The sequence below is a fragment of the Lolium perenne genome, chromosome 1 (genome assembly GCF_019359855.2).
Source record: "Lolium perenne isolate Kyuss_39 chromosome 1, Kyuss_2.0, whole genome shotgun sequence".
NCBI classification, from domain to species: Eukaryota; Viridiplantae; Streptophyta; class Magnoliopsida; order Poales; family Poaceae; genus Lolium; species Lolium perenne.
Genome location: NC_067244.2, coordinates 4,354,931 through 4,427,019, shown reverse-complemented (window position 1 = coordinate 4,427,019; position 72,089 = coordinate 4,354,931). Strand labels below are relative to the sequence as shown.

At 45.9% G+C, this 72,089-nt stretch overlaps 2 protein-coding genes and 1 pseudogene across 2 annotated transcripts; all 3 read left to right on the top strand.

Annotated features, from left to right (window-relative positions):
- Positions 1-28,985: 28,985 nt before the first annotated feature.
- LOC127341504 (V-type proton ATPase 16 kDa proteolipid subunit) lies at positions 28,986-31,302 on the top strand. Its single transcript, XM_051367376.2, has 3 exons — positions 28,986-29,142; positions 29,219-29,504; positions 30,878-31,302. Exons 1-3 carry the CDS (start codon positions 29,064-29,066, stop codon positions 31,008-31,010), a joined length of 498 nt encoding a protein of 165 aa, XP_051223336.1. The 5' UTR covers positions 28,986-29,063; the 3' UTR covers positions 31,011-31,302.
- Positions 31,303-32,562: 1,260 nt separating this feature from the next.
- Positions 32,563-35,760, top strand: LOC127341500 (zinc finger transcription factor YY1). The gene is made up of 6 exons (XM_051367362.2): positions 32,563-32,738; positions 32,810-32,868; positions 33,075-33,289; positions 33,660-33,749; positions 34,065-34,205; positions 34,975-35,760. Exons 1-6 carry the CDS (start codon positions 32,608-32,610, stop codon positions 35,509-35,511), a joined length of 1,173 nt encoding a protein of 390 aa, XP_051223322.1. The 5' UTR covers positions 32,563-32,607; the 3' UTR covers positions 35,512-35,760.
- Positions 35,761-37,970: 2,210 nt separating this feature from the next.
- LOC139835810 (uncharacterized) lies at positions 37,971-39,736 on the top strand (annotated as a pseudogene).
- The last annotated feature ends 32,353 nt before the right edge of the window (positions 39,737-72,089 follow it).

Sequence of the window (72,089 nt, the reverse complement as noted above, 5' to 3'; positions counted from 1 at the left end):
TTATGCTGAGGCAACTTGGTTAGGTTCCACCAAGTTAGAGCATCCCCACTCGTCCCCACGAACAGGCCCCCGGCGTGCCTTTTTTCATCCGGACGGCGAAAAATGGCCCAACCGCGCCCCCGGTTCCTCGTTTTTCGCCGGATTTGGGCTTTATCCATCCGGCGAGCCCACGCCAACCCCGGCCTACCGGGGAGCGCTCGGGGACTCCGGACGAAGCGAAAGCGCGCGAAACGCCGAGATATTTCTCCCGCGCTTTTCGCTTCGTCTTCGCCGCAGAGGTGGACCCGACCGGTCAGCGACACGCGCATCGTCTTCCGCGCGCATCGTCTTCCGCGCGCACTAAAGGCTGCCACCGGTCAGCTCGCCGCGGACGCGTCGCATTCCACGCGGCATTTAATCGCCGGCACCAGCCGCGCCTATATACGCCGCTCCACTCGCCGCGACGCGTACCCCCGCTCCACTCTCCCGATCCAATCCATGGCGTTCTACGACGACGACGCCGCAGCCAACAACGGCTTCCCCCGCCGGTCGCTCCACCAGTGGGAGGGGCACCTCCTCCACCAGGCGGGGTACCCATGCCCGCCGGACACGAGGCCTCCCGGTGACAAGGTATTAACTTGTCAATGCCTACGAATAGTAGATTAGGGTTTTGTGTAAAGTAGAGGGCAAGTAGATCTCGAAGGTTATCAGCCGAATAATACTCGACGGAATAAAACTAGGGTTTGCTCAACAATGATTCGATGATCTTTCTCGCCCCTCGACTCCCCCTTATATATGAGGCGGAGCCGAGGGATTCGTATTGTACAAGTTACAGAGTCCGGGGAGGTTTCTAACTCGTCCCGCAAGATTACATACAACACTTCTTATTACAACTCTAGCTTTCCTTAACAACATCTTTGGGCTTTCGAGTCTTCTTATTCTTCGGTTATTGGGCCTTCAATAAACCCCGGGTACTATCTTTGGCAGGCCCATTGGGGATGCCTATGTCAGTAGCCCCCGAGATTTTGCTTGAATCGTAGAGTCAGGGAAAATCTCCCCTGTTTATTTTTACTCGACAACTTTAACTTGTCCATATTTCTTCACATGAATTTCTATATTGTACAGGGATAACGGTAGTTGGGGCTAGTTCATCTGACGGATCAGGTACTAGTTAACTGCTCTAGTGGCAATCCGCAAAAACCTACTTCAAGATCACGTCCCTGGACATGATCTCGGTGATACTGGTGTAAACTTCGACAGGTGCCGCTTAAGGTCTTACCATTCTGTCGAGTCCCAGTCATTTTTATCGAGTCCACAGCGCGTCCGCTGGGATATTTCTTCACATCTGTTGATGTGGAAAAAAGTAGCAGAGCGCAGTCTTCGGCGATGCCACGCCGCACAGAACGGATCTGGGGTCTTACCTTCGCAATGTTTTGCGGCATTCAGAATTTAGTCGCAACTTTTGGCGTTCTGAGAATATATTGTCGAGTGCTTATTCGGCTGTTGGAATGGCACATTTTATCGAGTCAATTTCTGACTTATATTGTTCTCCCGATGGGAGGATATGTAGAGTTATCTTTATAACTCGAAATATGCTCCTTCTTTCTTCTTTTTCCATCTTTCTTTCTCTTTTTCCTTCTTGATAATTTTCATCGGGCACGCGAACAGCGTTCCCGATGGGAGTAGCCCCCAAGGCTACAGCCAAGGACTTGTGCTTGGTTGTAGGCTCAACATTCTAGTGCACCTTGTCGCTATTTTGTCACTCTTCCAATATTCTCTTCTTTTTATTTCTCGGGTGCACGAACAGCGCTCCCGATGGGAGTAGCCCCCGAGGCTATGAACAAAAGCTTGCGTTTGATCATAGGCTCCCGCAATTTCTATATTGTCATACTCAATATTTATTTTTTCGAAGTAGCCCCCGAGCATTTGGGCAAAAACTTGTATTTGATCAAAAGCCCCCGAAGTATTCAATAACTTCTCCTGTCATCAATCCTCTTTTATTTTTCTTGTCGAATTTTCCATCTTTGTCAAAGTTATTTTATCGCTGTTAACAGTCGTATTTTTTCCTGCCTTGTGGGTCCACTGTTTCCACCACGTTGACACGTCGTGCGAGTGGGGGACACACGTCCTCCGCTTTTCCTGGCACACGTACTGTACCGCCTGTTCCATTCCATCCCAGTAAAAATACTTTTTTACCCTTCTCGTACAGAATCTTTCTTTCACCACACGATTTCTTCATCCAACGGTGCGCCGCTTCGCCGAATTCCTATATAAACCTTTCTTCAACCTCTGTTAGCACCTTCGTTTGCGCCGCACCTCTACTCCCCTTTGCAAAAACTTCCCTTTGCGCCCAATTTTCTCTAAGCTTCACCTACGCACGACCTCAACTCTTCTGGTGCGGTTGATGCCACCACGCGGCCGCCTCATTCGCCACAGTACTCCAGAATCCAAGATGGCTGCTGAAGGCGTTGAATGGGAAAGATCGAAGATTTCCAATCAGGACGTCAACATGCTGAAGAGGCTAGGCCTAATGAAGAAAGAAGGCGCCATCCGCTTTCCCAGCGAAGAAAGCTACCCAAACCCTCCAATGGAGTACCCGGTTAGTTTCGTTGATCACCTCATCCGCGGCCTTTCTGCCCCCATTCACGATTTCCTCCGCGGCCTTCTTTTTGTTTACGGGATTCAGCTGCACCAGCTGACCCCCAATTCCATCCTCCATGTCGCCATTTTCATCACTCTTTGCGAGTGCTTCCTCGGAGTCCCTCCTAACTGGGCTCTGTGGAAGCGCATTTTCTGCCTCCGCCGCAATGGCTCCCACAACGCCACTTACAACATAGGCGGCGTTGTTATCTGTGTCCGTACTGACGTTGATTATTTCGACGTCAAATTCCCCGACTCTGTCCAAGGATGGCGCAAAAAGTGGCTCTACATACACGAAGAAAGTGCCAACTCTGTTGAGCACAACATAGTCCCTTTTAACGGAAGTGCTAAAATTCTGCGTCGCCGTTCTTGGGATGCTGAAGCTTCCGAAGAAGAGAAAACGGCGACAGAAGCCCTTATGTCCCGTATCCATCATCTTCAAAATACTCGAGGCAGGGAGCTGTCTGGTGTCCAAATCACCGCCTACTTCCTTAGGATTAGGGTGCAGCCTCTTCAAGCTCGCAAAAATCCCCTTTGGACGTATGCTGGTGCAAATGACGCCAATAGACTCTCCAAGGATCTTTCTGTGAAGGACTTGGAGAAGCTTATTCGAAGAATTTCCTCGCTCAGCAAGAAGGACCCTATTCCTTCCACTTGTCGCGTGGAACTATATAGTGCCGCCAATCCTCTCCCTCAGGTATTCCTGCTTTTTCCTGCTTGGTTTTTTCGACTTGTCTAATTTTACTGATATCTCTACAACCATTATCGCTATTTTCCTGCAGAACCACCCCACTTTGGCTTCTCTTCCTCCTCTTCCCGAGGATGGAGAGGTCGAAGAACAAACTGTTGTCGCTGACATAGGCATCCCCAATGGGCCTGCCAAAGATAGTACCCGGGGTTTACTGAAGGCCCAATACCCGAAGAATAAGAAGACTCGGAAGCCCAAAGATGTTGTTAAGGAAAGCTAGAGTTGTAATAAGAAGTGTTGTATGTAATCTTGCGGGACGAGTTAGAAACCTCCCCGGACTCTGTAACTTGTACAATACGAATCCCTCGGCTCCGCCTCATATATAAGGGGGAGTCGAGGGGCGAGAAAGATCATCGAATCATTGTTGAGCAATCCCTAGTTTTATTCCGTCGAGCACTATTCGGCTGATAACCTTCGAGATCTACTTGCCCTCTACTTTACACGAAACCCTAGTCTACTATTCGTAGGCATTGACAAGTTAATACCTTGTCAATTGGCGCCGACCGTGGGGACTAGAGGCGACAAGGAGCTGATCTCGATGTTACGTTCAGAATCGTCGACTTCATCGGCAGCAAGCAACATCTTGGATAGAGGTAAACAGATCGAAACTAGTCTCGTTGATTTTGTGCCTCACCCGCCCTCCCGTTTGGATGCATATACATATCCGGAGGAGCCCATGGAGATGACGTTCGGGAGATTCCACTTTCGCGTCGGGAAGGAAGGAAGTTATCGTCTCGAAGTTCCGACCTTCCCGAGGTTTCCTGTGGAGCATACTGAATCCTCAAGCTCGGCATCATCGATCGAGTCAGGCGATGAAGAAACCTCTTCGCCATGCTTCGTCAGCACCAAGGCAAGCGAAAAACTCGCCAAGATCTTCAACGACATGTCTTTCGAGTCGTCTGCGGACTCCTATATAAGCAGCGACTCTGAAAGCATCGACAGCTTCAACTTCATCGACAAATCTGTCACTATCGGAAAGGTCTTCACCAATCTCTATGATGGTGTCACCGAATCCAGCAAGGCGCAGAATTTAAATTATCATCAAATCTACGCCATCGGAGAAGCAAGTCGCGATCATGAGGAAACGTCGGAGGCTTTCGACGATTTGGGCAATCCATACGTTGATCCCTCTGACTTAAGGCGAGGATTGGGCAGCAAATACATTGGGCCCACACCACGTGTGAGAGTTCAGTTGCCACAAGCAGCATGGGATAGAGCCGCAAGAGCTATGGATGGCTCAGAACCTATGACGACAACCGCCACGGGTGAAGAATTACAGGCATACCAATATAGACTCGCTCGAGCTGGAAGGGAATTGGAAAAACAGACAGCTGATTTAAACAGAAGAAAGGAGGCAGCCTCCGCGTCAAGCAGGCGAAGGGCAGACCTCAGTCGACACTCAGGAACTTCGGGAGATAGCCACAGAGAAGCTCGGAACAGAGCAAGGTCAAGGTTGCAAAACATACCTGAAGCAGAAAGAGAGAACCTAGTCCAAAACCTCGACATGTCATTTATGTCGATAGACACAAGAGGAAACATTATTCCCAAAACACCGGAAGCTGGATACATGGCGACACAAGCTTACATCCTCGCATCCAGGCCACCCCCTGGAGATCCAAGGGAAGCACTGTACAACATGGCCATGGCAGGAGTTGGAGCCATGGGAACAGCGTTTGCATCAACGCCTCCCGAAGGATCAGCAAGGCAAAATAGTCCACGACATGCGGTTGCAGCAGCAGCTCCCGAGAGAACAGGCGACGCAAGAGACGCAGAAACCCAGGCAAGGGTAGACAGGGCACGACAACAAAGAAGGGAACATCGACACTCTCCAGACCTAGCTGAGGAGGATATGTGCGGATTACCATGCTTTACTAGAAGGGTCCGAAAAACTCGGGTACCATCAGGGTTTAAGCTACCCGACAATTTCAAAAAATTCGACGGATTGCAGGATCCCGAGGATTGGCTGGTAGATTACCTCGAGACAGTAAAACTAATTGGTGGTACAAGGGCGACGGCAATGCAGAGCATTCAGGTGCACTTGAGTGGAGCCGCAAGATCGTGGATAAAGAAGCTTCCAGTAGGTTCCATCGATAACTGGACTGATTTCGAAGATATATTCATCAAGAATTTTCGGTCCACTTGCAAAAAGCCAGCGACACTCGAGGAGTTGAGGTCATGCCGACAGAAACACGATGAATCAATGAGGAAGTATATCCAAAGATGGAATATTATCAAAAACTCGGCAGAAAACATATCTGACGAGAGAGCCATAGACGCGTTCGTCGCAGGAGTCCGGCGAGGAGATTTCGTGGAAGATCTGGGAAGAACCAACCCGAAAATAGTATCAGCGCTGATGGAGATAGCAAACAAGTGGGCAGATGGCGAAGACGCTGTGCACAATAAGCGACACAGGTCACCAGAGGAGGACCGCAGCCGAAACTATCAGGGCAGGCGACGATTCTCTCGATTCTCGAGTTATGATCCACCTGGTCAAATTTCGGCTGGGTTTCGATCAGGTGCTGGCAACAGAGACAATTACCAACGAAGTAGTGAGCAGCGAAGTGACAACAGAGATGATACACGAAATAACAAACCGAACAATGGACCTAGGAGGCCCTTTGTGACCCCTGAGGATATGATGAACGGTCCATGCCAAATGCACTTCTTCGTCGACAACAATGGAGTAAGGCAGTCAGGACATCTACAGAAGGACTGTCGAAATTTTCAAGCAATGGTGAGGGTTGCCGCGCATGCCCACGCTCAGGCGGCAAGTCGAAACCCCCAAGGACCTAGGAGTGAGGTCCACCTACCACCCCCTCCCGCAATTACGGAAGAAAATCGGCACCAGCTCAGAATCGCGGCAGCACCAGCACCACCACCATATGTTGATCCCAACTCACATGGAGCGGTCTCGATGATCCAGAAAGGAAGACCATCCAATAGAGCTCAGAAGGTAATCTCGCGACAGGTGTTCATGGCAGAGAAGATGCCTCCACCAACAGTCGAGTATCTCAACTGGTCGGGACAGGACATCGGCTTCACAATTGCGGATCACCCGCAGCAAGTTCCTCGACCAGGGCAGTCAGCACTTATTCTGCCTGCAGTAATTGCAGGATTCGACGTGTCTCGAGTCTTCATCGACGGAGGAAGCAGTTTAAACCTTATGTATGCAGATACACTAAGGAAGATGAACATATCCTTGGCAAATCTCAAACCAACGGATACACGTTTTCACGGCATCACACCAGACAAGCCAAGTTACCCATTGGGGAAGATCAATCTCGACGTTCAGTTTGGCACCCGAGAAAATTACAGGATCGAGAGGCTGGAGTTCGAAGTCGTGGATTTCCCATCACAGTACCATGCTCTGTTGGGACGCCCAGCATACGCTAGGTTCATGGCAGTACCACATTACACATACCTATTGTGGAGGATGCCTGGGCCAAAGGGGCCAATCACGATTAAAGGAAGTTTTTCGCTTGCCGATAAATGTGATAAGGATTTTCATCGACTTTCAGAAACCTTCGGTATGCAGGCAGAATATATGGAGTCAAAGCTCACGACAGACTACGACGTACTACCAGATGTGGGGAGGCATAGCAAGGAGTCAACCTTCAACACAACAAAGGATTCCAAGGAAGTACAGATCCACCCGACAGACCCAAAGAAAACGACGTCCATCGCGAATAACATGGACCTCGCATAGGAAAGCGCGCTCGTCGAGTTCCTCCGTGAGCACTGGAAAATCTTCGCATGGTGTCCAGCTGACATGCCAGGAGTACCCAGAGAACTTGCCGAGCACCACCTACACTTGGATCCAATCGCGAAACCAATTAAACAACCTTTGCGGCGTTTTTCGGAACCAAACCGCAAGGCTATGCTGTCGGAAATTAACAGACTCAGAGAAGCAGGTTTCATCAAAGAAATACATACAGAGGCCACATGGGTAGCTAACCCAGTGTTGGTGCCGAAGAGAAACACGAAGGTCCTTCGCATGTGCGTCGACTTCACGTGTCTTAATAAACACTGTCCAAAGGATCACTTTCCCCTCCCAAGAATCGATCAAATCATCGATTCCACGGCAGGATGTGAACGTCTTTCCTTCCTGGATGCTTATTCTGGTTATAACCAGATCAGATTGAAAGAAGATGATGAGGTGAAAACAGCGTTCATCACCCCCTACGGCGTGTTCTGCTATCGAACAATGCCCTTCGGGTTGAAAAACGCGGGAGCAACGTATCAGAGGATGATGCAGATGTGCCTAGCAGAGCAGATAGGGAAAAATGTACAAGTGTACATCGACGATGTCGTCATAACATCCAAAAAAGGCGACACCTTAATTGAGGACCTAAAGGAAACTTTTGACAACCTTGACAAGTTCTGCCTTAAGCTGAACCCAACGAAGTGCTCTTTCGGCGTTCCTGCAGGGGAACTTCTCGGGTTCCTAGTATCAGCAAGAGGGATTGAAGCAAACCCCGAGAAAATACAGGCCATCGTAACAATGAGGAAGCCAACAAAGTTGAAAGAAGTACAGCAGCTAACCGGGCGAGTCGCAGCTTTAAGCAGATTCGTCGCTAGGTTGGGAGAAAAGACGCTACCATTTTACGCCTTGATCAAACAGGGAGATAAGTTCCAATGGAACGATGAAGCAGACAGAGCTTTTGAGGACCTCAAGCGCAAAATCTCGACACCACCAATCTTGGTGGCGCCAAAAGAGAAGGAGCCTCTGTTGCTATATATCGCGGCCACACCTCAGGTGGTGAGCACGGTACTTGTCGTTGAAAGGGAGGAAGAAGGAAAACTCCATGGAGTGCAGAGGCCAGTATACTTCGTCAGCGAAGTCTTATCGCCTTCAAAACAAAGGTACCCTCAGTACCAAAAGCTAGCATATGGAGTGTTCACAACAGCACGAAAATTGCGCCACTACTTTTCGGCACACCCGATCGTAGTAGTCAATGAAGCTCCCTTGTCAAATATACTAAACAATCCAGAAGCTACGGGTCGTGTCTCCCTTTGGGGAATAGAACTTTCCCCTCGGGACATCACGTATGAAAAAAGAAAAGCAATCAAGTCGTAGATTTTGCCAGACTTCATCGCAGAATGGATGGAGCTACAAAACACAGGACCACCAGATTTGTCGAGAACGTGGACCATGAACTTCGATGGATCCAAGAGATTAGAAGGAGCGGGCGCAGGGGTGATATTAATATCACCAGAAGGCGACAAGTTGAAATACGTTCTGAGAATGACGTTCCCAAACGCGTCTAACAATGAGGCAGAATATGAAGCCCTCATACATGGGATGAAGATGGCGAAAGCTTGCGGCGCTACTCGACTAAAAATCTTTGGCGACTCACAGTTGATGGCTCAGCAAGTCATGAACCAATGTGACGCAGTCAATGATAGTATGATCGCATACAAGGAAGTCTACAACGAGCTCGAGAAGCTGTTCGATGGATGCGAAGTAAATCATATCAGCAGATTGAGCAATGACGAAGCCGACGTTCTCGCAAACATCGGGTCGCAATGCCTTGCACTGCCGCCAGGCGTATTTTGGGAAGAAATAGCAGAGAGATCTACAAAGTCGACAAAGCCAAAAAAGAAGGAGAAAAAACCCTCGGGGGCTACCAAGGAGGAACGAGAGGAGGAAGAAGAAAATCAGGACCTGGTCATGATGATACAGATACCATGGATGCAGACGTACATCTCATACATCTTAAAGAAGGAAATGCCCGACGATCCAGTTGAAGCAAGGCGAGTTATTAGACGATCAAAGGCTTTCACTGTGGTCAAGGGGGAGCTATACAAACGAAGTATTTCGGGAGTACTACAGAGGTGCGTCACACCCGAGGAAGGAAGGATGATCCTGAAGGACGTACACGAAGGAATCTGCGGTCACCACGCGAGTAGCCGAGCTATCGCTGCCAAAGTCTTTCGAGCGGGATTTTACTGGTTGACAGCAATAGAGGACGCAAAGGAAATAGTACGAACCTGTGACGCGTGCCAGAGGTTTGCCGCAAAACCTCACTCCCCAGCAGTAGAACTGATGCCAATACCTTTGTCTTGGCCTTTTGCTCAATGGGGCCTCGATATGGTAGGCAAGCTACACAAGTCTTGGCCAGGCGGGAAGGAGTATATGTTGGTAGCTGTCGACAAATTTACAAAGTGGATAGAAGCGAAGCCCATAAATTCACCAGATGGGGCATCCGCAGTCAAATTCGTGAAAAGTCTCGTCTTCAGGTTTGGAGTACCTCACAGCATCGTCACGGATAACGGCAGTAACTTCACATCCAATGAGTTCAAGGAGTATTGCGAAGAAGTGGGGATCAAGCTAAACTTCGCGTCAGTTGCACACCCGCAAACCAACGGTCAAGTCGAGAAAGCCAACGGAATAATTTGCAACGGCATCAAAAAACGTCTACTAGGGCCGCTGGAGAAAGCTCGATATACCTGGCCAGAGGAGCTGCCCAGTGTATTATGGAGCATACGAACAACACCAAACACAGCGACACAAGAAACTCCGTTCTTTCTAGTTCATGGAGCAGAAGCAGTTTTACCAATTAAGGTAGAGCACGATTCTCCACGAGTCGTAGAATATGATGAAGAGGTATCAAGAAAAGCGTTAGAAGATGACGGTGATGCACTCGACGAGGCTAGAGATGAAGTCCTCTCTCGAGTAACTAAGTATCAGCAGGACCTGAAGAATTATCATAGTCGATGTTTACGGCCAAGATCCTTTCAGGTGGGAGATCTAGTCCTTCGACTAACACAGAAAAGCCATGAAAAGCTCGAGTCACCATGGCTTGGGCCTTACATCGTCACAGAAGTAATCGGAGGAGGAGCATACAGGATAAAGGACAAGAAGACAGGGGTGGAGGAGCCAAATCCCTGGAACGTGGCGCAACTCAGGCGGTTCTACGCCTAGAGTCGAAATATCGTCCTTGTAAAAACTTCAACGTACTGAAATGCCCGCGAGCTTACAGACGCACTCTTTTCCTTTTTCGGGGCACCGAGCGGGGCCTGGAAAGGTTTTTAATGAGGCGGGCTCGCGGTGCTGCAATATAGTAAAGATAGTGACAATATAGTTCTTTTTCATCGACACGCTCAAAAGGCTCAGGCCCGACGATTCTCAATATAGTTCTTCGAAATAAAGATAGTCTCGCCTTGGTATGAAATACCTCGCGAGTCAATAAAAATACAAAATAGTACTCGACAAGAAAACTCGGGGGCTGATACTCGCCAAAATTACATATTGAATAAATGCCTTGGTTCAAAACCTCGCAATACGCTTCTTCGACAGGCTCGGGGGCTTATGCCTCGGACTTACGAAGTATATTAACAATATTTTCGCCTTGGTATAGAATACCTCGCGAAATAATAGTTTATCCGATATACAAAACAGAAAGTGATCACAATATACAAGAAAGTTCTGGTAAAAAACAAAGGAAAAATTAATGATGGCCCAGTATGTTGTCTATGGTCATCCGGTTTACAGGACGAGTACTATGTTCAGCATAACTGCCCTTAACGAAGAATTCGGAGTCCATCCGAAGAAGCTCGTCCATCATATCTTCGGCAACGGGAGTCACATGATCATCAATTTTACCGACATCCCGTGTTTTCTTCGCCATCTTGGCCAAACACTTGGAAACAATTTGGCTCAGGTCAAATTTGGGGTGGCAGATCTTGATCATCATCATAGCAAATCTAGCACCAGCAGAAAGCTGCGCCCGAACAAATCCATGTATTTTAGGAGCATCTCGAAATTTCTCCATCAAACCAAGAAGTGTATCAGGCGCTTTGTTGCGAGGAAACATTGTCTTGTAAACAAGAGACAAGGTCTTAGTGCAGAAGTCTAAGAAATCGCGAATCTGAGAGGCGCGGTCTTGAAACCTGACAATTTGTCGAGTCCGTTCTGGGGTAGCCCAGAACAGAGAACCGTGGTCAAGGGAAAGGTTAACAAGGAGGTTCGTCCTAGTATTTACCCTTTCTTCTTCAGCAGCAGAGTCAAGAAAGGAACCTATCAAGAAACAGTGCACGAGCTTTAAAGAAAGGAAAAACGGCGAAAGGACAGAAGGCGTCGTGAACGTCTAAAGAGTTGCGGCAAACATACCCGACATATCTGCGCTAGCCTCATTCATCAACTCCAGCATAAGATTTTCTCGAGCGGTCGCTTTTTCAACTTCAGCAAGGGCGGTCTCCTTAGCATCCAAGGCTTCTTGAGCTTGTTGAAGTGCAATCTTCTCGGCTTCTAATGCTTTGCGAGACTGTTCCATCATTCCAAGTGTTTGTCTCTTCGCATACTGAAGTTGTTGCCGAAGCTCATCCAACTCTTGCGACAAAGACTCTTCAACAGATTCAATATTAGTAGGATTTTTTCTCGAGCAAGAAGGAGAAGGCAAAACATCGGGAGGAGCAGAAGACGGGGTATAGTTATCAAATATCAACTGAAATTAAAAGAAGGCGAGATCAATCATCAAGTAAGATAGAAGTTCATTGATCTTTCGGAGTAATTACAAAACAGTACAGAGCTAGTGGGATAAGTGTCGCCAATAACTACTATGGCGACACCATCAAAAAGAAGAAAGAAAAATAAAAAAAAAGAAGAAGAGGGAAGGAAAGAAAAGCGTCTACTTGACCTCCGGCTTAGATGAGCTTGGAGCAGGAGTAGGTTTGAAGCCAAGAAAAGCAAGGATTTTCTTTGAGTTAGGCTTTGCAGCTTTGATCAAAGAAACCCATGTTTTGGTCTCCATCTTCGGTACATCTCCAACCTTAGCCCAGTCGACGTTTTGCTGGCTGCTAGCAACCAAAGCAATAGTACCTTCGACGCCAACCTTCAACCCTTCTTGGCGAAGATTGTGCCCAAGATCCTCTGCAGCATTGAAACACTTGGCCAGCTCGCCGAATGTCTTCGGCTCTTCTTTCTTCGGGAAGAAAAACGGAAATAGCTTCGCCAGTGCTGAGTCAGCTTCTTCCATGCCTTGGCGTGCTTCATCTCCATGAATCTCGAGAAGAGAGAGCGTATCAAGAAGAGCGTCGCCTTCGGGATTTTCAAGATCATAAGGTTGGCGCGTCTTCCCTAAAGGCGACAAGTATAGGTGGTAAAAAAAAAAGAGAAAACACGGCAACAATCAGTTAAAGAAAGGTCGAGATACTTACTGACGAAACGGTGGCACTGCGACGATAAGCGGGTAATAATTTCATTCTCGCGCGCAGTTTGCTGAGTGATATGGTCACTCAGAGAAGTTTCCGCGTCGTGAAGCCTCTTTCGAAGTTCTTCGACAACAGCGGCGCTGGACTCAGCTTTCTTGCGAGCTTTTTCGCTCTGATCCAACTTAAGAGCAAGAGCATCGGCACGTTTGTTGGCTTCTTCAAGACGAGCTGAAAGATAATCAATACAAAAAAAAATTTGTCGCGTTAGTAGAGATAGCACAGAAGCTGTACTCAAGAAAAAAAAAGGAGGAACATCATAGTACCTTTCAGCGAGTCCGAAAGATCACGATACCCGACGAATTGGGTACCAAGCCGAAAGAACTCTTTCATTAAAGGCTAAGGAGAAAACCAGACGAAAGGGAAATCAGACAGAAGGAAACAAAAAGGGGGATGAAAGATACAAGTCAAAATATAGATGCAAAGAAGAACAGGGAAGAGACTTACGTCATTTAATGAAGAAGTCGTGAAACCACCTTCCAGTTGGGTGGGTTCTTCGACTGGTTCAACCCTTGCTCTTTTTGGTGAATGAGCTCGGGGGCTTGCAGCTGGAGTGGTAAGCTCGACACCCCTTTGGGGTGTCGAAGTTTCATCTCCATCTGGTTGCGCTTCTGAAACAACCAAAGTGCGAGACGTGCTCGTTCGAGCAGTCACATCAATGGCGGGATCATCCCCTTCTTCATCACTGCAACAAGCAAGTTATAGCATAAAAAGACAGTATAAGTAAAAATCTCGAAAGTAAATTGAGAAGAGAAACTCACGAGCTGACAAGAGCAGCGTCATAAGGATTTAAAGTTAACCCCCCTTCAGCAGGGGCAACTTCTTCGGCAGCCTTGGAGGTACCAGTATCGACAGCTTCAGACCTTTTCCTTTTGTTCCCTGGGGAAACAGCAAGAGGAAGGGATTGGGTCGATTCGCTGGCATCCGACTCGACTTCTTTTTCAGAGGAAGCCGCAGATTTGTGAGAACCCGCAACTTCGCTCTCAGGGAGAGAAGAACCCTGGTTGTCTTCAGCGACAACAGTTTGTTCTTCGACCTCTCCATCCTCGGGAAGAGGAGGAAGAGAAGCCAAAGTGGGATGGTTCTGCAGGAGAATAGCGATAACGGTTGCAGAGGTATCAGTAAAATTAGACAAGTCAAAAAAAAGCAGGAAAAAGCAGGAATACCTGAGGGAGAGGATTGGCGGCACTATATGGTTCCACGCGGCAAGAGGAAGGAATAGGGTCCTTCTTGCTGAGCGGGGAAATTCTTCGAATAAGCTTCTCCAAATCTTTCACAGAAAGATCCTTGGAGAGTCTATTGGCGTCATTTGCACCAGCATACGTCCAAAGGGGATTTTTGCGAGCTTGAAGAGGTTGCACCCTAATCCTAAGGAAGTAGGCGGTGATTTGGACACCAGAAAGCTCCCTGCCTCGAGTATTTTGAAGATGATGGATACGGGACATAAGGGCTTCTGTCGCCGTTTTCTCTTCTTCGGAAGCTTCAGCATCCCAGGAACGGCGGCGCAGAATTTTAGCACTTCCGTTAAAAGGGACTATGTTGTGCTCAACAGAGTTGGCACTTTCTTCGTGTATATAGAGCCACCTTTTGCGCCATCCTTGGACAGAGTCGGGGAATTTGACGTCGAAATAATCAACGTCAGTACGAACACAGATAACAACGCCGCCTATGTTGTAAGCGGCGTTGTGGGAGCCATTGCGGTGGAGGCAGAAAATGCGCTTCCACAGAGCCCAGTTAGGAGGGACCCCGAGGAAGCACTCGCAAAGAGTGATGAAAATGGCGACATGGAGGATGGAATTAGGGGTCAGCTGATGCAGCTGAATCCCGTAAACAAAAAGAAGACCGCGGAGGAAATCGTGAATGGGGGCAGAAAGGCCGCGGATGAGGTGATCAACGAAACTAACCCGGTACTCCATTGGAGGGTTTGGGTAGCTCTCTTCGCTGGGAAAGCGGATGGCGCCTTCTTTCTTCATTAGGCCCAGCCTCTTCAGCATGTTGACGTCCTGATTGGAGATCTTCGATCTTTCCCACTCAACGCCTTCAGCAGCCATCTTGGATTCTGGAGTATTGTGGCGAGTGAGGCGGCCGCGTGGTGGCATCAACAGCACTAGAAGAGTTGCGGTCGTGCGTAGGTGAAGCTCAGAATTGGGCGCAAAGGGAAGTTTTTGCAAAGGGGAGTAGAGTTTCGGCGCAAACGAAGGTGCTAGCAGAGGTTGAAGAAAGGTTTATATAGGAATTTGGCGAAGCAGTGCACCGTTGGATGAAGAAATCGTGTGGTGAAAGAAAGATTCTGTACGAGAAGGGTAAAAAAGTATTTTCACTGGGATGGAACGGAACAGGCGTTACAGTACGTGCGCCAGGAAAAGCGGAGGACGTGTGTCCCCCACTTGCACGACGTGTCAACGTGGTAGAGGTGTTGGACCCACAAGGCAGGCAAAATTGCGATTATTAAACAGCAGTGATATAACTTCGTTCAAGGGAGAAGATTTCGACAAGCAAAGTAAGAGAAGATTCGCGACATGAGAAGTTGTTGGATACTTCGGGAGCCTTTGATCAAATACAAGTTTTTGCCCAAATGCTCGGGGGCTACTTCGAAAAAATAAAAATTGAGTATGACAATATAGAAATTGCGGGAGCCTATGATCAAACGCAAGCTTTTGTTCATAGCCTCGGGGGCTACTCCCATCGGGAGCGCTGTTCGCGCACCCGAGAAATAAAAAGAAGAGAATATTGAAAAGGTAACAAAATAGCGGCAAGGTGCACTAGAATGTTGAGCCTACAACCAAGCACAAGTCCTTGGCTGTAGCCTCGGGGGCTACTCCCATCGGGAACGCTGTTCGCGTGCCCGATAAAAGTTATCAAGAAGGGAAAAGAAAAAGAAAGAAAGAAAAAGAAGAAAGAAGGAGCATATTTCGAGTTATAAAGATAACTCTACATATCCTCCCATCGGGAGAGCAATATAAGTCAGAAATTGACTCGATAAAATGTGCTATTCCAACAACCGAATAAGCACTCGACAATATATTCTCAGAACGCCAAAAGTTGCGACTAAATTCTGAATGCCGCAAAATATTGCGAAGGTAAGACCCCAGATCCGTTCTGTGCGGCGTGGCATCGCCGAAGACTGCGCTCTGCTACTTTTTTCCACATCAACAGATGTGAAGAAATATCCCGGCGGACGCGCTGTGGACTCGATAAAAATGACTGGGACTCGACAGAATGGTAAGACCTTAAGCGGCACCTGTCGAAGTTTACACCAGTATCACCGAGATCATGTCCAGGGACGTGATCTTGAAGTAGGTTTTTGCGGATTGCCACTAGAGCAGTTAACTAGTACCTGATCCGTCAGATGAACTAGCCCCAACTACCGTTATCCCTGTACAATATAGAAATTCATATGAAGAAACATGGACAAATTAAAGTTGTCGAGTAAAAATAAACAGGGGAGATTTTCCCTGACTCTACGATTCAAGCAAAATCTCGGGGGCTACTGACATAGGCATCCCCAATGGGCCTGCCAAAGATAGTACCCGGGGTTTACTGAAGGCCCAATACCCGAAGAATAAGAAGACTCGGAAGCCCAAAGATGTTGTTAAGGAAAGCTAGAGTTGTAATAAGAAGTGTTGTATGTAATCTTGCGGGACGAGTTAGAAACCTCCCCGGACTCTGTAACTTGTACAATACGAATCCCTCGGCTCCGCCACATATATAAAGGGGAGTCGAGGGGCGAGAAAGATCATCGAATCATTGTTGAGCAAACCCTAGTTTTATTCCGTCGAGCACTATTCGGCTGATAATCTTCGAGATCTACTTGCCCTCTACTTTACACGAAACCCTAGTCTACTATTCGTAGGCATTGACAAGTTAATACCTTGTCAGTCGCTGAAGACAACCAGGGTTCTTCTCTCCCTGAGAGTAAAGCTGCGGGTTCTCACAAATCTGTGGCTTCCTCTGAAAAAGAAGTCGAGTCTGATGCCAGCGAGTCGACGCAATCCCTTCCTCATGCTGTTTCCCCAGGGAACAAAAGGAAAAGGTCTGAAGCTGTCGATACTGGTACCTCCAAAGCTGCCGAAGAAGTTGCCCCTGCTGAAGAGGGTTTAACTTTAAATCCTTATGACGCTGCTCTTGTCAGCTCGTGAGTTTCCTTTCTCAATTTACTTTCGAGATTTTTACTTATACTGTCTCTTTATGCTATAACTTGCTTGTTGCAGTGAAGGGGATGATCCCGCCATTGATGTGACTGCTCGAACGAGCACGTCTCGCACTTTGGTTGTTTCAGAGGCGCAACCGGATGGAGATGAAACTTCGACACCTCAAAGGGGTGTCGAGCTTACCCCTCCAGCTGCAAGCCCCCGAGCTCCTTCACCAAAAAGAGCAAGGGTTGAACCAGTCGAAGAACCCACCCAACTTGAAGGTGGTTTCACGACTTCTTCGTTAAATGACGTAAGTCTCTTCCCTGTTCTTCTTTGCATCTATATTTTGACTTGTATCTTGCATCCCCCTTTTTGTTTCCCTCTGTCTAATTTCCCTTTTTTCTGGTTTTCTCCTTAGCCTTTAATGAAAGAGTTCTTTCGGCTTGGTACCCAATTCGTCGGGTATCATGATCTTTCGGACTCGCTGAAAGGTACTATGCTGTTCCCCCTTTTTCTCTTGAGTACACCTTTTGTGCTATCTCTACTAACGCGACAATTTTTTTGTATTGATTATCTTTCAGCTAGTCTTGCAGAAGCCAACAAACGTGCTGATGCTCTTGCTCTAAGGTTGGAGCAGAGCGAAAAAGCTCGCAAGGAAGCTGAGTCCAGCGCCGCTGTTGTCGAAGAACTTCGAAAGAGGCTTCACGATGCGGAAACTTCTCTGAGTGACCATATCACTCAGCAAACTGCGCGCGAGAATGAAATTATTACTCGCTTATCGTCGCAGTGCCGCCGTTTCGTCAGTAAGTATCTCGACCTTTCTTTAAGTGATTGTTGCCGTGTTTTCTCTTTTTTGACCATCTATACTTGTCGCCTTTAGGGAAGACGCGCCAACCTTATGATCTTGAAAATCCCGAGAACGACGCTCTTCTTGATACGCTCTCTCTTCTCGAGATTCATGGAGATGAAGCACGCCAAGGCATGGAAGAGGCTGACTCAGCGCTGGCGAAGCTATTTCCATTTTTCTTCCCGAAGAAAGAAGAGCCGAAGACATTCGGCGAGCTGGCCAAATGCTTCAATGCTGCAGAGGATCTTGGGCACAATCTTCGCCAAGAAGGGTTGAAGGTTGGCGTCGAAGGTACTATTGCTTTGGTTGCTAGCAGCCAGCAAAATGTCGACTGGGCTAAGGTTGGAGATGTACCGAAGATGGAGACCAAAACATGGGTTTCTTTGATTAAGGCTGCAAAGCCTAACTCGAAGAAAATCCTTGCTTTTCTTGGCTTCAAACCCACTCCTGCTCCAAGCTCATCTAAGCCGGAGGTCAAGTAGACGCTTTTTTTTCCTTCCCTCTTCTTCTTTTTTTTATTATTTTTCTTTCTTCTTTTTGATGGTGTCGCCAAAGTAGTTATTGGCGACACTTATCCCACTAGCTCTGTACTATTTTGTAATTTCTCCGAAAGATCAATGAACTTCTATCTTTACTTGATGATTGATCTCGCCTTCTTTTAATTTCAGTTGATATTTGATAACTATACCCTGTCTTCTGCTCCTCCCGATGTTTTGCCTTCTCCTTCTTGCTCGAGAAAAAATCCTACTAATATTGAATCTGTTGAAGAGTCCTTGTCGCAAGAGTTGGATGAGCTTCGGCAACAACTTCAGTATGCGAAGAGACAAACACTTGGAATGATGGAGCAGTCTCGCAAGGCATTAGAAGCCGAGAAGATTGCACTTCAACAAGCTCAAGAGGCCCTGGATGCTAAGGAAGCCGCCCTTGCTGAAGTTGAAAAAGCGACCACTCGAGAAAATCTTATGCTCGAGTTGATGAATGAGGCCAGCGCAGATATGTCGGGTATGTTCGCCGCAAGTTTTTAGACGTTCACGACGCCTTCTGTCTTCTCGCTGTTTCTCCTGTCTTTAAAACTCGTGCACTGTTTCTTGATAGGTTCCTTTCTTGATTCTGCTGCTGAAGAAGAAAGGGTAAATACTAGGACGAACCTCCTTGTTAACCTTTCCCTTGACCACGGTTCTCTGTTTTGGGCTACCCCAGAACGGACTCGACAAATTGTCAGGTTTCAGGACCGCGCTTCTCAGATTCGCGATTTCTTAGACTTCTGCACTAGGACCTTGTCTCTTGTTTACAAGACAATGTTTCCTCGCAACAAAGCGCCTGATACACTTCTTGGTTTGATGGAGAAATTTCGAGATGCTCCTAAAATCCATGGATTTGTTCGGGCGCAGCTTTCTGCTGGTGCTAGATTTGCTATGATGATGATCAAGATCTGCCATCCCAAATTTGACATGAGCCAAATTGTTTCCAAGTGTTTGGCCAAGATGGCGAAGAAGACACGGGATGTCGGTAAAATTGATGATCATGTGACTCCCGTTGCCAAAGATATGATGGACGAGCTTCTTCGGATGGACTCCAAATTCTTCGTTAGGGGCAGTTATGCTGAACATAGTACCCGTCCTGTAAACCGGATGACCATAGACAACATACTGGGCCATCATTAATTTTTTCCTTGATTTTTATCAGAACTTTCTTGTATATTGTGATCACTTTCTGTATTGTATAGCGGATGAACTATTTTTCCTTCGTTGATACCTGAAGTGTCTTGGTGTCGACTTTATTTATTGTGTGCGCGAGGTTTGTAAACCAAAGCGTCGGAGTTTGTAATGAGCATGCTATATTTGCGGGTGTTAGCCCCCGTGCTTTTTTTGATTGCTATTTTTGTCTTCGCTTATTTCGCGAGGTATTTTATACCAAGGCGAAAATATTGTTAAGAATATATTTCGCAAGTCCGAGGCATAAGCCCCCGAGCCAGCCGAAGAAGCGTATGTCTCAACTATCTTTACTATATTGTAGCACCGCGAGCCCGCCTCATTAAAAACCTTTCCCGGCCCCACTCGGTGCCCCGAAAAAGGAAAAGAGTGCGTCTGAAAACTCGCGGGCGTTTCAGTACATTGAAGTTTTACAAGGACTATATTTCGACTCTAGGCGTAAACCGCCTGAGTTGCGCCACGTTCCAGGGGTTTGGCTCCTCCACCCCTGTCTTCTTGTCCTTTATCCTGTATGCTCCTCCGCCAATTACTTCTGTGACGATGTAGGGCCCAAGCCATGGTGACTCGAGCTTTTCATGGCTTTTCTGTGTAAGCCGAAGGACCAGATCTCCCACCTGAAAGGATCTTGGTCGTAAGCGTCGACTATGATAGTTCTTCAGGTCCTGCTGATATTTGGTTACTCGAGAGAGTACTTCATCTCTAGCCTCGTCGAGTGCATCGACGTCATCTTCTAGCGCTTTTCTCGACACCTCCTCATTGTATTCTACGACTCGTGGAGAATCGTGCTCTACCTCGATTGGTAACACTGCTTCCGCTCCATGGACCAAGAAGAACGGGGTTTCTTGCGTCGCTGTGTTTGGTGTTGTTCGTATGCTCCATAGTACACTGGGCAGCTCCTCTGGCCAAGTGTATCGAGCTTTCTCCAGTGGTGCTAGTAAGCGTTTCTTGATGCCGTTGCAGATTATTCCATTGGCTTTCTCGACTTGACCGTTGGTTTGCGGGTGTGCAACCGACGCAAAGTTTAGCTTGATACCCACTTCTTCGCAATAATCCTTGAACTCATTGGATGTGAAGTTACTGCCGTTGTCCGTGACGATGCTGTGAGGCACTCCAAACCTGAAGACGAGACTTTTTATGAATTTAACTGCGGATGCTCCGTCTGGTGAGTTTATCGGCTTCGCTTCTATCCACTTTGTAAATTTTTCGACAGCTACCAACATATACTCCTTCCCTCCTGGCCAAGACTTGTGTAGCTTGCCCACCATATCGAGGCCCCATTGAGCAAAGGGCCAAGACAAAGGTATTGGCATCAGTTCTGCTGCTGGGGAGTGAGGTTTTGCGGCAAACCTCTGGCACGCGTCGCAGGTCCGTACTATCTCCTTTGCGTCCTCTATTGCTGTCAACCAGTAAAATCCCGCTCGAAAGACCTTGGCAGCAATAGCTCGGCTACTCGCGTGGTGGCCGCAAATTCCTTCGTGTACGTCCTTCAGGATCATCCTTCCTTCCTCGGGTGTGACGCACCTCTGTAGTACTCCCGAAATACTTCATTTGTATAGCTCCCCTTTGACCACAGTAAAAGCCTTTGATCGTCTAATAACTCGCCTTGCTTCAACTGGATCGTCGGGTATTTCCTTCTTTAAGATGTATGAGATGTACTTCTGCATCCATGGTATCTGTATCATCATGACCAGGTCCTGATCTTCTTCTTCCTCTTCTTGCTCCTCCTTGGTAGCCCCCGAGGGTTTTTTTCTCCTTCTTTTTTGGTTTTGTCGACTTTGTAGATCTCTCTGCTATTTCTTCCCAAAATACGCCTGGCGGTAGTGCAAGGCATTGCGACCCGATGTTTGCGAGAACGTCGGCTTCGTCATTGCTCAATCTGCTGATATGATTTACTTCGCATCCATCGAACAACTTCTCGAGCTTGTTGTAGACTTCCTTGTATGCTATCATGCTATCATTGACTGCGTCACATTGGTTCATGACTTGCTGAGCCACCAATTGCGAGTCGCCAAAGATTTTTAGTCGAGTAGCGCCGCAAGCTTTCGCCATCTTCATCCCATGTATGAGGGCTTCATATTCTGCCTCATTGTTAGACGCGTTTGGGAACGTCATCCTCAGAACGTATTTCAACTTGTCGCCTTCTGGTGATATTAATATCACCCCTGCGCCCGCTCCTTCTAATCTCTTGGATCCATCGAAGTTCATGGTCCACGTTCTCGACAAATCTGGTGGTCCTGTGTTTTGTAGCTCCATCCATTCTACGATGAAGTCTGGCAAAATCTGCGACTTGATTGCTTTTCTTTTTTCATACGTGATGTCCCGAGGGGAAAGTTCTATTCCCCAAAGGGAGACACGACCCGTAGCTTCTGGATTGTTTAGTATATTTGACAAGGGAGCTTCATTGACTACTACGATCGGGTGTGCCGAAAAGTAGTGGCGCAATTTTCGTGCTGTTGTGAACACTCCATATGCTAGCTTTTGGTATTGAGGGTACCTTTGTTTTGAAGGCGATAAAACTTCGCTGACGAAGTATACTGGCATCTGCACTCCGTGGAGTTTTCCTTCTTCCTCCCTTTCGACGACAAGTACCGTGCTCACCACCTGAGGTGTGGCCGCGATATATAGCAACAGAGGCTCCTTCTCTTTTGGCGCCACCAAGATTGGTGGTGTCGAGATTTTGCGCTTGAGGTCCTCAAAAGCTCTGACCGCTTCGTCGTTCCATTGGAACTTATCTCCCTGTTTGATCAAGGCGTAAAATGGTAACGCCTTTTCTCCCAGCCTGGCGACGAATCTGCTTAAAGCTGCGACTCGCCCGGTTAGCTGTTGTACTTCTTTCAACTTTGTTGGCTTCCTCATTGTTACGATGGCCTGTATTTTCTCGGGATTTGCTTCAATCCCTCTTGCTGATACTAGGAACCCGAGAAGCTCCCCTGCAGGAACGCCGAAAGAGCACTTCGTCGGGTTCAGCTTAAGGCAGAACTTGTCAAGGTTGTCGAAAGTTTCCTTTAGGTCCTCAATTAAGGTGTCGCCTTTTTTGGATGTTATGACGACATCGTCGATGTATACTTGTACATTTTTCCCTATCTGCTCTGCTAGGCACTTCTGCATCATCCGCTGATACGTTGCTCCCGCGTTTTTCAACCCGAAGGGCATTGTTCGATAGCAGAACACGCCGTAGGGGGTGATGAACGCTGTTTTCACCTCATCATCTTCTTTCAATCTGATATGGTTATAACCAGAAGAAGCATCCAGGAAGGAAAGACGTTCACACCCTGCCGTGGAGTCGATGATTTGATCGATCCTTGGGAGGGGAAAGTGATCCTTTGGACAGTGTTTATTAAGACACGTGAAGTCGACGCACATGCGAAGGACCTTCGTGTTTTTCTTCGGCACCAACACTGGGTTAGCTACCCATGTGGCCTCTGTATGTATTTCTTTGATGAAACCTGCTTCTCTGAGTCTGTTAATTTCCGACAGCATAGCCTTGCGGTTTGGTTCCGAAAAACGCCGCAAAGGTTGTTTGATTGGTTTCGCGATTGGATCCAAGTGTAGGTGGTGCTCGGCAAGTTCCCTGGGTACTCCTGGCATGTCAGCTGGACACCATGCGAAGATTTTCCAGTGCTCACGGAGGAACTCGACGAGCGCGCTTTCCTATGCGAGGTCCATGTTATTTGCGATGGACGTCGTTTTCTTCGGGTCTGTTGGGTGGATCTGTACTTCCTTGGAATCCTTTGCTGTGTTGAAGGTTGACTCCTTGCTATGCCTCCCCACATCTGGTAGTACGTCGTAGTCTGTCGTGAGCTTTGACTCCATATATTCTTCCTGCATCCCGAAGGTTTCTGAAAGTCGATGAAAATCCTTATCACATTTATCGGCAAGCGAAAAACTTCCTTTAATCGTGATTGGCCCCTTTGGTCCAGGCATCCTCCACAACAGGTATGTGTAGTGTGGTACTGCCATGAACCTAGCGTATGCTGGGCGTCCCAGTAGAGCATGGTACTGAGATGGGAAATCCACGACTTCGAACTCCAGCCTCTCGATCCTGTAATTTTCTCGGGTGCCAAACTGAACGTCGAGATTGATCTTCCCCAATGGGTAACTTGGCTTGTCTGGTGTGATGCCATGAAAACGTGTATCCGTTGGTTTGAGATTTGCCAAGGATATGTTCATCTTCCTTAGTGTATCTGCGTACATAAGGTTTAAACTACTTCCTCCGTCGATGAAAACTCGAGACACGTCGAACCCTGCAATTACTGCGGGCAAAATAAGTGCTGACTGCCCTGGTCGAGGAACTTGCTGCGGGTGATCCGCAATTGTGAAGCCGATGTCCTGTCCCGACCAATTGAGATACTCGACTGTTGGTGGAGGCATCTTCTCTGCCATGAACACCTGTCGCGAGATTACCTTCTGAGCTCTATTGGATGGTCTTCCTTTCTGGATCATTGAGACCGCTCCATGTGAGTTGAGATCAACATATGGTGGTGGTGCTGGTGCTGCCGCAATTCTGAGCTGGTGCCGATTTTCTTCCGTAATTGCGGGAGGAGGTGGTAGGTGGATCTCACTCCTAGGTCCTTGGGGGTTTCGACTTGCCGCCTGAGCGTGGGCATGCGCGGCAACCCTCATCATTGCTTGAAAATTTCGACAGTCCTTCTGTAGATGTCCTGACTGCCTTACTCCATTGTTGTCGACGAAGAAGTGCATCTGGCATGGACCGTTCATCATATCCTCAGGGGTCACAAAGGGCCTCCTAGGTCCATTGTTTGGTCTGTTATTTCATGTATCATCTCTGTTGTCACTTCGCTGCTCACTGCTTCGTTGGTAATTGTCTCTGTTGCCAGCACCTGATCGAAACCCAGCCGAAATTTGACCAGGTGGATCATAACTCGAGAATCGAGAGAATCTTCGCCTGCCCTGATAGTTTCGGCTGCGGTCCTCCTCTGGTGACCTGTGTCGCTTATTGTGCACAGCGTCTTCGCCATCTGCCCACTTGTTTGCTATCTCCATCAACGCTGATACTGTTTTTGGGTTGGTTCTTCCCAGATCCTCCACGAAATCTCCTCGCCGGACTCCTGCGACGAACGCGTCTATGGCTCTCTCGTCAGATATGTTTTCTGCCGAGTTTTTGATAATATTCCATCTTTGGATATACTTTCTCATTGATTCATCATGTTTCTGTCGGCATGATCTCAATTCCTCGAGTGTTGCAAGTTTTTTGCAGGTGGACCGAAAATTCTTGATGAATATCTCCTCGAAATCAGTCCAGTTGTCGATGGAGCCTACTGGAAGCTTCTTTATCCAAGATCTTGCGGCTCCACTCAAATGCACTTGAATGCTCTGCATTTCTGTTGCCCTTGTGCCGCCTATTAGTTTTACTGTCTCGAGGTAATCTACCAGCCAATCCTCAGGATCCTGCAGTCCGTCGAATTTCTTAAAATTATCGGGTAACTTAAACCCTGAAGGCACCCGAGTTTTTCGGACCCTTCTAGTGAAGCATGGTAGTCCACACATATCCTCTTCGGCTAGGTCTGGAGAGTGTTGATGTTCCCTTCTGTGTTGTCGTGCCCTGTCTACCCTTGCCTAGGTTTCTGCATCTCTTGCTTCGCCTGTTCTCTCGGGAGCCGCTGCTGCAACCGCAGGTCGTGGACTATTTTGCCTTGCTGATCCTTCGGGAGGCGTTGATGCAAACGCTGTTCCCATGGCTCCAACACCTGCCATGGCCATGTTGTACAGTGCTTCCCTTGGATCTCCAGGAGGTGGTCTGGATGCGAGGATGTAAGCTTGTGTCGCCATGTATCCAGCTTCCGGTGTTTTGGGAATAATGTTTCCTCTTGTGTCTATCGACATAAATGACATGTCGAGGTTTTGAACTAGATTCTCTCTTTCTGCTTCAGGTATGTTTTGCAATCTTGACCTTGCCCTGTTCCGAGCTTCTCTGTGGCTATCTCCCGAAGTTCCTGAATGTCGACTGAGGTCTGCCCTTCGCCTGCTTGACGCGGAGGCTGCCTCCTTTCTTCTGTTTAAATCAGCTGTTTGTTTTTCCAATTCCCTTCGAGCTCGAGCGAGTCTATATTGGTATGCCTGTAATTCTTCAACCGTGGCGGTTGTCGCCATTGGTTCTGAGCCATCCATAGCTCTTGCGGCTCTATCCCATGCTGCTTGTGGCAACTGGACTCTCACACGTGGTGTAGGCCCAACGTACTTGCTGCCCAATCCTCGCCTTAAGTCAGAGGGATCAACGTATGGATTGCCCAAATCGTCGAAAGCCTCCGACGTTTCCTCATGATCACGACTTGCTTCTCCGATGGCGTAGATTTGATGATAATTTAAATTCTGCGCCTTGCTGGATTCGGTGACACCATCATAGAGATTGGTGAAGACCTTTCCGATAGTGATAGATTTGTCGATGAAGTTGAAGCTGTCGATGCTTTCAGAGTCGCTGCTTATATAGGAGTCCGCAGACGACTCGAAAGACATGCCGCTGAAGATCTTGGCGAGTTTTTCGCTTGCCTTGGTGCTGACGAAGCGTGGCGAAGAGGTTTCTTCATCGCCTGACTCGATCGATGATGCCGGGCTTGAGGATTCAGTATGCTCCACAGGAAACCTCGGGAAGGTCGGAACTTCGAGACGATAACTTCCTTCCTTCCCGACGCGAAAGTGGAACCTCCCGAACGTCATCTCCATGGGCTCCTCCGGATATGTATATGCATCCAAACGGGAGGGCGGGTGAGGCACAAAATCAATGAGACCGGTTTCGATCTGCTTACCTCTATCCATGATGTTGCTTGCTGCCGATGAAGTCGACGATTCTGAACGTGCCATCGAGATCAGCTCCTTGTCTCCTCTGATTCCCACAGACGGCGCCAATTGACAATGTATTAACTTGTCAATGCCTACGAATAGTAGACTAGGGTTTCGTGTAAAGTAGAGGGCAAGTAGATCTCGAAGGTTATCAGCCGAATAGTGCTCGACGAAATAAAACTAGGGTTTGCTCAACAATGATTCGATGATCTTTCTCGCCCCTCGACTCCCCCTTATATATGAGGCGGAGCCGAGGGATTCGTATTGTACAAGTTACAGAGTCCGGGGAGGTTTCTAACTCGTCCCGCAAGATTACATACAACACTTCTTATTACAACTCTAGCTTTCCTTAACAACATCTTTGGGCTTCCGAGTCTTCTTATTCTTCGGGTATTGGGCCTTCAGTAAACCCCGGGTACTATCTTTGGCAGGCCCATTGGGGATGCCTATGTCACCCGGCGGCGGGTGGAGGCTAAGTGCTGGCGGCGTACCAATCCCGCCGCCGCCGCGGGGCCACGCCCTCGACATCGCCATCGAGGAGGCTCGGATGACGATGACGGACGAAGAGCGCGCCGACCCGCGCCACCACCCTGACAACTACACGAGTTGGAACTCGTTCTTCCTCCGGCGGTGGGAGCGGGAGCTGGCGGCCTACGACGGCCCGCCGCCTCCGCCACCGCGCAACAACGCCGCGGGCCGCCGACGTTGGTGGAGCGCGCCGGATAGGTGATAGCGTGTATGCACACGTCCATTGGGAACCCCAAGAGGAAGGTGTGCTGCGTATAGAAGCAAGTTTTCCCTCAGTAAGAAACCAAGGTTTATCGAACCAGTAGGAGCCAAGAAGCACGTTGAAGGTTAATGGCGGCGAGATGTAGTGCGGCGCAACACCAGGGATTCCGGCGCCAACGTGGAACCTGCACAACACAACCAAAGTACTTTGCCCCAACGAAACAGTGAGGTTGTCAATCTCACCGGCTTGCTATAACAAAGGATTAGATGTATAGTGTGGATAATGATTGTTTGCAGAGAACAGTAGAACAAGTATTGCAGTAGATTGTATTCGATTAAAAGAATGGACCGGGGTCCACAGTTCACTAGATGTGTCTCTCCCATAAGATAAATAGCATGTTGGGTGAACAAATTACAGTTGGGCAATTGACAAATAGAGAGGGCATGACAATGCACATACATGACATGATGAGTATTGTGAGATTTAATTGGGCATTACGACAAAGTACATAGACCGCTATCCAGCATGCATCTATGCATAAAAAGTCCACTTTCAGGTTATCATCCGAACCCCTTCCAGTATTAAGTTGCAAACAACAGACAATTGCATTAAGTATGGTGCGTAATGTAATCAATAACTACATCCTCGGACATAGCATCAATGTTTTATCCTAGTGGCAACAGCACATCCACAACCTTAGAACTTTCTGTCACTGTCCCAGATTTAATGGAGGCATGAACCCACTATCGAGCATAAGTACTCTCGCTTGGAGTTAAGAGTAAAAACTTGGCCAGAGCCTCTACTAATAACGGAGAGCATGCAAGATCATAAACAACACATAGGTAATAGATTGATAATCAACATAACATAGTATTCTCTGTCCATCGGATCCCAACAAACACAACATATAGCATTACAGATATATGATCTTGATCATGTTAGGCAGCTCACAAGATCCGACAATGAAGCACATAAGGAGAAGACAACAATCTAGCTACTGCTATGGACCCATAGTCCAGGGGTGAACTACTCACTCATCACTCCGGAGGCGACCATGGCGGTAAAGAGTCCTCCGGGAGATGATTCCCCTCTCCGGCAGGGTGCCGGAGGCGATCTCGTGAATCCCCCGAGATGGGATTGGCGGCGGCGTCTCAGTAAGGTTTTCCGTATCGTGGCTCTCGGTACTGGGGGTTTCGCGACGAAGGCTTTAAGTAGGCGGAAGGGCAGAGTCGGGGGGCTCAAGGGGGCCCCACACCACAGGCCGGCGCGGCCAGGGCCTGGGCCGCGCCGCCCTGGTGTGTGGCCACCCCGTGGCCCCACTTTGTTAGTCCTCCGGTCTTCTGGAAGCTTCGTGTGAAAATATGACTGGGCGTTGATTTCGTCCAATTCCGAGAATATTTCCTTACTAGGATTTCTGAAACCAAAAACAGCAGAAAACAGCAACTGGCTCTTCGGCATCTCGTTAATAGGTTAGTGCCGGAAAATGCATAAATATGACATAAAGTATGCATAAAACATGTAGATATCATCAATAATGTGGCATGGAACATAAGAAATTATCGATACGTTGGAGACGTATCAGCATCCCCAAGCTTAGGTTAAAATTATCAATAATGTGGCATGGAACATACGACGACGGCTCCGACGACGACGGCGGCGACTACACGGTGTTCTACCGCCATTTCGGCATGTAGAACGCCGTGTTTTAAAATTTAGAGTTGTATTCCCCTAGCCGAATTCGAAATATAGTCGAATCCGGCCTCTATGTATGAACATCGCCCTCTATATAGTAAATATCATTACAGTTAGTCTAGATTCGGTCGTTTTTGCCGAATTTCGTCAAGTTTTTGCCGAATTTCGTCAAGTTTACGTTTTCGACAACTAGATCAACAGCTAGGCCTGGGATCGCGGCTGGGAAACTGGCCCTCCTCACGCCAAATTTTTCTCCAATCCGAACAACAATATCGCCGGATTTGGACATGCGGAGGCCCAACGAGTGGAGATGCTACATGAAATGGAGGAAAAACCAATGCGCAAAACCTTTCAGTTAGCTGGTCACGACGAAGCCCGCCAGGGAAGAGAAGAGCTAGCCCGGAGCCCAAGCCCATTGAGCCCAGCAACTATAGTAGTCGTCTCCGTTACCCTCCTGCCTGGCTGCTCCACACGTCCCTCCCTCCCACATAATATCTCTCCTCTCCCCTCCACCGCCCGTCGTCGTCGTCGCACCCACCTCCGGCGAGATCCCGCACCCCCACCGCCACCCACCATGTCGTCCGTCTTCAGCGGCGACGAGACCGCCCCCTTCTTCGGCTTCCTCGGCGCCGCCGCCGCCCTCGTATTCTCCTGTAAGCACCCTTCCCCCAGATCTCCCCTCCCCCTCTCCCCGATCCATCCTCTCTAACCCCGCGCGCCCTCTACCAGGCATGGGCGCGGCGTACGGCACGGCCAAGAGCGGCGTGGGAGTGGCGTCGATGGGGGTCATGCGCCCGGAGCTGGTCATGAAGTCCATCGTGCCCGTCGTCATGGCGGGGGTGCTCGGGATCTACGGCCTCATCATCGCCGTCATCATCTCCACCGGGATCAACCCCAAGGCCAAGCCATACTTCCTCTTCGACGGATACGCGCACCTCTCGTCCGGCCTCGCGTGCGGGCTCGCGGGGCTCGCCGCCGGCATGGCCATCGGCATCGTCGGTGACGCCGGTGTCAGGTACGTCATCCCTTCCCCTTGCTGCATGCGGTGGTGCTGTGTAGATGGTCGTGACTCAATGCAGTAAATCTCGTGGTAGTTTGTGTGAATTAGTACTCTAGTAGTCATTCGCAAAAAAAAAAAATAGTACTCTAGTAGTATACGTTCTCATGAGGTTTAGTTGCATCAGTGAATCACGCTAATTGATTGGTTCTGGGTTGTGACACGCTTGATCAGGGTTGTTTACAGATGAATCATGTGTCTCCGCATGTTAAACCACACTTGTAGGATAATGGTATGCTAGTACGGAGAGAACATCAGCAACAGTGAAGTTAGTGAGGCATGGTAACTCTGAATTCTGAATTTGGAAAATAACAAATGGTTCCACACTGTATCTGAAATTCTGAATGTAGCCTACATTATGAGTTCCAGATAGCAAGTTGTTCTGTTTACGGTTTGTACAGAATGAGAAACCACTTCGTCTTGTGCCATCCCTCAAACCCAGTTCGTATAGAATGAACATGCTACTGTTGGATTAATTTATCGGTGCTTTTGGAATGTCTTAGTAGATATGGTGTGAGATTCCATAATCATAGTCCTTCATTAAGTGTCCTTACGAGTTAGGCACCACTTACACTGTCTAAAATGATTTTTTAATAGTTTCTTATTGAATGATTATGGCCCTTCTGTTTGGTCACAATGACCATATCTGCTAGACTTCCATGACCTCTTGTCTCAGTTATAGCAATCATACCGTTTTCATCTGCATATGGCTCTTCTGTTTGGTCACAGTGACCATATCTGCTAGACTACCATAACTTATAGCAATTGTACCATTTTGATCTGCATATGTGGTAATTTTTTATTTAACTAGATTCTCCAGTAGCCTGCTATAATAAATACACTGTCATACTCTTAGGGTCCTTGTGAGTTATGGCCCGTTTATGCAATCTAAAATATTTTAAAGTTTCTTATAGAATATGTTTAACATCTTCTATTTGGACACAATAGCCATATCTGTTTGACTACCATGACCAGACCTGCGCTCTGAGTTAGACAGTCATGAATTCATACTGTTTGGTCTGCATACCAGGATACCTGGTTGCTTTGTCTTTTAACTAGATTCTCCAGTGGCCTGCTGTTATAAATTCAGCGTTGGTTGGCGTGGTGAATTTTCTATTTTCCCCTCTCTTTTCTTCTACCTGGAGCATTGTTGTACGCCAAGTATTCTTATTTCTTTATGTTGCCAGTGTTTACTGGGTTTTTTTACTTATGTTATCTGGAGGTTACCTTCCACTATTGCCAGAGGATTCTACATATAACCACCTTTTATTTGTAGTCTGTCAAGAACTCAAGATAATGATTTGATTCTGTTTTTTTTGCCATCTCTACAGGGCCAATGCACAGCAGCCAAAGCTGTTTGTGGGCATGATCCTCATCCTCATCTTCGCCGAAGCGCTTGCTCTCTACGGCCTCATCGTCGGCATCATCCTCTCCTCCCGTGCCGGCCAATCCCGCGCCGACTAGAACAAATCCCTTGCAAGAATGGTGCACACTGTCCCACCGTTACATTCTATTTCAGAAGGTTGATTTCTTCCTAGAGAACTGTTTTGGCCTTACGTTGTGGTTCTTCCTTGTCCATATGAACATAATGTGAGTGGGATCGTAGAGGTCTCCACGCCCTCCATCTCATGTAATTTTATTCGGTCAGCAACACAAAGCTATCATGTGTATTACTTGTATTTAGCGCCTACTGTTGTTGCGCTGTTGTATTTAATTGTTTGGAATAATAATTGGCGATGAGCCAGCCTGGACGCGATGGATGAATAAGCAAGTTAGACCGTTGTATTTCTCGAGATGTGCAGTTTATGATGTGTCTGCTATGTTCTTTGTGGTTATATTTGGTGGTATCTGAACCAGACATGTAGCTACTAACGTTATTTTTTTTTGTATATATGCTGTCAAGGAGAATGGTATCCCTCTACAAATAAAAAAGCAAAGAAAGTGGTGGCTCTTTCGTTTGAAATAAAAAAGGGTCGAATTTCGAGAAACTTTAGAATTGTGCTTGATATTTGTTTCGAAGTCATATATAATGTAAAGTTTGACCAAGTTTATAAAAGGAAATGATGAACATCTATAATAATATAAGGAAATCATTTGAGAAGATATTTCATTACTAATGGTGTTTATTTGGTATTGTATAAAGATTGGTCAAATTTTATGCTATTTGACTTTAGAAGAAACTTGTAGGCCTCACTTTCGGGAATGGAGGTAGTGTGCAAATCGGTAAATCAGGAGGCCACGAAAATACATTATTTTGTTGAAATTTCAAAAACTTCGAGTGTAAATGTTGATGAAACCCCTAGAGACCTAGCCATTGCGGCAACAAGCCTCCTGCCTCGCCGCAAGCCTGCACCTCTGCTGCCTCGACTCACTGTCGTGCAACAAGCCTCTCAATGCATGTAAAAGACTTGGGTAGATGTGCTAGGACATGCAAATCTCCACCACGGGCGCTTAATTACGAGCGTCGATACATGAAATTACGTTAGGCGCTTAATTGATTTTTCCCTTGCAGCATGAAAAGCGAAGAGAGTTTGTTGACGAAATAGTAGAGGCGTGCATTGCAGCTTCGAACCCGCTTAGACAGATGCTAGTGTTCATCCAATGCAGTAAAATTATTATTTTTATTTACCTAAGCGCCAAGCTAAACACCTCACTTTGTACATGTCCTCATGGCCTCCCCCTCGCCGCAGCCTCGCCCTGTGCCACCATAGGATGGATGTGGCCGTCTTCTCATCCTTCATCTCGACCTCACCCTTGCATCACGGAGTGTTCCTGAACACGCACTATATTTCTTTGTAAGCAGCATAGCAAAGCACGAGTATTTAGCTCGTAGTTTTGAATTCCACAAATTTTATCTAGAGTAAGTAGCTTGCGAAATTTAACATGGTTTTATTATGAAACTTACCTAGCAAAAAGGACTCGAATTGAAATGTGAAGAAATATTGGGGGCGGACCGTGAAGAAAGAAGAAGAACCCTAGACGAGAGAAGAAAGGGACGAGGACAAGAAAAGCAGTGGTCACTCGACCCGACGGCACCGGCGGCCACACCACGGCGGCGAAGATGGAGTACGCGGCGGCGGCGGGGACCGGAGGAGGAGGCTACTACTACTACCCGCCGGCGCAGCCGCAGCCCTCGCAGACGCAGACGCTCCGCCGCCGCCCGCGCCCCGCCGCCCGCTGGATCAAGCAGTGGTACGTCCCTCTCCGCCTCCCCCCTCCCTCGCTACCCTTCTCCAAGATTGACGCCGTCGTCTCCGCTGCAGGATCCCGCAGGACCTCGCGTGCCCCGGCTCAAAGTGCGCCCTTTTCAAGTGGGTCAGAGGTACCACGCACACGCACTCCCTGAATCTTCTCCATTTCTTCCCCCCTCCCGTTCCCCGCGGATCGGTAGATTGGATCGCCCGCGTCGGATCAGCGCCGAACGAACTGGCAATGTCGACGGTTTTTGCTGTTCGTGTTATCCTACGGAGCAAATTTATCTTTTTTTTTCCTGCACGGACTAATTAGCGACCGGCTCCTCCATCGCAGAGGACGTGTACAAGAATCTGAAGGAGAACGGCGGCAGAGGGGCCGTGCAGGAGCCGGAGGCGCAGCCGCGCAAGGTCGAGCCGACCACGGAGATCCTCTTCCTCTGCAGCTACGACAACTGCGGCAAGACCTTCGTCGACGTGGCCGCCCTGAGGAAGCACGCGCACGTGCACGGCGAGAGGCAGTATGTCTGCCAGGAGCCCGGCTGCGGGAAGGTACCTCCAGCAGAACAAATTTACCTTGAACCTTTACCGTTTCGTATTTTCTTTCGTTGGAGGACTTGTCTATAATTTTAACGCCCGTAGGCGAAATGATTTTGATCTGTTGTTTCTTATCCACAAGGACCTTTCTCTGTTTTGCATCATTAGTTACTAGTAGATTTAACGCCCAATGATTTGTTACACTGCAACTTCACATCAAAAACTTTGGGTTGTTTCCTATACTGATTGCTTATGAACCAAACGACTGTTGTATGTATGTTCTATGTATGCTCAGTTGCTTGCTGTTGATGGGAGAGTAGAATTTCCAGCTACGCCTCTGTTTTGTATTGTACAGAAATGATGATTTTTTTTGTTTGATTTGCAGAAATTTGTAGATAGCTCCAAGTTGAAGAGGCACAATCTTACACACACAGGACAAAAGGATTTTGTTTGCCCACAGCCAGGCTGTGGTAAGGTAGGGATTTACAGAGGTGGCAGCATTTCCCGCTGCTAATTCTCACCATGCAGTCTAGTTACAGTGTTCTTCTATCTAATGATGCAAAACTAAGCGGCATGTTAATTCCATCTAACTCAAGATGTTTGGCTTATTTGATTAGATGAACTTAATGAAACTTCCCCTGATCCCTCAAGCCTGTTTATGTTAAATTCAATTGCTCTGTCGCTGATTTGAAAACAAAAAGTACTGCAAATGCTTGTGCTTTCTTATAGGTGAATCCTTTCAGCACAGTACATTTGTCATGTTTTAACAAACAAATCCTCTGAATGTCAGGCCTTCTCATTGGATTTTAACTTGCGTGCGCATCTCAAAACACATGCTATGGAAAATTATCATGTATGCCCATTCCCAGCATGTGGCAAAAAATTTACAAGCGATTTCAAATTAAAATGCCATATCAAGGCACATGAAAAGGTATGTTGCTATATCGCATTGACTTCTATGTTCATCTTTTAGGTTGTCTTTTCCTTCTGTTCGTGCTAACTAATCTATAGCCCCATTTCTGAGCCATATAAGAAATATGTTTAAATATGGTTGAACTGGTAAATGTTGTGTTTTTTTTAGAGGAGTAAATGTTGTGTTAACCAACTATTTTTCCACAGCAAAGCTCTGCAACTCCAATCTGTCCCCTAGACCTTAAGGAATTATTCTAACTTCCATGCAGCTGCTCTCTTTTTCATTATATTATAAGTTGTGCGTGTACTGTAACTCTTTGTATATAGGAGTTATGTTTGTAGATGTCTTCTTTATCCTTTAGTGTTAGTATATAATTCATGAGATCAAAAGGCTGAGGATTACATCAAAAAGAAATTGCTTTCCATTTTGTATTTAATTACATGTCAGGTGGTGGGCAATGCTGAACAGACTAGGGATTATTTTGTTTATCGTAAAAGTAGGACAGTTAAGTTCAATGAAGTTTTGCTGTACATGTTCAGTTTTATCCCTGACATACTTGATCCACCAAATAGAACTACAGTCATACAAACAAGGAATAACACAAATACATTTAAGTTGGGGTGTGATGTAGTTTGTCAGATTTGTGTCTTATTGATTTACTATAATTATCCCAAGTAGATAAGCATTTGTTAGAATGCGGTGCCACACTTGTATGATGTAGTTTGCAATTGTTTATATGAATCTTGGCAATGTTTTACTTATTGTGTTTATTGTGGATATGATGCAGACTGGGTCTCCTATCGCAGTGCAACATACGCCACCGGCAGAAAAACCACCAAGCATTATAAAGCCTGCCATACAAGCAACCCTGAAGCCTACTGCGCTAGCACTACCAAGCTTTTCCGCTGAGCGCCCTCATGTATGCCCCTACGAAGGCTGTGGGAAAGCCTACATCCACAGTTACAAACTCAACCTTCATCTCAAGACTCAGCACCCTGAACACGGCCAAGAAGATAATGGTAGGTTCGCCGCACCTTCAGGCGAGTATAATTATGCCGAGGCCAGTGACCCTGCACCAAACCCGAAAAGGAGCAAGACAAACCAAGCACACAAGGCCCCTCCACCTAATGCCTATAATGTCAAGGTTTCCAGCAGGATGGGTGTTGATACCAGTGGTGCGAAGAACCAGTGGCCAGGCAAGGGTATGTATGACGATGACAGTGAAGAGACCGAGGAAGATCATGGTGGTAACAACGTCGAAGATGGCTGGAGATACGGTAACCAGAATGCCGATGATGAGGAAACAGAAGAAGATGAAGACTAACCGAACATTCAGCCTTTTCGTGTTTATCCTGCTGGAGCGTGTGCCCTAGGTTGATTAGATGCTGTTGTCTACTTTCTTTTAGTAATTTCGGTGTATGCTGAAAATCAGCAGTGAGTGAAACTGGGGTGTTTTAATTGTGGTAGAATTAGATGGCAGGGTGTAAGAAGACAGTTACTGATGTTGTTTGGTCATTTTGTTGAGATGGTCCATCTATGTGATATATCTGCCCCCAGCTTGTGGTAGTTTATATTTTCTGGATTGTGATGAAGCCATAGCTAGATGTTTCCTTGTTTTTTCCCTTCTAGTTGTGCTTCTTTCTCTTCAGCCGCTGATTTGTCCCTGTCGCTTGCGGAAAGAAGCTTAACTACATGGAAATGTATTTTACTGTCAGGTCCTCCCTACAGTTTTCAGCTCAAATATTAAAAAGGGAAGGTATTATGCCATGTCACAAATGGTGATTTAGCTGGCAGAGCATGTCACTTGAGTTTATGGCGAATAAATGGTGAGTTGATGTTCTTTTTGTTTTGTTGAAATTTATGGATAGCTCCAAGTTGAAGAGGCATTATCTTACTCACACAGGACAAAATGATTTTATTTGCCCACGTCATGTGGTAAGGTATGGCTTCACAGTTTTATATTGCATTTTCTTTTGCTTTTAATTCTAACTGTGCAACTTACAATTTTATATACGGGCATACGGCTGTTCTTCTGTCTGACGATGAAGAACTAAGTAGGGGCATGCTAATTCTATCTAACTCAACTTATTTCGCTGATTTGATTAAGCGAAATTAATCACCTGATACCTCAAACTAGTTTTTTGTTTGTAAATTCAGTTATTATCTTTAACTATTGCTAATTTGAGATCTTCCTAATTTCCCCAATTTTTCATCTTCATGTTTGCATATCTATACGTGGCTGGTTTGACAACAGAAGTACTGTAAATGATTATGCTTTCTCATTGATGAATCCTTTTGCTCTGGTACATGTTGCATCTACCAAACGCAACCTCTAAATTTCAGGCCTTCTCTTATTTATGTGGGCACCTGAGAACACATGTTGTAGACAATTATCACGTGCGATTTCAAATTAAAATAACATATGAAGGCACATGAAAAAGGTATGCTGCTACTTGCTAAAGTTCATTGAGTTCCATCTTCATCTTTTATGCTGTCTTTCTTTTCTTTCTATTCATACCCACTAATTTAAAACCCCATTGAACCATATCAGAAATATATTGAAGTAAAGCTTTACAGTGCCAAACTGTGGTCCGTAGACCCTAGTGCCCACTTTTATCCGTGCTTATAAGTTACACTTAACTGTTATTCTTTTCTGTCAAGTTATCCTTGTAGTTCTGCTAAGAAAAGGTTATCCTTGTAGATATCATCTTTATTCTTTATTATTGACAGAGGTTAAGATATCTAAGTCTGAGGATTACAACGAAAAGCAAATTCTTTCCATGTTTTTACATATCCGTATGTCATGTGATGGGAAATTTGGAACAGACTAGCTATTATGTTGTCTATACGCTTGAGAGTAATATTTGTTTAGTTCCATAAGGTCTTGCAATACATGTTAAGTTCCCCCCTTGATATCCTTGATCCATTGAGGCACTTCGCTAATAGTTCTGTCTACAAAACTATGCCTATGGTCATACAAACAAGGCGAAACACAAATGCATTAAGTTGTAGTTGCATCTATTTTTTCAGATTAGCGTAATACTGATTTACAGTGAGTCTAATTACTCAACTAGGTAACTGTTCGTGAAAATGCTGGTGGAGTTACACTTAAATGTCCTCCAGCGCTAGCAAGTGATGCCTAGGACCAAATTAGTCATGCTAGCAAGTGCGAATGGATGCAATTGTTGGCTGATATTTTAATGTCTACGGTATATTCATTTGAGGACGAGGTAAATGAAGTGCACCACAGAACGGAGCATTTAGCACCACTTTTAGTGCTGATCACACTGATCTAGTTGTTACTACCATGTGGAAGTTCTGTTTAAACCTACATCCTTGGAAAAGTTATAGAAGGCAAACGAAACAGCAAGTTTCGTCCCAAATGGATGGAAGAAGAAAATATAAGGGAATACCCCACATGACAATGAGAATCTGTTCTTGTTTCGGCAATTGACTAGAAGAATCTTGATTCGTCTCCAACTACAAGGAAAGCAAAGACTATACTGAGATTCTTGGGTCGTCTCCGCTACAAGCAAAGTGAAGCAAAGAGAAGCTAGCAGAGACCTGCCATGCCCTACAGGCTTTGGGATCAATTCCATTATTTTCATGCACTCCTCCAGGTGTGCTCTTATGTATGTGGCCTGTATATACCGATCTGAAATATGAATACTATAAACACATCAGTTGTACATGTTGACTGTATCGCTCTCCGGTATTTTTCTAATCAATCCTACAGTGTTTGAGTGTTCATTTGCTTGACAAACATGAGGATGCTAGGGGATCATGTCCAGCACAGCAACCCTCCCAAAGCTCAACACAACAGGTATGCAATTAAAATCACGTACTTAAATGTATAGAATAGAAGCATGCTGCTACAGTTTGAATTTTCTTTGTTTCTACTTTACTTTTCGCATGTAGTAAACTGCTTTTCCTTTATTTTGGTAATGGAATCTGAGGCCATGGCCCTTCGTGTGGAAAACAGAAATTACCTGCATTTCTTAAATATATGCATGTGCATCTGGTATTTCCGGTAAATGAATCTGGGGGACTTCGTTATCTTCAAATATATAAAATATCCATAAAGTTGGCCAAATGCAAAGTTAGGTGGCTGCTAAATGTTCAGTCTAAAAAATAAATAATCTAGTATATTAGAGTAATTTTATTTTGTTTGTCAAAGATGATTCTTTTGAGTAAGGTATAACATTTGCGCTAAGTGACAGATTGACTGTAGCGCGTGCCCAGCAGCTCTGGAACGAGCGGGAGATCCAGTGCTTGGTGCTTGTGAGATTCTCCTTGCAAGTATTCCTCCTCTTCTTCGCAGGGTTTCTGAAGCGCTATTGCTTCCGCGTGCTCAGCCTACTGTTGTGGCTCAACTACCTGTTGGCGGACACCATGGCTGTCTTCATCCTCGGCCGTCTCACACGTGTCCTGGGTGATGACCCGCTGTTGCTCTTCTGGGCACCGTTCATGTTGCTCCACCTTAGAGGACAAGAGACGATCACGGCTTTTTCCATGGAGGACTGTGCACTGTCGAATAGGCACCTGCTGAACCTCACCGCCCAGTCGGCACTGGCCATCTAGGTAAGCAATGTCAAGTGGACAAGCACCTTGTCGCTCCCATGGTGCTAATGTTCATATCTGGGACAGCCAAATATGTGGAGAGAATCTGGAGACTTGGTAATGCCGGCTCATGGGCACCTGGAAGCACTCCTTGGATCCCCTCACTAAAACTTGTCATCTTGATGCCAAGGGCAGTAGAAAAGGGCTATTATGATCATCTCCGGTCATTACTCTTTTCTGAGAAAAAAATTGAGTTTGATCACATGGAGATGGAAATCAACCAATTCTGGTATACCTTGGATTTTTTCCTGAATAATATTCCCAAAAGCTATGGCTTTCGTCAGAATATTTGGACGCAAGACAAGATAGAAGATGCTGTGAGAGGGATTACATCTTCAGACGTGGGAGCTAAGTTGGTATATAAGGTAGCCGAGATTCAAATTTCGTTGATCTATGACTTTTTCTACACAAAGTTTGGAAGACTCGCGGGTGTGTTGCACCGTTTAGCAATCCTTGCCCTTACCTCTACAGCTCTGGTTCTGTTTGTTGTTCATCACAAGGGGAAAAGGCCATCAGCAGTTGCTGTGAAGTACTACAATGTAGCTGATGTTGCCATATCTTACACTTTGCTCGTGGGTGCCGTGGATTTGGAGATTTCCTCTATCTCATATTGGCCTTACATGGGATGCATATGAGGAGGCAATAGTCCAAGAATTGTGCTTAGCATCCTTAAACACCTCCGACCAGGGCTTGAGACCAACAGATTGGAGCGGTCACGGAAGCTACAACAGTGCATCTTGATGGATGAAATCATCCAAAACAAGGTGAGAGGGCAGTATGGATGGCTGAAAAGGACGATGTGGCGTATGGGCATCAAGAAAGACAATGACACCACAACCAAACATGTTGTTGTCTCTCCGGAGGTAAAGAAGGCGTTCCTTGATAAACTGTGTGAAATAGCATCCGGTCCAGACTATAAGGAAAGGATTGGCTTCACCAGCTTCCACGCGGAGGAGTTGGCAACTCATCATAAGCTTCAGCCATCTTCTTTGTCCTCCTCTGGGCGAGGCGCAACTCAACAAGCAAGTCAGCGACATCTTGTGTCAAGTGCCTTGCTTTGGCATGTTGTGACAGACATATGCTTGGTGTCCGATCAGACGCCCTCCCAATTCAGAACCTGTAGCCAACACTAGTCCAATTACATCATGCACCTTGTCTACAAGTGCAAGTTGATGGTTGATACCGATGTGCATGATGCAATCCGTTACTTTAGATGTAAGATGGAGGAAACTCAGGAAGCACGCCCCTGCTGGTAAGAGGAGCTTCGTTCAGAAGGCTTGCTGTGGTGGGCCTATTCGTCTCAGCAGCGAACCCAGCTTAGATGCTCGTGTGGCCAGTGGAGTTGCTCAAGACTGAACTGGCAGCAGCTGATCGGTGGGAAATGATCGCATCGGTATAGGTGGATATGCTTTGCCTTTTCACCTTGTAGGAGAAGAACAAAGCAATGAAGATGGTGTCATAAGAAGCAATGGAGGAGGACAAGGTTGATGCCATATAGATTCTATGAACTTGTTGTCATGCTTTTCTTTTTCACCTTTAGACTATGCACTTGTTGTCGTTGGATTCTATGAAATCTATGCACTTGTTGGACTATGCACTTATCGTCGTTGTAATGGACTTGTACGGACTCTATGCACCTGTATGCACTTGTATGGACTCTATGCACTTGTATGGACTATATGCACTTGTTATATGTTGTTGAAGTGCTACATATATTGTTGTTATGGATGTATATCATATATATTGAATTGTATGCAGGGAATAATGAAAAACAGCAAAAATCTGAAAAATAGAGATGCCTTTGCCATGTGTTGTATACACACGGCGAAGAACATTTAGTTACTTTGCCAGCAAAGGCACCATGTGTCGCCAGCCTGTGTTCCTGGCACGTAGAAGGGAGTGCCTGGAGGAGCATTTGCCGTGCACGCTGGCCAGGGCGCATGGCGAAGCACGCAACACGGCACAAGGCAGACGCACGGCAAACCATCTGCGCACGGCCACGGGAGCGGCACACGTCAAAGTCCGTGCTCACGGCAAAGCGGCGCAGCGCATGGCAAAGGTAAGTTGCACGACAACACATTGGGTGCATGGCAGTGAACGAGGTGCACGGCTTTCGGGAGGCGCACGTCAAAGAAACCGTTGCTGTCGACCCCACTGCCGTGCGATCTTTGCTGTGCAGCGTCGCACATCAAATACTTTACCGTGCATATAGGGCTCTTTGACGTGCAAATTGTTGCACGACAAAGTGATGTTTTCCCGTAGTGCGAAGATGGTCTCCATGGATTGCTAATCAGAAACGATCTTCATAAAGATAGGTAAGGAATTGAGTACCGAACGTCGTTCAAGCATCTTGTGCGAGAATAGTTTCATCTTCACGTACGTGCATCTTACTCGTAAGTGACCCTTTAGATGTAAACTTTTGATGCTGAAAACTATGCAATAAAATTAAGGTCATGTGCATCAATTTGATGCCGAGGCCACAACTGAGCTCCCATCTTGAAAAAAAATCATTCCATGTCGCCGAAACCCTAAAGAGAAATCATGTTCTCTCATACCACTTGTTCTCATACAATCGATGAACACCACAAACAATAAACAAGAAGATCAAAGCAAAATGTAGGGACAGAAGGATTTTTTATGTGGAAAATCCTCTCCAAGCAGAAGGTTAAAAACCAGGGGCGCCATCTATCAAATCTTCACAACATCGGGAGAGTTTACATAACACATGGAATTTCACATATTTAACGTTGTTGGAATAATTATCCTTGCAATTTGTGTAAACCGAGGCTATTGGGTGTAGTTTACGCAAGGCCTAATGACCAACAAATCATGCCCATAATGATGACTAAGTCAATCACATTGATGGGTCAGTTCCTTCCCCTGGTCGACCGTATAACCCATCTATAAGGTTGGCCTTTGATATATAACCATGTAACCGATGATAGACCAACCATTGCTTCCCACAAAAAATCTCACAAACGTACCCGTGCCGTGTCTTAACAAGATGTACATATAGTGGTGGTGAACTAGGTCGATCACAATCCATAACACGCACGCGGGGGCTTCAGCCCCACCCCCAAAAGTCAGCTTTTGCATGAATTCAGATGACAACTTAACGATTTGCTTGCCGTCGGTGAATGTGAACCAGTCGCCAAGATGTTCGAACCCGGCGAAATAGAGGTTGTCGAAGCGTAGCGCGAGCCTGAGAAGGCCGCAGTGTCCTCCTTTTGTGGCGGTGAGGTCGATGTGGAGCCACGCGTAAGTCGGGCGCTTTTCGAAGATCTTGTTAATGAAGCACCGGTGGAGGAAGACCTAGTGATTTTTTGCCTAGTTGACAATGTAGTCAAAGTTGGCCATAAAGCTGAGGTAGAAGCTGCCGGTCTGGTGCCCAGTGGGTCACGTCCAGCTTCTCGGTGAAGGTGGTGGATGGCCCGCATGAATGCATGCGGGTGAGATAATGAATGTAATATATAATATTTAAATTAAAGCAACCTACCAAGTTAAATTCTCTCAACATGTAAGCATGATACATAACTTCATTATTTTTTTATTAGTTGGATGCGCATGTCAGCCTCCCACGTTGACATGCATGTCAACACATCAGTTGATGCAATTTAAAAACTGTATAAGGTACATTTAAAATAGAGGGAGCATATGCTCCCATATTTGAAATGGCAATAATAAAAATAAATGCAATACATAATGAGCAAGAGAGTGGATTCTGTGACCGGGTGTATACGTGAGCACGCTTTCGTTACCGTTGGATGCATATCAGCACCGTTGGATCAACTAACATCCGCTAAACGTCCGTTTGTACTGTTGTCAAGTCCTCCTCCGCAGCCCACACCACCGCGCTCACATCATTAGATAAAACCAAAAAATCATGAACAACGATTAACATGACCAGCGCTAGCTCCCTAAAAAAACATGAACATCGCGGGACACTGGAGCGCCATGGCCAACGCTTCGTCGTTCGATTCCATCCGCGACCAGCTAGCGCACGGTGATGCCGAGGAGGCGGAGGTAGATGAGCGCCCTTGATTTCCGCCGCCGCCCTTCCTAATCCCACCGCCGCCATGCCCCGCGAGACGTCGCCGCCTCGCCGGCTTGCAAGCCGCTGCACCCGCCGTTGACTTGTAGGTGGGTGGATAGAGGCGCTATTGCGGCCACGCTGAAGAGGAAATTCAGCTGTGCTGATGGATAGAGCCCGGTCTCTCCAAATCCGTTCATGGCAGAGACGCTCGCGTGAAACAAATCTACTAATTGAATCAAGCAAACTAAATTAAGCAGGCAAAATTCCCAATTAGCTCAAATAATGGCTCTGCCTCATCATCCGAAGACCGAACCAGACTGTAATTAGTCTCCCTTGCCACATAGCATTAGCGAACACAGAAACCGGAGAGACATATGTTGTTCAGGTTGGCCTCCGCAGCACCGTACTGGAGGTCCGGGATGCGATGCTAGTACCTGGTTCTCTTGCTTGCTGCTAGTCGCAGCCCGTACTTGAGGATGTGGATGGCGCTAGGTGGACTCCCCTGCTTCCTGGACCACCACCCCCAAGCAGGTCGGGCTTCCTAGCTTGCGGCCAAGGGCGAGGCGGAGCCAGCACCAACGAGTAGGCGGTCGATTCCGCCCGCGAGAAATCGCTGCAGTGGTGGGCTAAGATATAAATTTAGGCTCCGTTGGCGTCCGCACGATCCCGACCACGCCATGGGTGCAGGTGGACTCCCGCGGGAGGGCCGACGGCAGGGAACTGACAGCGCTCCTCGAGATGGGGCACACGGCGGCGGAGCTTACGCTGCCTCCTTGGCCACTACCACCGGAACTGCTGTGGGTGGGAGGTGGGTAAGGTTGAAACTAGGAGCTCTGCTGGTGTGGTTAGAGGGGAAAGTGAGCTCATCATCTATTTGCCAGGAGAGGGAGAGCGCGTCAAGATCTTGTGCAGGTCGCCTCGTCAAGCTCCATGTCGGGCCGGCTTCTCCCAGCGTGCCCCAAATCGAGCGCCGAACAACGCCTCTACAACGAACAGCGGGCGACAGATTTCGCGCGGCTGGACTCGCCAAGGTTCTAGATGTGTTGGATTTGGGGGAGAAGAGTCGAGTTCGATGAAGGGGAGTGCTCATCGTTCTTAACTGTTAACTACGGGTACAGTAACAGGCGGGAGGGGAGGTGCGTGTGTGTGACGACTGACGAGGAGGGCGCGACCAAATCCACTCTCATGTGCGGATGAAGGCTTAGTTATCATCTCACGGCAGAACTAACACCGTTGGACACGTGTCAGTCTCTCACCGCGTGCTCACGTATACACCCGGTCACCAGGCTTCATCCGTAATGAGCAATATCGATTAGCCACAAACTTTGTGTCTGTGGATGGAATCCCTCAAAAAAAGTTAGAATAGCAGTTCCCGCTCCTTAAGCGGTACCAAATAAATGATTACTCGAATCAGAATGGGCCCATTCTCAAAGAACCGGCTCATCTCTTCTGATGTATAGGCTGCAGCCACCTACCAGCATCCATTGACGCTTCACCTTCTTAACCAATCTTGGCATTGGCGCTCTCTATTTCTCTCCATGATTTTGCTACCAGCAGCCATTGATGCTTTATCTTCTGAACCAATATCGGCATTGGCGCTCTCTATTTCCCTCCAAGATTTCCCTACCAGCAGTCACTGATGCTTCATCTTCTGAACCAATCTCGGCATTGGCGCTCTCTATTTCTCTCCGTGATTTCCGCCAAAGCATACCAGAAGGTTATGCGGATTTTATTTTCCCGTTAAAACTTGGTGCTTCCGGTTTGTTATAGGCTTCTAGTGGCCCTTTAATCTCGGTATTTTACAAAACAACTACCCGCGTGAAGAATGGGGATCTATAGTGCTACCAAGAAAACAAACTATAATTCAGTTAATCGGTTGATATCATAGTTTAAGATTGTTAAGTATTCATTGTATACAAGACCACGAGACATCATCATTTTATGGCTTTGAAGTTGTCTCGCATCTACAAAACCACGAGCCATCATCTTTTTCTATCGTGAGCGGCAATTTGACCAGGCTATGAACTGCATAATAATGTCCATGAGTTCATCTTGTTCTATTTTTTTCGAGAATTACTTTTTGTTCTACGAGAGGGGGCTCGCTCGATGAATTACCTAGCTTCATCCTTTTTCTCTCGATCGATGACCTCCAATATTTTTTATTTTACAACACATGTTACCAGGGTAATGGTTGATGCGGTACTTTCAAAAGACGGATATGGATGAAGCTCGCATATAGACCGTCTCACTTAGAGCAAGTACAATAGAGTCCAGTCAGCTGACTATAAGACATTAAATAATATATTTTAGATGAGTTGGAGGAGAGAGAAGAGGAGAGAGAAGGGAGGTGGGCTACTACGCAATAGCCAGCTCTTGCACGTGCTCCTAGGCACCTTGTGAGAGTGAAAGGTGGGCCATATATTAGTAAAATACTACATTCTTATAGGCAACTATTGTACATGTTAGCTATATGATGACTACAAATGATATGACATCTTGTTATAGCCAACAGTTGGCTATACTATTGGAATTTCTCTTAGAGGAAGTGCTGCAGGCGACGGTAAACCAGGCATTTAAATCTCACATAGCATTCAGGAAATTTGACAAGTGGCATATGTTGTATATTTCTTCATACTCCTTCATACCGGTTTATAGGAATATTACGCATTCCGAGAAAAAAAATTACTACTGATTTGGTCAATACAATATATATATATATATCATAAAAAATTATTATTGAAAACTTCTTTTATATATGAATCCAATAGTATGATTTATTTGGTAGAGTCACACAACGTCGGTGATTTCATATATTTAACTTATCCCATGTGTCACCTTAATGTACATACATACATATAGTACTGCTGACATAGGCAGATAACAATCCATGTCGGGGGGGGGGGGGCTTCGCCCCCCGCGTCCCCCACTTTGCCATCGGCGAACACGAAGACGATTGACGGACTCGGGGATGTAGAGATTGTCCGACCGTAGAGAGAGGGTGAGAAGCCGCTCACCGACGGCCTCCGTAAGCTTGATGTGGAGCCAGAAGGTCGACGTTTGGTTCACGAAGAAGTCCAAGTCGGCGACGAAGCTCAGGTAGGAGTAGGGCCGGCTCTGGCCCAGGGCAAGAAGTGCGACGGCCTGAGGCCCAACCAAAACTGGGGCTCATTTTTCTGGCACAGTGTATATAGGAAAAGGTAGAAAAACAAAATTAGACCCATCTAGCATGCACGCAGTCTAAATTAGGCCCATTTAAAGAGTTCGACCTGGGGCCCTCCAAATCCTAGAGGCGGCCCTGGGTAGGAGAGCTTCTGGTCATGTGCTGATGATTGACGTCGAGCTTCTTGGTGAAGGTGGCGGTGGCCTACATGCATGCACGAGAGAAAATTAAGGAAATCAAGTAACACCGTATGGGGTGCTACTCGGGTGAAAATCGAAAAAGGAAGGAAAGGGTGGTGAGATTCTCTTACGCTGCAGAACATATGACAGCGATCCGGCAAGTGTGATGACCAGAAGGGCGATCCTTCAAAGTCCAATCGGCCGTTTCTACTGGGCTATCCCGTTGTTTCCTCTGGTGCGCTCGATCGATACAACCTTTGCACGTGGACTAGCTTAAGCTCACTCTTCCTTAAACTACTTCACACATTCTCTCTTCTAATCAACACAATCATATTGCGAAGCAAAATAAGGTGTATATAAAAAAGATGTGTGTCGATGATATGAATCAATTCCAACAATTAATTTCAAGTTTCATCAGTTATTAATCGTAGATTTTGTGTCTAAAATTTTGAGCGAATTTTGCTAAATTCATCGCACACACTCAACCCGTTTGAAATTTACTTTGAGGAGTAGGTTGGCCTCACCATTTTGTATGACTCTCGTGTTGTAAGATTTTTTTTTCGGTGAACATACACGGATAGATAAATGACTCTCTAGTATATTATAATTCGTGTGCATGTGTGGTATATTTTGGAGTACTCTTGCTCAACTTATCACTTCCCAACTTCATGGATGGCGAAGTGGTCCTTTGACCAGTTGAACGGTCGTGTCAAGGTGATGTTTGTCTTTATGGTCGACGACGTGGTGATGCTTCTGACCGCCGTGACCGATGGTGTCATGGTGGTATTCAGCTTTGTGGTCAGCGACATGGTGATGCTTTTGACGGACGTGAACGGCGGTGTCAAGGTGGTGTTTGGCTTCGTGGTCGGCAACGAGGTGATGCTTGTGACCGGCGTGAACGGCGGTGCCATAGTGGTGTCTGGCTTCATGATCGTTGACGTGGCGATGTTTGTGATAGGTGGGGTAAAATCACCATGTTTGCCATATAGATGAGGCTACGAAAAATATGCGATCAACCAAATAAATTGGCAATTGGATACCAACTGATACATAGCCTAATCCACCAAACGAATGATCTTTTCTGGTCCGTGGCCGGTATGAAACTCACAGTAACATTCTTCTCACTGGTACTGAAATCGTGTCCATGCTACCAAACGCGTCCCAAAGCACGGACTCGCCCGGACTCTCTACCGTGTACAGCCCCCAAGAAGGCCGCGGACGTTGAGCAGAGGTTTGGTGCATGCATGCATGTACAGTGTAGTTTTCCTAGGTTAAGATTCGTATGATGCTACCAACCGGCCTAATTTTGATTACCAATATTGATCGGAGTAGACATATATGACTGCATGTGCACGTGTACGTACGTATCAGCGGCCAGTGCATGCGCGTCGTCTAGGTTGATTTAAGACTAGTTATAATATTATCTTTTGCTTTATCAATTAATTAAGAAGAGAGTGCTCGATTTTTAGGAAAAAATCGAACGAAAACCAAAAACAATAGGGCTAAGCCTCACAAACCACACACACTTGCAACCAAGCCTAATAAAGACTCGAACAACAAGACCGCACCCACTTTACCGAACACAAGGAACCCCATGGCACAAATGAACTTCAAACACGACACTTCAACACCGCATCGACATTGGCAAGCCATGGCATTGCAGGGCACACATCAATCAACCACGGATGTAGGGTAGATAGCAGCCAAGGTGGCAAGAAAATCGTAAACCTCTCTAGCAACGACAACTTTCGGGCACCATTGCCAACAGACTTGACCTAGCAACCTCATCACCAATAGGAACCACATGCCCACCGGACTCAAGCGAGAGAGAGAGAGAGAGAGAGAGAGAGAGAGATCAACTACACCACTCTTCTCAAAGCCAATTGTCTTACTCGGTGGAGAAGCCACAACCAAGATCTCGTGCGAATCAGATCTCACTTCCTCGACGGAAGGAGGCATAACCACGCCACTACTCAACTCCGGGAGCTCAGGCGGCACAAATGAATCACCACACAACTCATGTAGCACTGGCATGATCTCAACCACCTATGACTTGTGCTCACCGGAGCTAAACAGAAACGAAACCTGCAAGGTGGCGAGCTCCTGCCCACTAGACTATAGACTAGTATCATGTATATGAGAAACCCAACACTTGAGTTCAAATCCTCACGGACGCGAATTTAGGTTCCTATTTATACTTAAGGCCCAGGCTAGACCTGGTACTTATGTAATTTATCATAAGGACTATGCTTTAATCTTACCAATATGAAAAATCTTAGTACTCATGCTTAATGGCTATGTGCATCCCTAGTTGTTGCAGAGGTCGAGAAGTAAAATTCTCCCCATTTAAAAAGGTTGTCTGTATGTGCATATACGAGGTTGAGGGGGATGGCGGAGGTACCGTTAGGGCCTACCTCGGCACCGGCCGCCGACGAGGCTCTAGCCTCTCGTCATGATCGTCGTCTGACGCTCGCGCCCGGTGCTCTGGAGCTGATCTCCATGGTTCCTTCATCGTCTAGCTCTCCTGCCCCGTTGGGTTCTCATTTTGAGGTGCTTGTGGAGGACGTCTCAGACACTTCGTCGGAGGGGTCTTGGGACTTGGATGTACCATTCGCATCAGCAATGGAGGTGGTGGGATCTCCCACAGCCCCGAGGTGGTCGACGTTGATCTGTAGAGGGAGGCGGACTGATGAGGAGTTGGCGGCGGACTTTTGGTCCGATATCGGATATCCAACACCGGAGTCGAGGGTCTAGGAGGGTTCTCCATCGTCTCCCTCAGGTATGGATGTCGTGGTTGGTTGCAGGGGTTCCGTCCAGTCATCGGCATCGAAGTGTGGGCAGGGAAGGGCGCAGCCGGACCAGGGCTCCCGCCGTGATACCGCCTCTTCGCTGCGAGGTATCAAGGTGCAGAGGATGGCTAGGGAGGGGAACCGCGGGGTCCGTGTCCCCAGAGGCGTATCTCGCCACCGGCCATCCTTGGTCAGTTCTTCGTCGCGACAGAGGAGGCCAGGCCGGCGGCGGCGGTCGCCAGTTCAAACGCGAGGATGGGTGTGGATTCAGGGGAGACGTTACCGGGATCGATGCATACAGGTGGGACCGGACCGCATGTTTTTTCGTGGGCCGGTTGATACGTCCAAAACGTATCTACTTTCCCGAACACTTTTGCTATTGTTTTACCTCTAATTTGTGTATTTTGGATGCAACTAACGCGGAATAACGCTGTTTTCAGCAGAACTGTTCTGGTGTCTCGTTTTTGTGCAGAAATCCAACTTTCGGGAAAATCCTCGGAATTTATGCAGAAGGCCCTATTTTCCCAGAATACTGACGGAGCCAGAAGGAGAAGTAAGGTGGAGGCCCGAGGGCCCCACACCACCTGGCGGCACGGCCAAGGGGGGGCTCGCGCGGCCTGGTGGTGTGGCCCCCTCGGTCGGCCTCCGACGCCCTCCTTTGGACTATTTATCGGCCTCGACCTAAAAACGCACGGAGGGAAGTCGAAGTCGCCAGAAACCCTCCAGAACGCCGCCACATCGCGAAACTCCGCCGCAGGAGCCAGAAGTCTCCGTTCTGGCACTCCGCCGGGACGGGGAATTGGAGGAGATCATCACCGCCATCACCACCGACGCCTCTCCATCAACCAGCAATGTTTCCCCCATCCATGTGTGAGTAATTCCCCCACTGTAGGCTGAAGGGGATGGTAGGGATTGGATGAGATTGGTCATGTAATAGTGTTAGATTGTTAGGGCATAGTGCCTAGTGTCCGTAATTGGTACTTTGATGATATTGTTGCAACTTGTTATGCTTAATGCTTGTCACTAGGGCCCGAGTGCCATGATCTCAGATCTGAACATGTTATTATTTCATCATGATATTCATTGTTTATGATCTTACCTGCAAGTTGTATACACATGTCGCTGTCCGGAACCAATGGCCCCGAAGTGACAGAAATCGGGACAACCGGAGGGGATGGTAGTGATGTGAGGATCACATGTGTTCACGGAGTGTTAATGCTTTGCTCCGGTACTCTATTAAAAGGAGTACCTTAATATCCAGTAGTTTCCCTTGAGGCCCGGCTGCCACCGGCTGGTAGGACAAAAGATGTTGTGCAAGTTTCTCATTGCGAGCACGTACGACTATAATTGGAACACATGCCTATTGATTGCTTTGTACTTCGACACCGTTTTATTATTATCTGCAAATGCCCTGCTATGATTGTTACATGAGTTTCTCTCATCCATGCAACGCCCGTTATCCATCCCTGTGCCTACAGTATTTTAATCCTGCTGTTTACTATAATTACTACTGCTGTCTTTGTTACTCTGCTGCTGTTATTTTACTACTGCTACTGCTATAAAACTGTTACTACTGATAAACTCTTGCGAGCAAGTCTGTTTCCAGGTGCAGCTGAATTGACAACTCCACTGTTAAGGCTTCCAAGTATTCTTTGTCTCCCCTTGTGTCGAATCAATGAATTGGGTTATACTACCCGCGAAGACCGCTGCGATCCCCTATACTTGTGGGTTATCAAGACTGTTTTCTGGCGCCGTTGCCGGGGAGCATAGCTTTATTTGGAAGTTCACTTGGATTGATATTGTTCGCTGCAAATTCTCCATCATGGGTAAAACTCGCGATCCTAAAGTCGCCATATTACCATCCACTACAAGAAAAGGTACAACTCTGAGTACCTCTGCTACACTTGATTCACCATCTGTGATAAGTCAACTTGTTTCACCGCCGCAAGCTTCGCTTGCTAGTACTTCTGCTGAATCTGAAAACTCTTATAATATCGATAATGTTTCTGCTGTGCTTGATGATAGTGGTTCGTTGGGATCCTTTCTAGATGCTACAATTGCTAGGTCTAGACAAATTGAAAATACTGAAACTCCTAATGCTACTACACCTGTTAGTTCACCTGAACTTGATTACTCTAGTGATGATCCTGATGAGGATTATGTGGAGCTTAATGATGATTTTATTAATAGATGCAATTCTACTACTGATGCAAGAAAAATTAAAAAGTTTCTCGCACAATATACAGTTAGACATAAGTTATCTCCTGATCCTGAATTTTCCACATCTCCTATATGTATTAAGGATAAAGATTATGATTTTTCTCTTGATCTATCTCATATAGCTATTGTAGAGAAAACACCCTTTTGTGGTACTGAAAAAGAAAGTGCTGTAGAACATATGATTGAACTTTCTTCTATGAGTAGCTTATTTTCTGATGATGACAAGATGCGTACTTACTTTGTCGTTAAAATTTTTCCTTTCTCATTAAAGGATGATGCTAAAACTTGGTATAATAATTTGCCTCCTGGTTCTATTAAAAGTCCAACTGATTTGCGTGATGTTTTCTTTCGAAAATACTTTCCTGCTAGTGCTCAACATATTGCTTTACAGAAAATTTATAGGTTTGACCAGGGAGATGAAGAGAAATTGCCTGAGGCTTGGACAAGATTTTGTTCTCTTATCAGAGCTCGACCTGGACATGATTTAGAAAAGAATGATCTAATTGATATATTTTATAGTGGACTAACCATTGCATCTAGAGCATATTTGGATAGTTGTGCTGGTTGTGTTTTCAGGAAAAGAACTCCGCATTTAAGCTGAAGAATTATTGGCTAAAATAAGCCGGAATTATGATGATTGGACTACACCTGAACCAACTCCAACGCCAATATTGAAGAAGAGGGGTTTAATTAAATTGAATGATGAAGATATGAGGGAAGCTAAGAAGTCTCTCAAGGAGAAAGGTATTAAATCCGAAGATGTGAAGAATCTACCTCCCATAGAAGATATATGTGAGACAATTCCCCCTTCAACCATGATTGAGGTAAACTCCCTTCAACGCTTTACTAGGGAAGATATTCCGTATTCAAAACCTCCTGCTCAATGCTTAGATGAGTTTGATAATTATATTGTTAAGCAAGAAAATTTTAATATGAGAGTAGAGAATCATCTAATGGAAAATTCTCAAGCTATTAGTAATTTGCATGATATTGTGGAGAGAACCTCCAATGATGTTAAGATGCTTGTTAAACATTTTCAAATGGTTCAAACTCAAATTGATCAACTCACTAAAGTGCAAAATGACTTGTTAAAAAATAATTCTAAAGAGAAACATGCTTATGAAGTAACAACTAGAGGCGGTGTCTCTACCCAGGATCCTCTATATCCTGAAGGGCATCCCAAAAGAATTGAACAAGATTCTCAACGAATTGAACCTAGTGCTCTTTCTAAGAAAAAGAAGAAGAAACATAAAAATGTTGTAGAATCCTCTGAACCTGTTGATGATCCTAATAGTATTTCTATTTCTGATGCTGAAACTGAAAGTGGTAATGAACATGATAATGATAAAGACAATGATAAGAATGACGCTTCTGATAAAGAAGAAGTTGAAGATGAACCTGAAAAGCATGCTAAAAATAAAAAGTATACTAAAGAAGATTTTATTGCTAAGAAACATGGTAATTAAAGAGAACCTTGGGTGCAAAAGCCAATGCCTTTTCCTGCTAAGAAACTAAAATCAAAGGAAGAAGAACACTATAATAAATTCTGTGATTGGATGAAACCTTTATTCTTGCAAATACCTTTGACTGATGCTATTAAATTGCCTCCTTATTCAAAGTATATGAAAGATATTGTTACTAACAAAAGGAAAATCCCCAATGAGGAAATTTCCACCATGCTTGCTAATTACTCTTTCAATGGCAAAGTTCCAAAGAAGTTGGGCGACCCAGGTATACCTACTATTCCTTGTTCTATTAAGAATAATTATGTTAAAACTGCTCTATGTGATTTGGGAGCCGGTGTTAGTGTTATGCCTTTTTCTCTTTATAAGAGACTTTATTTAGATAAGTTGATACCTACTGATATATCTTTGCAAATGGCTGATAAATCTACTGCTATTCCCGTTGGTATATGTGAGGATGTTCCTGTTCAAGTTACTACTAACTGCTTGATATTAACTGATTTTGTTGTGTTGGAAATGTCTGAAGATGATAATATGTCTATTATTCTTGGGAGACCTTTTCTTAACACCGCAGGGGCTGTTATTGATTGCAATAAAGGAAAGGTTACTTTTAATGTTGATGATAAGGAACATACTGTTTATTTTCCCAAGAGGATTGAGAAAGCATGTGGAGTTAATACTATCTCCAATGTGAGAACTATCAAAATTGGAACTATTGATTGTCCTATATATGAGCCTAAAGAAGAATATCAAACTCTCATAATTGGATCCATATCAATCCAATACAAGGTAACATGATTGATTTGAGGTTTATTTCTTCATATGTTATGTAAGATTTATTTGGTGGCAAGACTTGATCAACCTTGTTAACAAATACTTTTTATATGCATAGAGGGGTAAACATCATCTCTTTCTTCCTCCATTTGTTTTATTTGCTGTAGCACTTTTGATTTGCAAAGTTCCTTAGTTAATTAGAGTTTTCAAAAAATTTCCTGGCCAGTAATAATAAACTTAATACCCAGAAAAGTGCATTTTTCAAAGTTTTCAAATATTCACAAAAATTATACCGTTGGTCCTATTTTTCGACGAGGCACCTGGGAGCACCAGAGGATGACCAGTGGGGCACCACAGGGGGCCACCCCACCAGCCGGCGCGGCCAAGGAGGGGGGCGCGCCACCCTGTGGTGTGGGCCCCTCCTTGCCCCACTTTTCCATCTCTTCCTCCCAGAATCTTCTCTCTCCCGAAAAAACTCGAACCAGCTTTCTCTCACTCGCGTTTTTGCTCAAGAGCTCAGGATTTTTCGATCTCTTTGCTCAGCCCAGATTTCCTGCTGAAATTTGGCACATTTGCTCCTTGGTATGTGACTCCTCCAGTGATCCAAGTAGAATTTCGTTTGGTTGAGTATATCTTGATTATTTTGCTGCTGTAGGTAACATGTATGGTGAGCTTGCATGCTTGTTCTAAGTTGAATAAATTAGTTTTGATGCATGATTAGTACTCTAGCAAGTTCCTATAGTAGTTTCCCTTGATTATATGTCACCAAATCAAATTTTATATGATGGTTGAAAAATTTCAGAAAAAGGATGAAGAACTTCAACTTTGGAGAGTTGTTCAAGAGAGGGACAACCAGCACCGGGAGGCCATCTAGGACCGCCACTCAACTTAGGCGATCCTACAATGAGGATATCATCGCGCCAAGCTTCGCGCCCGAGGAAGACAACGGGGCTCCTAATGCTTCGTCTTTCCCATGTTATGATTTTCTAAGAAATGCAGGGTTGTTGGATGATTTCTTCACCCTCGTCAATAGGGCGGGCTTAGCCGCCTACGTGGGAGATGAAAGGGAGCAATACCATATGCTCACCAAGATCTTCGTCGAGAGCTTCAAGTTCCACAACAAGCAATATGGGCCGACAGTTGCATTCAAAATCTATGGTAATCCTATTACTATGGAATTGGAAGAATTTTGTGTTGCATTGGGTATTGCCCCTGTAGGTACATCAAGGAAGATTGAGGACAACCCCCGGGTCTTATTGGAGCTCTACCGAGGGATTACCAATGATGATTGCCGCACCATTCAGCGTGGCAAGATAAGAAATATCCAACTCCCCGCCGTTAAGTATTTTGCCTATTACATTGCTACTAGCATTCTTGGTAGGGAGAACACTAGTAATATTTCTAGTTACCATCTTGCTTTCTTAATTGCTGCACTTACTGGAGAGACACCATATCATCTTGGTTCTCTTATTGCTCGCCGCCTATCCAGCAGGGGGCCTATTTTTGGAGGAATTGTTGCATTGCGCATTTTAACACATTTAAGGATTCCTCTTGACTCTAATGATGTGCCATTAACTCCTAGGAGGCTAGATATCACTGCTATGAAAAGCCATCATTTTGTTACCGTTGATTCCACTTTACATAATATGGTCTATATAATGTTGTTTGCTGACGGGGATGAGAAGGAAATTCCTCTTCAACGGCCAGGTTTGTTCGGTATTGACAGGCAACCATGGTCGCGCACTAAGGAGGAGGTGGAGGAACATATGAAGATACAAGACTTCCACCAGCAGCATGACTCCGAGGACGTCGAGCCCTCTTACGACTACACCGTCACGTATCCGGGTGCTTCTTCTAGCACATACCCGGAATATGATCCATCTTCGTCGTACTACGGAGATGCCACCTCATGGGATCGATGGGATTGAACTCCACTTAGGCCAAAAGCCTAAGCTTGGGGGGAGGTATACCAGCATCACTCACTCTTTGCATATTATGATTGCTGGATACTTGTATATACTTGTTTAGTTTGTTTGAGTGGTTTTCTAATGAGAGGAAGATGATATTTGGGGAAGTGCTGATTGAAAACAGATTCTGGGCTGTCACCATAAAAATTCTCAAAAACAGCCAGAAAATTATTTTGCGAAACCAATTTTTGTGCATGTTCCCCAGGTTATTATCTAACTTTCATTAGTTGAACACTTTTCGAGCTGAGCAACGGAAGAGTTTTGTAAAAATCGATTTCTGTACTGCTGTCAAGTTTTGGCAGATTCCTGTCATCTTGCTTTTCTGTGTTTCTATTTGTTTTCATTCTCTTGTTTTTGCTTTGTTTCTTTCCCAAAACACAAAAATACCAAAAATATTTCTGTTGTTTCTCTTCATCATTTGTTTGCTTTAGTTTCTTGCATTTATCTTGCTTTATTTGCTATTACTAGTTTACTATAAGAAAACCCAAAAATATTTTGCTTGGTTTGCTTGTTTCCTTTTGTGCTCGTTTCCAATTCGAAAACACCAAAAATATTTGCTGTTCTTCTTTGGTTTGTAAAGTTCATTTTGAGTTCAATGGTCTTCGGTGGCTGGAGCGTGGTTTTCATCTTATATTATCCAAGCTACACAAGTGAAAGGCAATAATGACGATCTACGACAATTGGATTGTGGTGAGAGGCTGGTATGAACTCTATTTGTTTTCATTTTTGTACATATACTCATCCATGTGAGCATGCTTAGTTGGTTCATGTGAGGTATATGTCATTTGAGAAAGTCTAGTAGTTCATGATCTCTCATGTTTAGCTCCAATCTATTAATATGAGTAGCATGTCATGGATGTTTGCTTGCATTGTTTTATTCATAAGTAAGTATGGCATTGTGGTATACTCCTCTGAATAATTCATTTATATCGACTTGGCACATGCTCACGCATGCATATGACTGAACAAAAGTCAATTAAGCCTCGATGATTTACATTGCTTCAGAGTTCTTGTATCAATTTTATGCCTCCGTTAATTTATTTTGCCGCAAGCATGATTATGACAGTTACTGCTCTCTTGATTTGTCGCTCCCCAGTCTATTGCTAGCCTTCACTTGTACTGAGCGGGAACGCTGCTCGTGCTTCCAAACACCTGAAAACCAAGTTGTTCCAAAGTGTCCACCATATATACCTATGCATGGCATTTCAAACCATTCCAAGTAAATTCTCATGCGCTACCTTTAAAACCTTCAAAATGCTTCTCAATTTGTGTTTATGTTTCATAGCTCATGAGGAAGTATGTGGTGTTTAGCTTTCAACCTTGTCATTTACTTTTGACGGACTCTCATATGGACTAGTGGCACATCCGCTTATCCAATAATTTTGCAAAAAGAGCTGGCAATGGGATTCCCAGTCCCAAATTAATTAACTTAAATAGACACTCCTCCATGGTTTGTGATTGATGGAAGGCACCCGAAGGATTCGGTTAGCCATGGCTTGTGTAAGCAAAGGTTGGGGGGAGTGTCATCATAATAAAACTAAAATAAAAAGGGCACTCCTTCATGGTATGTGATTGTTGGCAGGCACCCGAGGATTCGGTTAGCCATGGTTTGTGTAAGAAAGGCTGGAAGGAGTGCCACATAAATATGCAAATAATTCATGGGAGCCGCTCTTGAAAGTCTGGTTGGCGAGGTAGTTAGTGTACCCATTACCATTCGTTGACAACAACAAACACCTCTCAAAATAATTTCACTCCTGCTTTAAAAATGAAAAGCTCTAGCGCATGTTAATCCCTGCTTCCCTCTGCGAAGGGTCAATCTTTTACTTTTATGTTGTGTCTCCATCCCTTCTTTGAGCACTATCTTGAGAGCACAACTGTCATTCTTAGTATAATATGCTTGTCTCAAAATATTATTGATTGTGGTATAACTTTGATGCTTTTATCTTTGACAATCTCTATTTCTAGTCCTTCTATGAACTTTAGAGGTGCCTGAGCATTTATGTTTTGCTATTCAAATACAGGCAAGCGGGATACCACTTTATCATATTCTCTTATGAACATTGCAATCCTGCTTATATACATGATTCATGATGCTTATTATTAATTGTTGGTACCTCTCCATGATTGATGTAGCTGTTAGATGATCTTATTTGCATGTATTTCATTATGAACTGCTTAAGTATTAGCCATAGCATGAGAATATATACATCATATGAGCAAATGTGTTCGTGAAAGCTCTTTTATCGCTCAGTTGTTAACTGAATTGCTTGAGGACAAGCAATAAGCTAAGCTTGGGGGGAGTTGATACGTCCAAAACGTATCTACTTTCCCGAACACTTTTGCTATTGTTTTACCTCTAATTTGTGTATTTTGGATGCAACTAACGCGGACTAACGCTGTTTTCAGCAGAACTGTTCTGGTGTCTCGTTTTTGTGCAGAAATCCAACTTTCGGGAAAATCCTCGGAATTTATGCAGAAGGCCCTATTTTCCCAGAATACTGACGGAGCCAGAAGGAGAAGTAAGGTGGAGGCCCGAGGGCCCACACCACCTGGCGGCGCGGCCAAGGGGGGGCCCGCGCGGCCTGGTGGTGTGGCCCCCTCGGTCGGCCTCCGACGCCCTCCTTTGGACTATTTATCGGCCTCGACCTAAAAACGCACGGAGGGAAGTCGAAGTCACCAGAAACCCTCCAGAACGCCGCCACATCGCGAAACTCCGCCGCAGGAGCCAGAAGTCTCCGTTCTGGCACTCCGCCGGGACAGGGAATTGGAGGAGATCATCACCGCCATCACCACCGACGCCTCTCCATCAACCAGCAATGTTTCCCCCATCCATGTGTGAGTAATTCCCCCGCTGTAGGCTGAAGGGGATGGTAGGGATTGGATGAGATTGGTCATGTAATAGTGTTAGATTGTTAGGGCATAGTGCCTAGTGTCCGTAATTGGTACTTTGATGATATTGTTGCAACTTGTTATGCTTAATGCTTGTCACTAGGGCCCGAGTGCCATGATCTCAGATCTGAACATGTTATTATTTCATCATGATATTCATTGTTTATGATCTTACCTGCAAGTTGTATACACATGTCGCTGTCCGGAACCAATGGCCCCGAAGTGACAGAAATCGGGACAACCGGAGGGGATGGTAGTGATGTGAGGATCACATGTGTTCACGGAGTGTTAATGCTTTGCTCCGGTACTCTATTAAAAGGAGTACCTTAATATCCAGTAGTTTCCCTTGAGGCCCGGCTGCCACCAGCTGGTAGGACAAAAGATGTTGTGCAAGTTTCTCATTGCGAGCACGTACGACTATAATTGGAACACATGCCTATTGATTGCTTTGTACTTCGACACCGTTTTATTATTATCTGCAAATGCCCTGCTATGATTGTTACATGAGTTTCTCTCATCCATGCAACGCCCGTTATCCATCCCTGTGCCTACAGTATTTTAATCCTGCTGTTTACTATAATTACTACTGCTGTCTTTGTTACTCTGCTGTTATTTTACTATCACATCGCTATAAAACTGTTACTACTGATAAACTCTTGCGAGCAAGTCTGTTTCCAGGTGCAGCTGAATTGACAACTCCGCTGTTAAGGCTTCCAAGTATTCTTTGTCTCCCCTTGTGTCGAATCAATAAATTGGGTTATACTACCCGCGAAGACCGCTGCGATCCCCTATACTTGTGGTTATCACCAGTCTAAGCCAGGCTCTTCGCTTCGTGTGGATCAATTCCTCGATCCGTTCCTCGCTCACGCACGCGTCGCCCCAGTCGCCGCCTTCGTCGACCTCGCCTCCTGCCTCGCCATCGCTATGCGTTGCTCCAATTGTGGCTCGGGCTGCGTCAATGTCACCGCTGCTACCGAGGCTACTGAGGGCTGCGTCATCATCATCGCCAAGTTCTACATTCCGATCGTTGTCAAGTTCGTCACCGCTACAATTACCAAGCTCTTCTTCGTCGTCGTCTTCAAGTCTACCGGCGCTGCCCTCCCCGCCTCCAGGGTCTTCACCAGCACTACCCCGATCGCCCTTGTTGCTGGGGCAGGGGCCATGGGCTGCTCCCGGCTAGGTCGCCGTTTCCATCCTACGGCGGTGGTGGAGGCTGCTTCACCTCCTTCGTCCACGTAGGTCACAGCTCATCCGAGGGCGTTATGGCGGGTCAACAACCCTCTGGTGGTCATCCACTACGGCGTGGATTCGGTCACGCTATTGCCGGCCAAGGTGTGGCTGCTCGTCCGCCGGCGGGGGTGCCGCCCTTGCGGCCGCCTTTCGCCGGTCACCCAGCTCAGGGTCCTTTGTGACCTAGCTCTCCCGTCGCGCCATTCGGACAGCCGTTGGGCGGGTTTGCTCCACCACATGGTGCAGCCGCTCAGGTCGCGGGGGTCGGCCCTCCAACACGTCCCTTCTACCCGCTGTCGTTCAGGTTGGGGCGGCGCCACATGTGCAACTGGTGCCTGTGCAGATGCAGCTAGGGCCCGTGCAAGCTCAAAATGTTGTCCGGAAGCACAAGAACAACAACAAGAAGAAGACCGCTCCACCTGTTGTCGAGGGTGCTCCTCCGCAATGCCCACCTTTTGGGACTTAGGGTTGACGGAATCCTGCAGGCTGACACGAGACATCAGATACCAAACAAACGGGGAGAGAGATTTACCCAGGTTCAGGGTCCTCGATGAGGTAAAACCCTTACTTCCTGCTTGTCTGATCTTGATTATCGAAATTATCGGGTTACAATGGGGTAGCCAAAGGCTGAAATTAAGATCTCGTTGAGAGGCTAAGATTTCTAATGACCTAGCTCTAGACTTGCGGTGGTTCTGGTTATGAAGATTGTGTGTCCCTCGGCAGACCCTCTCCTAGCCCTTATATTGTAGGCCAGGTCTCGAGAGTTCTGTTCGGGTTCGACTAGGTTACAAAGAGTTTCTATGTCAAAAATTTCCTTGTTCTTCGTCTTCTTGCCTTGTTCATCAAGAAGCTTCCTTCTGAACCAATGTATCGGTCCACCTTGTTCAGTGGATGATCTTCATGGGCCCCTGGTTGGGCCGTAAGAGGTAGCGTAATATTGGTTACCCGAAGGGTAATGCCCACACCAGTAGCCCCCGAGTGACTGGCCAAAATAAAGCTTCGGGAAAGGACTAAAATTGTCTTCTGCTGAACGTCTATAAATGCTGGAAGGTCTTGATCTCTTGAAAACAAAACCTCATCTTTATCGGGTGCGCGTTCAACGCTCTCGATGGGAGTAGCCCCCGAGTCTAGGCACGGATGCTTGCAATCGTGACATGGGCATACCCTTTGGGCACCCATTATTGGTATACTTGGATCGGCTCGGCCCAATATGGAGAGAAGGCCTAGCAAGGCAACCCGAAGAAGTATTCGACTAGGACTCTTGTAAAACCCTAGGCTGGTTGCATATATAAAGCTAGCCAGGGCACCCGAAATAAGGGGGACAACAGATAGACAGAATAGAGACAACATATATCCGCCTACGGCGGTACCTTGTAAACACATCTATGATATTATACTAGATTGCTAGCAGCACGTAGGGATCCTCCACCGAGGGGACCTGAAGCTGGGTACGTCGTGTGCCTAATCTCGTCCCCGGAATCTCCATCGTCGCTCTCTCCCGAAACCCTAGTCTACAATACGTAGGCATTGCCGAGGTGTTCCCTCGTCAATTGGCGCCGACCGTGGGGATCGCGACGACTGGATTTTGTCATCCGGGCGGGATCCATCAAATTCATCAGCAACTTCATCGGCAAGATTGAAGTCGAGAAAAAGAAGTCGAGATCTATAGATCCATCGTCGAGCGCGAAGAAGAAGAAGAAGCCTACACGACCGGGACCTTGTGCAGCGCCTATCTCGACTGCTATTCCCTGGACACACAAAAGCAGCTGTCGTATCGCGTTGTCTCTCGCACAAGGGGCCGGATGGCTGTCATCATGTTGCTGCAAAGGAAAAAAGTGAATCACTCCCGAATTGATGAATCTAGTGCGTGCCAGGTGCAGCGCCGGTTTTTTCACTCTGATGATCTCACGCCCGTCAGCCTACATACAACGCCTTGGAGTTTGCATTGGGGTACAGGAACCTGCTGGTTTGATTGATCAAGTTGTCGGCTGCATAACCAATCACAAGGAAGAAAAGGATAAAAAAGGAAGGAGAAAAAAGAAAGATCTACTACGGCTGCTTGCAAACACTACATCACGTGGCAAAAGGAAAGAAAAATCTGGACCAACCACTGCTAGTACTACGTATGGAAGCGTGCAAGGCACTTCAGCGAAGAAAGAAAAGAGATATGACAGAGTGTTATCGTGCGAGATTGACATGATGTAAAAAAAAAAAGGATAAGAAGAAGAAGAGGAGGATTTCAAGCGTCAAATTGCCAGAGGCGAGGGAAAAGGCGCGTTTTGACTGGCTATGAACCAAGTGCCGAAGAGTTACAGGAAAAGATCAAAATTATACGCAGAAGAAAAAAAAAGATCATCAATATACTGTGTCGACGGGTAGCGTGGACAACGTGAAACAATACTTCGACTTCATCTCGACCGCCAACGACTTCAACTACATACGACATCATCGCCAATGGGTTCGAAGGACCTTACGTCGTCATCAGCTTTCAAGCAGCCGATATCGCCAGGAGTCGCGTGACTGCATCAATTTCTTCTGGCCAAACGCCACTCCACTTCGTCAAATATGTCAGGTGCTATATTTCCAATTAAGTACTATTCGCAAAATTTATTTTGTCAAATATTTTTTGGCTCGTACTATTATTTGCACGCAGACTTTTGCGTCATAACATAACTACAGATTGAAGCAAAACTTCGATTATTCTGTTCGGTCGACCGCGCCCGCTGTCACGCACTCGCCGTAGTCGGGGGCTTGCGTGTCGTAGACCCGACATTACGGACTAAATATATTCGGGTGCTCACTTGTCGCGGGTCCGCCACATTGATTGCGTCCTCTTCATCAACTACTTCCGGCCAGGCGCCGCGCGACTACATCAACTGTGTCCGCCACATGACTTGATTCCACGTCGGCTCCACCACATCCGATAAAAAAAGCTAAGTATTTCTCTTTCGAGAGTCAATTATTATTTACTTTCGCTACACCCAAAATATCCGGGTGCTGCGCCATTACTTCGTTATCACAAATATACTCGGTTACTTGGTGAATTTCTTTTCTTCGGCTCTGGATATATCTTCCCCGGTTCAGTGGAATTATTTTCTTCGGCTTAATGGAATTATTTTCTTCGACTTAGTGGCTTTATCTTCATCGGCTCAGTGGATTTAATTTCTTCGGATTACTAGATTGGTTTTCTTTGGTTAATAATTGGTTCACTTATACAATATTACCCGAGGTGTTTCCGGGTCAATGGATTCATCTTCTATGGTTATCACTGGATTCTTCGGATCAATGGGTTCATCTTCTATGATATCAGCGGATTCATCTTCTATGATTATTACTGGATTCTTCGGGCCAATGGATTCATCCTCTATGATATCGACGGATTTATCTTCAATATATGCTCTATATTTAATGGCGTAATCTTCAATACGGACTCATCTCAAATACTTCACCTGGGATTCATCTTCGTATATTATTGTCTATGGCTTCATCCTAAATGGCTTTACCAAATATGATGCCGCGACTCCATCAACTTATTTCGACATCATGGCTCACACTCGGGGGCTCGACCATGATTTCGCCTCGGGTCACGACTGCGACACAACAATCATAACGTCACCCCAACAGCGCTCGGGGGCTCGGCTATTTTTTCATCAACAATTTGGCGGCATCTATTATCGCTATTTGGTGGTTTCTACTTCGGTTCGACTTCCTCTATGCAGTCGAAGACTTCATCACGCATCGACTCCATCGTACCCAATAAAGCTAAGTGTTCCTTTATCTTACACAAAGTTGATTATCATCTACTTTTGCCGCACCCGATGCTCGGGGGCTGCGCAGCATATATTCACTTTACATATCATCGAATCTGAGCATCTAACATCGCATGCGAAAAAAAGAGTCAAGAAAAAGATAGAAAAAGTTTGTTTATTTGTGCAGGGGAAAGAAAAATTCAAAGTATATAAGAGAGAACCCAGCGAAATTGTCTACAGGGAGAACTCGACGAAATTGTCTTCAAGAAAGGACAGGACCCGACGAATTCAAAAGAGCACCCGACGAAATCTTCTTCAGGGAGGAACCCGACGAAATCAAAAGAGTACCCGACGAAATTGTCTTCAAGAGGGAACCCGACGAATTCAAAAGAGTACCCGACAAAATCTTGAGAGAACCCGACGAAATTTTATTCATGGAGGTCTCGACAAATTATCTTCATGGAGGTCCCGAAGAATTATGTTCAAGGAGGTCTCGACAAATTATCTTCATGGAGGTCTCGACAAATTATCTTCATGGAGGTCTCAAAAAAAAAAAATCTTCGAAAAAAAAGGAGGACAGGCAAATCTTCGGGTCCATTGACTCGTCATTTGTTCCGAGCAAGAGTATCGGCGATGTGCCTGCCGACAATATAGAAGAACCCAATATATTCGGCTGTCTCATCACGCCCGAGAAAAATATAGAAGAACCCGCAAAATGGGTCATTGCATTAGCCGAACAAGGCACTTGACAAAATATTCGCAGAGCGCCAAAGTCGCGAACAATCTCTGGATGCCGCAAAACTCTGCGAAGGTAAGACCCCGGGTCCGTCCTGTGTAGCGTGGCATCGCCAAAGACTGCGCTCTGCTACTTTTTTCCACATCAACAGATGTGAAGAAATATCCCAGCGGACGCGCTGTGGACCCGATAAAACATGACTGGGGCTCGACAGAATGGTAAGACCTTAAGCGGCACCTGTCGAGTTAACACCAGTATCCCGAGATCATGTCCAAGGACGTGATCTTGAAGTAGGTTTTTGCGGATTGCCACTAGAGCAGTTAACTGGTACCTGATCCGTCAGATGAACCAGCTCCAACTACCATTATCCCTGTACAATATAGATATGGATGTCACATAAAAATAGCAACGCCTTGGATTCGATAAAAAGAGGGGTTGCGCCAAGTTCTTTATCGAGTACTACAACTTGAGCTTATGCCCAAGTGCAAGCACCTGCCCATAGGCTCGGGGGCTACTCTTATCAAGAACTTTGAGAAAAAGAAGAATTCAAATATGACAAAATAGAAATTGCGGGAGCCTATGATCAAACGCAAGCATTTGTTCATAGCCTCGGGGGCTACTCCCATCGGGAGCGCTGTTCGCGCGCCCGACAAATATGAAAAGTTCGAGAAGGAATAACAATATAGCGGCATAAGGTGTTGAGCCTACACCCAAGCACAAGTCCTTGGCTGTAGCCTCGGGGGCTACTCCCATCGGGAGCGCTGGTCGCGCACCCGATAGAAAATAACTTCGAGAGCATCTACGATAATCAAGGTTTGTAGACTCAACTCGATTCTACGATTCGAGTGGAGCCTACTCCCATCGGGAGCACATGGATTTCATCAAGTCCTCCAGAAATATAGTTAAGCTCTTCATCGAGTAGTACAACTTGAGTCTATGCCCAAGTGTAAGCACTTGTTCATAGACTCGGGGGCTACTCCCATCGGGAGCGCTGTCGCGCACCCGATAATTTCAAAAATCGTCGACATCATCTACGCTACACATGATCTTCAACATGGACCTCGCCTTATATTGCTTCGACTTCGGAGATGGTTATGCTTGGAGTTTCTACGCAAGTCTTCGACTTCCCTATAAACTCGGGGGCTACTGACATGGGCATACCCTTTGGGCACCCATTATTGGTATACTTGGATCGGCTCGGCCCAATATGGAGAGAAGGCCCAGCAAGGCAACCCGAAGAAGTATTCGACTAGGACTCTTGTAAAACCCTAGGCTGGTTGCATATATAAAGCTAGCCAGGGCACCCGAAATAAGGGGGACAACAGATAGACAGAATAGAGACAACATATATCCGCCTACGGCGGTACCTTGTAAACACATCTATGATATTATACTAGATTGCTAGCAGCACGTAGGGATCCTCCACCGAGGGGACCCGAAGCTGGGTACGTCGTGTGCCTAATCTCGTCCCCGGAATCTCCATCGTCGCTCTCTCCCGAAACCCTAGTCTACAATACGTAGGCATTGCCGAGGTGTTCCCTCGTCAAATCGTGTGTAGACTCAAGTTGTGCTACTCGAATGTTTTTGGCTGTCGATGTTTTTTGCAAGCTGCCGCAGTCATCCGATATCTTTTTTTACATCGGGACTTCCATAACTTCGAGTAAAGTCATGCCAACTGATAATACGTAAGGGATTTGAGTAACGTGCCCAGTTTTACTCGATAAATAGATATTGGTTAACTGCCAATGGCAAAACAACGTTACTCTACTCAGAATCAAGTCCACGTGCATGATCCTGGATCTTCCGAAATCTTCAGGTCCAAAAAATTTATCGGGTGCACGTCCAGCGCTCCCAATGGGAGTAGCCCCTGAGTCTAGGCACGGATGCTTGCAACCGTGTGTAGACTCAAGATGAGTAATCGGATGTTATATACCTCTTCGGATGCTTCATGAGGAGCCGATACTTTTGATGACATCATCAGTGACGTGGTTACTGCAGCGGTTCAATTGTCAGGACGTAACCCACCCTACTTCTGCGCGGTCAGTTGGGAAATGACTGGTCCTTGCACTTTTATCTAGGTGCCTCCTCGATTTCCGCGTGTGGTGGAGGAAATATCCTTTGATACGATGGATGTAAAGACACGTGGTGACCTAATCATAGATCTCTCAATAACTCCCCTTTTATAAAGGAGAAGAAAAAAATTTACTCCCCTTGTTCTTCTCTTTCCATCGCTCCTGCTCTTTCTTTGTTCTTCCTCCTCACAACTATCGTGCCGTCGCCATCGTTCTTTGATCCTATTTTTGTATTTCCAAACACATCTTGAGATGGTGAAGAAGAAAGGTTCCACCGTTGCTGCCGGAGCTATTTCAAGCAATGCCGCCGCCAAGATTAAATTTTACGCATCGAAGAGGAGCACACCGGAGGTTTCTTCCGCGACACCGGCACCTGGTGATTGGCCTTCCTCGACAATGACGAAGCGCGACGAGGAGAAGTCTCGTAGCCTTGGTCTGATTTCTTCTGACGAAGGGAACATTATACTTCAAGGTTTGGCCTCGCGCCCCAATCCTCCTGCTGATTTTACTGTGATGTTCTTATCGTTCTTGTACCGTGGTTTATCTCTGCCTGCCCACGAGTTTCTCCGGCGTCTTCTTCACGTGTACGGGATCCAATTATGGCAATTGGCTCCCAATTCTATCATGCATCTTGCTATTTTCATCACCCTCTGCGAGGCCTTTCTGGGCATTGAACCTCACTGGGGTTTGGGGAAAAAGATCTTCTTTGTCAAACGTTATAATAGTAGTGGCGGTTCCTTTGTCAATGGTGGAGTTGGATTCGTTGTCCGCAAGGAGGTGAATTACTTCAATTCCCCAATGAGAGAGTCAGTTCTAGGGTGGAGACTGAAGTGGTTCTACCTCAAAGACTCATCGGCAGCCAAAATGCATCTGCCAAAGTTTGTTGATGTTCTTGAAGCTGTGACGAACAAATCATGGAAGAATATACTGACATCTGAAGAAAAACCTACAATCAATAGATTGTTTGACATAATTCTTCGGATTAAGGAATCTGATGGCCAGACTATGATGGGTACTGAAATTGCGTCCGTTTTCCTGAAACACCGTATCCAACCAATTATGTCTAGAGCTCACCCGATGTTGTTATATCCGGGTCCTATGGATGAAACTAGAGTTAATATTGCAGAGTTGTCTGAGAAGGAATTACTGTACGAAGTTAGATGTTTGACTCATTTTAGTCAAGGGGACTCGAATCCACTTCTAGCCCTTCAAGTGCCTTACGACTCTGATCATTAACCAGCTGAGGTGATTCCCTTCTTTATTTATATTAATATTTGTATCCGATATGTGGCCTTCTTCTTTTGTTAAACTTTCACTTTGAACTGATAGTTCCTATCAACTGCCGAATATTTTCCGAATGTGTTGGATGAAACCTTGAAGAGGGTGATTCTACTGCCCCTATAAAATCCTGTGCTGAAGAAAATGAAGTTTTTGAAGATGAAGACAACGATCGTGCCAATCCTGAAGCTCTTACTACAGATCATAGATTCTTCACTGATGACTTAAGTGATACAGCAGAGTCGAATCATGACAATGATGCTGATCATGCTCCCTTTGTTGATGCAGCTCTGAAGAAGGCCAACGCTCAACCGTCGAAGATACCTTCTAGCGGCTTTGCAGACGAGAATGATCTGCTTGACTTGTAAGTTTCTTCTATTACTCCAAAAATTCCTTTGTATTCCACTTCTTATTCTGATTGATTTATATGCCTATAGCGATGAAGGATTTATAAAGCCTCCTTCGAAGAAGGCGAAGGCGAGCCTAGCAGGCCAACTCCCGCAGCTTCTGAAGCTTCTCCTCGAGCGGCAGCTACGACTGCTCAACCATCAACAACTTCTTCTCTTTCTAAAGGGAAGGAAATTCCTCCGACAGCTATTGCCGTAGCTTCTCCTTCTTCTACCGAAAAACCTGTAAGTATATCGTTTTCCTTGATGATGAGTCTGCCTCTACTAGCCCCCGAGTCTACATTTGACTGCCGACAGTTGGATGTGGACTTCAAAAAGGTATATTGCTATTTAACAAGTGCTAACTTTGAATTTTGTTTTCTTCTCCTTTTTATAGGACATTCAAATGGTCATCGCTGCTTTGAAGGGTTTTGCCTCTCAATTCTCTTTGCTTGAAGCCGATAAGATTCGACTTCAAGAGGAGGTTGAATCAACTTCTTCGAAGCTTGATAATGCAGTAAAAATGGCTGTTGCTGCCCGCCAGAACGTAGATTCCTTGAAAAGGGAACTTGACCAGCTGAAGAAGAGGCTGAAGGAGGAGGAAAAGGAGAGGGTTGACACCGAAGCCCGAAGGAAACAAAAAGAGGGCCTTCTTCGCCAATCCATTTTGGATTTTCTTGGTAACTTTTAATGCCTTATCCTTGAACCTTCTTTTCTTAACTTCATTGCATTTCAACTTCTATTGCTTATCTTCTGCAGAGGCTATCGACATTTCTGCTGGTCCCGGGGGAAAGCTCCCAGATAATTCTTCTGCCGATGTTTTATCTATGGCAATTGAATCTGGCGACCTCGTCCGAGTTCTTCTACAGAAGAACAAGGTAGTTATGTCAAGGCTACATGCCATGATCTTTCCAAAGGCCGATGAAGAGAAGTCGCTGGAGCAACTGACAGATGTCTTTGCTGTTGACACCGAGGGCACCATCGAGGTATTCAAACGTACCTCGCATACCTACGGCGCTATCCTTGCTTTCCAGATTATGATGGGGCATGGCTTTAAAGCCAATATGGAGCCGATGACGAAAGAGCTGCCGAAGGATCAAGACGGGCATGCTATTGACCTCAGAATTTTCAAAGCATCAGCGCGCAAATACGTACTGCAGCTTCTTGAATTGGTTTCAGCCAACATATCAACTGCTGGAAAGGCTGGCCCAAGTTTATCGACTCAGACCCAGGCTCCTTGATTTTCTTTTTGTCAATGTGTAACCTTCACCGTTTGATTTGAACAATGCCTTTTCAAAATGCCTTTTGATTGTAATGAATTTCATGCTGGCAGTTTTGCCAATATTTCCTTGTTTCAGTTGCAATATTCCTAGCTTTTGAATGTATGCTCCCGATGAGAGTAAGATCAATTACATATATTCCTTGACGCACTTGACGATGTATTTTCAGGTGGCTCGTGTACCTTCTTTTGCCAAATGTTCCTTGGCTAATGTTTCTGATCGTGATCAGCTTCAACACATGAAGACTCGCATTCTCCAGATGGAACAAGATATGCGTGGTCTCCATGCCATGGCTGCTATTATAAAGAAAGGCAAGCTAGCCATTGATGCAGAACGATATGAACTGAATGAATTGTACAAAGCAACATAAAGCTGGAACTGTAAGTGCTTGTCTTTTGCTTTGTTTCTTTGATGATGTCAACAACTTCTTTCTGATTTCATCTTTGCCATTTGCTTTTGACAGTCATAGCTCTAAATTTATCGGAACAGAACTAGCACGTGCTCGAATGTGTAGATGCTTTGACCATTCTGGCACATTTTGATGAAGTTTTCTGGAAGAATCAATCAAGGGCTGCTACTGTCGCAAAGTTTCAAGATCAGGTGCAACAAGTGCACCGATTCTTTGACAAGTGCTATACTGGCTTTAAAATGATCTGGAAGACGATGTTTCTGTTGAATGAAGTTCATCCAACATTACTAACTTTGATGTCGAAGTTTAGTAATGCCAACAAAGTTCGTAAGCTAGTTTGTTGCCAACTTCTCGAAGGAGCCGAATCAGCTTTTGCATTTGTGCTGTCGAGACATCTTTCCTTGGACTTGATTGCAATTGCAAATGCTGATGGCGATGTAAGCTGATTTTATCCTGCAGTGAAGATCCCCGCTTCCATTGTAATTGAGAGGCTAGAAGATAGCTCAAAAGTAGATGTCTGTGTAGAAATTCCATAAGAATAACTTTTGATGATGTTTGTGTTCCTATTGTAATGATAACTTTATGTATCTGATACTTATTGCAGCCGAATATTCGGGTACTTTAGGTGCAAGTTTATTCATGTTTATGATGTAACTTTATTTAATCTTAAATCTGTTGGATATGTCATATTTGCCACTTTTTGGCTAAATACGACTTTCTCCTAATTTTTTCTTCAGATGCCGGTGGCAAATATTTGTTGTCTAAGAAGCAATTCTTGATGCTTCTTAGTAATTTTTAGGCATCGGTATTGTGATGCTATTGTAAGAAAATTATCGGTGGCAAATTCTTTTGAGTGATCAGCTCATGTTGCGGGTTCGATGAACCCGTAGTAATCGCAACTTTGCCCCAACCGATGATGTATGTTTTTGGCGGCAACCCCCGAGCGAATCGAGGGAATGCCTACCATTGACTCCGTCGCTCTTTAGTTCTTATTTTCCGATGTACCGACATGAGTCTTTTTGTAAGTAGTTTTACCCTTGCCATCAGCAGCACTCACTTGTTCCCTGAGGTAGCAAAGGATAATTGTATATTGTTGTAAGTCCCGTTGATTACCATCTATTGCAGCGCTCGTATTTTTCCCGAGGCTTTAAATGATAATTTCGGGTATAATCATCGCAAGCTTCTCTCGATCTTTTTCTATCGAGTTCTCTTGTTGAAATAAATGTTTGCGGTATTATGCGAAATCGCCTTGAAGAAATTGTTCGGGTGTCCCGAATCAACTCAGTACTCGAATAAAAGAAAATTGGGTCTTTATTAATAAGTCTATGATGATAATATAAGATAATACTGCTATGGCTAGAAAAGCCTTATTGAAAGTAAATTTCTATGAAAAATAAAGATGCAGGTCACCACTCGTCTTCTTTATGTAAGAGGAGGGTCCTTCTTGTCGTGATCCGCGCCTAAGGAGCCGGTTGCTCTGGAGGTGCCGATGATTTCTGAAGCGGCATTGATGGTTTCCTTAGAAGTACTTGCGATAATCGCTAGAGTGTTAGTGCCTTCGGCTGAGGCCTTATCATCCACTGCCAAAGGTGCAATAGCTTGAACTGCCATTGCAGAATCATCTGGTTTCTTCTTCAGCTTCTTAACACTGTCATCCTCCTTGAGTTTGAAATCTTTATCTCGAGAAGCTAGTTGTTTGGAGGGGAAGTCGATAACTTCATGCTTCACTCCAACTTAGCAGCGATCTTCTGAAACTCGCGGTCGCAATTATCCGAGCAAGAGAAACTTCCATGGACTGTGATGTTGGTCCCATTATTGCCTGGCATTTTGTGCTTTAAATATGCATAATGTGGCACAACCATGAACTTGGCATAAGCTGGTCTCCCGAGTATAGCGTGGTACTATGATTCCCAGTTCACTACCTCAAATTAGATCCTCTCTTTCCTGAAATTGACGGGTTTCCCAAAGACGACATTCAAGGAAATCCTGCCAACAGGATATGCTAGCAAACTAGGGACGATGCCATGGAAACATGTATTAGATTCCTCTAACATTTTGGTTGCGATGCCCATATTTTTGACTGTGCTGGCGAATATCAGATTTAATCCACTTCCGGCATCCATGAATACTTTGCTCATACAGAACCCCCCGATTTGTGCTTCGACTACCAAAGCAGCATGACCTGGTTTTGGAATAGACAACGGATGATCAGCTCTGCTTAACAGGATGCTCTACGACGACCAGTCAACATACTCTGGGATATTCGCCATGGTACTTTCTGCGAGGTCAATTTCTTGCGTAAGCTTCTTCATCTCTCTTCTGGAAACACCAGTTTTGTGAATCATGCTCATCTGTCCCCGTGGTGGAGGAAAATCTTCGTTAGGATTGCGAGTTTGAACTTGCTGAACTTGGTGTTGAGGCGGAGGTGGTGGCGGATTCGGCTGCTGCGGCTGCCCCCTGCCTGTCTTGTAAAACTTCTGCATTTCGATGAACTGTCGACAATCTCTGAGCAGATGACTTGACTTCTTAGTGTTATCCTTAGGATCGAGATACGCATGTAGGTAACAGGGAGCATTTAACTACTCAGCAAAAGGTAATTCCAGGACCCTTGAAGGTCGCTCCCTTTAATTGCCACGATTTCCTCCTGAATTATTGTGATTGTTATCTC

Bases quoted from the DNA above. Each gene is read 5' to 3' on its own strand.
- LOC127341504 (XM_051367376.2), top strand. From the start codon at position 29,064: ATGTCGTCCGTCTTCAGCGGCGACGAGACCGCCCCCTTCTTCGGCTTC. The intron at 29,143-29,218 runs GTAAGCACCCTT...GCCCTCTACCAG, and splicing joins CGCCGCCCTCGTATTCTCCT to GCATGGGCGCGGCGTACGGC. The intron at 29,505-30,877 runs GTACGTCATCCC...CCATCTCTACAG, and splicing joins GTCGGTGACGCCGGTGTCAG to GGCCAATGCACAGCAGCCAA.
- LOC127341500 (XM_051367362.2), top strand. From the start codon at position 32,608: ATGGAGTACGCGGCGGCGGCGGGGACCGGAGGAGGAGGCTACTACTAC. The intron at 33,750-34,064 runs GTAGGGATTTAC...TCTGAATGTCAG, and splicing joins CACAGCCAGGCTGTGGTAAG to GCCTTCTCATTGGATTTTAA. The intron at 34,206-34,974 runs GTATGTTGCTAT...GATATGATGCAG, and splicing joins ATATCAAGGCACATGAAAAG to ACTGGGTCTCCTATCGCAGT.